The sequence below is a fragment of the Neltuma alba genome, unplaced genomic scaffold, assembly GCF_004799145.2.
Source record: "Neltuma alba isolate B1F8T4 unplaced genomic scaffold, ASM479914v2 tig00010728_pilon, whole genome shotgun sequence".
In the NCBI taxonomy this organism is placed as follows: domain Eukaryota; kingdom Viridiplantae; phylum Streptophyta; class Magnoliopsida; order Fabales; family Fabaceae; genus Neltuma; species Neltuma alba.
This window is the reverse complement of record NW_021635557.1, coordinates 40,286-112,374: the sequence shown is the minus strand read 5'-3', so window position 1 is coordinate 112,374 and position 72,089 is coordinate 40,286. Positions and strand designations below refer to the sequence as shown.

General features: G+C 34.7%; 1 protein-coding gene across 2 annotated transcripts; it reads left to right on the top strand.

Moving 5' to 3' along the window:
- The first annotated feature begins 25,962 nt into the window (after positions 1-25,962).
- On the top strand, positions 25,963-50,064 carry LOC114758535 (protein SCAI). Of its 2 annotated transcripts, none has more exons than XM_028947586.1 (10): positions 25,963-26,219; positions 26,792-27,179; positions 28,100-28,306; positions 28,494-28,712; positions 28,935-29,001; positions 37,047-37,109; positions 47,380-47,471; positions 47,959-48,141; positions 48,255-48,391; positions 49,378-50,064. In XM_028947586.1, exons 1-10 carry the CDS (start codon positions 26,092-26,094, stop codon positions 49,595-49,597), a joined length of 1,704 nt encoding a protein of 567 aa, XP_028803419.1. In that variant the 5' UTR covers positions 25,963-26,091; the 3' UTR covers positions 49,598-50,064. The 2 variants fall into 2 exon arrangements, with proteins under 2 accessions (XP_028803419.1, XP_028803420.1); XM_028947587.1 differs by having other exon boundaries at positions 26,140-26,219; positions 26,853-27,179.
- The last annotated feature ends 22,025 nt before the right edge of the window (positions 50,065-72,089 follow it).

Genomic DNA, 72,089 nt, shown 5'->3' with positions numbered 1-72,089 from the left:
TCATGATATCAATTTCCAAATCAAAATTAATCATAGATGTAACATTAAAACTCTTGAAGCAAGCTGAGGTTTTTGAAAAACTTTTTACAAAAGACATACACAACAATCACTCCCCCACACTTAATCCTTGCATTACCCTCAATGCAAATCTAAACAAAAGATAAGTAAGGAAAGGTGGTAAAGGAAAGAATGGACAAAACTAACATTTTTAGGATTGGAGGTTCTAGAAAAACAAGACAGATAGGACAATAGCAACAGCAACCACATTCTTCTCCACACTCACCTCTTACATTGTCCTCAATACAAAACTAATGAGCTGTGCAAACAGGGAAAACCAACTAAAAGAAAACAAACGAACAAAGATTTTTCTAAGGTAACAGAAAAGGGTTTCCCCCACACTCATTCTCTTAACAAGTTCAAATATGCAAATAAAAGCACATGAGATAAGGTGGAAGAAACAACCTGTAGCCTCATGGGGGATGGAAGTGCTCATGATACAACTTGAGTAGGTGACCATTAACTTTCAAATTTTGGCCACTTTTTTCATCTATTAATTCAACCATTCCAAAGGAATGTACTTTGGTGACTAGATAAGGCCCATCCCACTTGGTTTTCAATTTTCCATGTTTAAACTTGAACTTAGCCTTGAATAATAGGACCTTATAACCCACATGAAATTGTTTCCTCAGAATTCCCTTGTCATGAATGATTTTAGTCTTCTCCTTGTAGGTTATAGAGCTCTCATATGCTTCCATTTGAATTTCTTCTAGCTCTTACAGTTGCAATTTCCTCTCCATTGCGGCAGCTTTAAAATCCAAATTACATGCTTTAATTGGCCAATAGGCTTTGTGCTCTAATTCAACTGGGAGATGGCAAGGTTTTCCAAAAACTACCCTATAGGGTGACATTCCTATAGGTGTCTTGTATGTAGTCCTGTAGGCCCACAGAGCTTCTTCCAATTTAATGCTCCAGTCCTTTCTTGATGGTTTAACTATCTTCTATAAAATCTGTTTAATTTCTCCATTGGAAACCTCTATCTGACCATTAGTTTGGGGGTGATAAGCTATGGACATCTTATGAGTAACCCCAAACTTAGAGAACAGTCCATTTAAGAGCTTGTTGCAAAATGAGTCCCACGGTCACTTACCATAGCCTTAGGGATTCCAAATCTTGTGAAGATATGTGACTTTATGAATTTTAAAACTGTGATTGCATCATCTTTCTTTGTGGGAATAGCTTCGATCCATCTTGAAACATAATCCACAGCTAAGAGAATATAAAGATTTCCAGAGGATGGTGGGAATGGACCTATGAAATCTATACCCCATACATCAAAGATTTCACAAAAGAGAATAGGATATTGAGGCATCTCATTCCTCTTAGTATTACCTCCAAACCTTTGGCACTTGTCACAACTCTTACAAAACTCATAAGCATCTTTAAAGAGGGTAGGCTAGTAAAATCCAAATTCCAAAATCTTCCCTGAAGTTTTCTTAGCACTAAAATAGCCTCCACAAGCATGAGAATGGCATGCCACCAAGATACCTTGAATTTCTTCATTTGGAACACGGTGCCTAATCAATTGGTCATTACACATCCTCCATAAGTGAGGCGGTTCCCAAATGTAATATTTGGCTTCACTTTTGAGCTTTTGAGTCTGAAAATGAGACAATGTATTAGGGATAAAACCAGTAGCTAGAAAATTGACCATGTTAGCAACCATGAATCATGAGAAGCTATAGAACAAAGAATAGTAGTTGGAAATTCATCACAAATCAGATTAGGTTCAGAGACTCCCTTAGTTCCTGTTGGTAATCGACTCAAATGGTCACCAACATGGTTTTCAGCACCACTTCGTTCTTTGATCTCTATGTCAAACTCTTAGAGAAGCAAAACCCATCTCAACAATCTAGGCTTAGTGTGTGGCTTGCTAAACAAAAACTTGACAGCAGCATAGTCAATAAAGACAACCACTTTTGATGCAAGAAAGTAAGGTCTAAATTTGTCTAAGGCAAATACAATAGCATAAAGTTCCTTTTCGGTGGTTGTGTAATTAATCTGTGCATTGTCAAGGGTTTTAGATGCATATGCAATGACTTGAGACAGCTTATTTACTTTATGACCTAACATAGCACCGATGGAAGCATAAGATGCATCACAAGCAAGTTCAAAATTTAATTCCCAATCAGGTGCAGAAAGTATAGGTGGAGAAACAAGCATGCTTTTTAATGAATCAAAAGCTTTTTTGCAAGCATCATCAAAAACAAATGCCACATCATTTTGCATGAGCCTAGAAAGAGGGTTTGCTATTTTGCTAAAATCTTTCACAAATCTTCGATAGAAACCAGCATGTCCAAGGAATGACCTAAGTTCCTTCAAGTTAGTTGGATAGGGCAAAGAAGCAATAACTTCAATTTTAGCTTTGTCTACTTCAATTCCTTTCTTAGAGACTAGATGACCCAAGACAATTCCATTATCAACCATAAAATGACATTTTTCAAAATTCAGAATCAAATTCCTATCAATGCACCTAGACAAAACCCTATCTAGACTTTCCAAACATTCATCAAATGTGTCACCATACATAGTAAAATCATCCATAAACACTTCCATAGATGAGCCTAGAAATTCACTAAAAATGGACATCATAGCCCTTTGAAAAGTACCCAGGGCATTGCATAGCCCAAAAGGCATCCTCCTGTAGGCAAATGTCCTAAATGGACAGGTGAATGTGGTCTTGTCTTGGTCTTCCAGAGCAATAGAATCTAGAAATACCCTGAAAAACCATCTAGAAAGTAGTAATTAGTTCTTCCAGCTAATCTTTCAAGCATTTGATCAATAAAAGGTAGAGGAAAGTGATATTTACGTGCAGCATCATTCAATTTCCTGTAATCAATGCATACCCTCCATGAGTTTTGGATCCTTATCAGAATTAATTCATTCTTTTCATTTTTAATAACAGTAATACCACTTTTCTTAGGAACCACTTGAACAGGGCTAACCCACTCACTATTTGAAATTGGATATATAATTCCAGCACTCAAAAGTTTATTCACTTCCTTTTTCACAACATCTAAGATGAGTGGATTAAGTCTACGCTGTGGTTGTATTACTGGTTTTGCTCCCTCATCAAGTAAAATTTTATGTGTACAAATGGAAGGGGCAATACCAGGAATATCAGCCATAGATCAACCTATTGCTTTCTTATTTCTTTTCAAAATAGTGAGCAATTTCTTCTCCTCAATATCAGATAAGGAGCTAGCTATGATAACAGGCGATTTATCATTTTCAACTAGATATGCATATTTCAAATGAGAAGGCAATGGTTTAAGTTCCAACTCTGGTGGTTTAATGACAGAAGGTACTAATTCCTTAAGCTCCAAAACAGCTAGACATGCTGAAGATATGTGTGGGGAATATGCATGATTACAAGATGAATCAACTTATATATGCTTCTCAGGAATAGTGTTAATTCCAGGAGAAATAAGGTCAGAAAACTCCCTGTCTCGATTTGTAAAATCAGCTACTTGTTGTTCCTCACCTTGACTTTGCTTTCTTTGGTTCACCTCTGTAGAAAGGCTAGAAAAGAAATTAGCAAGATATCATATAATATGCAAAGAATTGGCACAATGAAAATGAAGTGGAATAGAAGAAGTAAGTATAGATTCTAGAACAAAAGCTATGTTCTCTTCCCTTTCCTTGTTCAATATACCTTGAGCCAGCTTTTTCACTTCTGCAAAATCAGACACAAAATCCTTTCCAAGCTCTTGGCTTGATGCATGAGAAAATACCTCATCATTGACAGAAGATAGATCAAAAGAAAAAGATGACAAAGTGGAAAGTGAGCTATCAACTGTCAAAGAGTCAATACTACACACGTCATCATTATCATCCAAAATTGAATCAAGGCAGAAAAGAGAATTGATATCAAGAAAAGAAAAACCAATATCTAAAGTTTCTTCCTCATTCAATTTATGCAAAGAGCATTCATATTCTTCCACAGCCTCATTAATCAAAAAATCAATAGCATTGACACCCAAAAGTGAACAATCTTCAATGGGATGCTTCATTACTTCATAAACATTAAATTGAATTTTCTTATCCCCTACTTCTATAGTTATGTATCCATCTTTCAAGCTTACTACTGTATTAGCAGTCCTAAGAAATGGTCTACCCAAGATAGTGTTTATTGAACATGGGATGGGGTATCCATATCCAAAACATAAAAATCTGCAGGGATAACCAAGTCCTTGACTTTCACCAAGATATCTTCCAACAACCCTTTTGGCTTCCTAATGGTCCTATCAGCAAGTTGTATTAACATGCTAGTACTCTTAATAGTTTGAATGCCTAAAGATGTGTATAAAGAAAGAGGCATCACATTAATTGCGGCTCCTAAGTCCAAAAGAGCATTAGCAATATTCAAAGGACCAATAGTGCAAGGTATTGTGAAAGATCCAGGATCAGCACACTTAATGGGTAGTTGAGGTTTAAAAATGGCAGAAACATTAGAGCCCAATTGCACTTTCTCATTAGGTTTACATTTCTTCTTGTTAGTGCACAATTCTTTTAGAAAACTCATGTATTTAGGTGCTCCTTTCAAGAAATCAAGTAAAGGAAAATTCACAGCAAGTTTACCAAACAAATTCATAACATCTTTCTCAAGTTGATCATTAGATAATTTTCTAGATACTAGAAATGAATTAAGAAATGGTAAATCAGAAATTTTTACCTCCTTCTCTTTCTGCTTGATGATTTGAGAAGGATGTGTTGGATTCTTGTTGCTTATGACTCCTATGTTCTCTTCTTGTACCTGGGAAGATTCAGCTTCTTTCTTATCTCCAGAATGTGTATGAGAGTTTTTCACTTGCTATAAGAGTTTCCTCTCTTTTCTATTTTTAGATTGCACAGTAGGTGTAGAATCTTCTTCTGAACTAGAATCTGATTCCTTGTGACAGCATTCTTCTGTAAATTTTACTTTCTTCTCACTAGCCCCTACTTGCTTCCCACTGCTTAAAGATATTGCATTCAGAGACTTTGGATTCACCACAGTGTTGGAGGGTAAATTCCCTCCAATTTTAGCTTGCACCTCATTCAATGAGTTAGCTAATTGAGTGACATAGCCAGAAAGATTGTTTGTTTTATTTTCCCATTGTTCAAACTTGCTATCAAACTTACTTTCCATGGCAACAAGTTTAGAATTAGAAGAAGCTGCAGTGCTTTCAATCCTTACACCTAAATCACTCATTCCTTCTTTCATAGCTTTAACCAACTCAGCAATACCATCATTTAAAGGAGTGTTCTGAATAGGAACTATGACTCTTGAATTTGACTCGAAGGGTGGCCTTTGATTCTGAAATTTCTGCTGTGAAAGTTAATTACCTATCATCATTAGTCTTCCACCTCAAATTGGGGTGATCACTCCAACCCTCATTATAAGTTGAAGAATATGGGTTCCTCTGTGAGTATTGTCCCTGTCTGCCTTGGTATATAGCAGAAACTTCTTCATAGTGACTTGGGCAATCATCACTCATATGCATGGTTGAGGCACAATGTTCACATGATGGCCCAATTAATGCTTGTGAGTAGTTGACCACACTATAATTCTTCATATTTATTTGCTTTTCTAAATTTTCCACTCTTTTATCCATCTTTTTGGTGATACGCAACAATCTCTCCAGCAAACTATCTTGTAAAGGGCTTGTAGAAGACACTTGCCCTCTCTTGTGTAGTATTGTTGATTGTTGTTGGCCATCCTCTCTAATAGACTCCAAGCATTATTAGGAGTGAGCTCTAGGATTGATCCATGTGCAACAGTATCAATAGTCTCTTTATAAGACACTAATAATCCTTCATAAAAGTATTGCACTAGGTTTGATTTCGAACATCGGTGGTTGGGGCACTTGCTCAACAAAGCTAAAAACCTAGTCCAATAGTCATAGAGAGACTCTCGGTCTTACTGAGATACTCCATAGATTTCCTTCCTAAGCCTTGAAGTTCTTGAAGCTGGGAAATACTTGTCCAAGAAGGCTTTCTTGAGTTGCTCCCATGTTAGAGTTGAGTAATGTTGAGGAAGGGTGGTTAACTATTGTCTAGCATTTCCCTTAAGTGTAAAGTGGAAAACACTTCTCAATACATCTTCCAAAGAAGCCCCAGGTGGCTTCATAGTTGCACAAACTGAATACATTAAATCCAAATGCTGATATGGATCATTACCTGCAAGTCCATAAAATTTGGGTAAGGTACTAATTAAACCACCTTTTATCTCAAAACCAAGATCATGAGCATGAAACCCTCTAGGTGTACAATTAATAGTTGAGTTATTCAATTCCCTAATACTCCTATTATCATCATTAGGGTTCCTAGGAACATGGTACTGCATGTTCTCAGCTTCTTGCTCATCTTGATGCTGCCTATTAAGGGGTCTTTATGGAAGTCTATGGCCAGTATCATTTAGATTAGTATTAACCCTATTTTGACCAATATTCTGCCCTTCATTAGGGGCTTGATTCTCTTGCCCTTCCATTACAAAATGATTGTCACAAAATTGACCCAAATCAAATTCAGAATCAGGTATCGGTTCAATTGACTCACTAACACTAGATAAAGAAGGTGAGTGAGGGTGTATGCTTGTGATTGTGTTTGTGTCAAAATTTTTATTCTTTTTCAAAAGTCTAAGTGTTTTATTATCTCCCTATCCAATGGATAAAATGTTTTGTCCCTAGTCATACACTAAAACCAACTAAGAAAATTGAACTAAACAATAAAAGTAAGAATTAGGTCTAGGCGCCGCGGCCTCTGTGACCGAAAGTTACTGAAAGCTGAGGGAGAAAGGGGCTGCGGCGGATTCTGCAAAGCGATACGACGCTTTGCACCGAGAGTAAGAGAGAAGAGGCACTGCAGCAGATACACTGAGGCGCTACGGCGTCTGTGGTAGAATGACAAAAAATCGGCTTTGAGTTGTATCAGCTACACCTCAAACCTGAAAACACTCAACAGAAATGATTATAAAGCAATTGGGGCAAACCTTGTAGTAGGAATGGCTACAAATTAAGGAAATGAGTGAGGTACACAATGAAAAACAAGTATGATGAGCCAAAAAGTCAAGAAACCAAATCTAAAACCTTTTAATATTGCAGTAACTAAAGAAAAACCAGAAACACACAACCTAATTCTATCCTAAGTACACTACAACACTACAGGAAGACAGAGTTCCCCGGCAACGGTACCAAAAATTTGATCTTATGTCATTTAAAACCAAATTTAATAATCTAAAAATGCAGTAAAGTAGCTTCCAATCAGAGGTCGATCTCAAGGAACTCAAGAGTCCAATAGTGTTATTAAGTGATTAAGTCACAACTTAGGGAAGAAATTAGGTGAATGCATTGGCAAATGAGATGAAATCATTTCTAGAATGTAATCAAATGCTACAAAAATCAAGATTCAAAAAGGAGAATGTTTTGAGATTGGACATCAATGAGATGAATGATTCCTGGGAGGTATAACTTTGCCTTTATTGCCTTTCTTGCATCAATCAGAATTTAAGAGCTTTAATTGAATTAATTTCTGATGAGGTAAGATTGATAAAATGGAGATTCAGCCACTTCTAAAAGAAATATTAACCAATACTTCTCAAGAATTCAATCACAATGTATAAATCCATAACTAGACCTAGTTAAAGAATCACACATCATTACTCTAAATCAAGAAGATAACTTCTAAATACAATTAACCAAATCTCAACTCATAGAAATGGACAAAGAGGAGTCTGAATCTAGAAATAAAGATTGACAACACAATCAAAATGTTACTGAAATTAAACACCTATAAACTCTAAACTCTTAACCATAGCTCAGGCTCCATTATAACTCCTAGAAATCCTTGAAGCTTAGCTGGACATGGAGGATGAAATACTCAAGCTGGAGGATAGGAACTTAGCAAAGCAATGGTGATGGTTGGGAAATAGAGAATCTGGACAAAGAGTTCCAGCCTAATCCAGAAATACTGAGAGCTGATGATAAAGATGATGATGGAAAGCTTCCAGAACTGAATCTCAAAAACCTCCGTCCCCCCTAAATGCTTTTCTTCCTTGTATTTAATGCCTCCCAACTGAAAATTAGTTCAAGATCCGCGTGCTAATTGAAATGGAGCTCCAAGACCCGGTTCCATTCCCTTCCAGGTTCTGTCACGCGTGTTCTGGTTTAAATTGCTGATTTCTATCATCTGCCACGGCGCCTATGATCATCCGCCGCAGTGCCTTACCAATACAGTGTCGTTTAGATTAGTGACTCTGAGCTCCTTGTGAAACTTGGTCCGCCGTGGTGCCTATCCCAGAGAGTCCTCTGGCAAATCCGTCGCGGCGCCTGAGATGACATGCCTATGGACGCCTCAGACAGAATGGCCAAATGCTGAAGAAGCTCCCTGAAACTCACACTAGACAAGGAATCAAAAGTACACACAAATAAAATCACATAAAATCATGTAAAAACACAAAGAAAACCTCACGACCTCCTTCACCAACTCTGATGCACAATGAAAACTAATTATACCCAAAATATGCAAGTATAAATGGCAAAAACATGAGTTTAAGGCTAGAAATATATGTAATAAGGCTTATTAATATCCAACATATTAGAGAAGAAATGATGGAAGATCAATCAACAAGAAAGGGATTCTATTAGACAACAGATACATAGTACCATATAACCCGACTTTGTTAAGAATGTTTCAGGCCCATATAAATGTTGAAAAAAACTAATCAATCAAGGGTAATTAAGTATCTATTCAAGTATATTAGCAAAGGAAGTGACCGAGTTGTGGCATCAATATACACTGACACTTCAAATTCTCACGGACAACCTGTGCGTGATGAAATTTCTCACTATTTGAATTGCAGGTATATGTCACTATGTAAGGGTGCTTGGAGAATATTTACATTCAACATTCACCACAGGTCTCCATTAATTGAAAGACTAAGCTTCCATTTACCAGGTCAGCAGCAAGTTATTTATTCAACAAGAAGAGAAATAACATCTATTATACAACAACAAAGGGTAAAAGAGTCTATATTCCTATCATAGATGGAAATAAATAGGACCAATCTAGTTGCTAGAACTTTGACATACTCCCTATTTCCACAATATTACACCTTCAATCGACAGAGTAGAATTTGGAAGCCAAGGAAAAGGGGATTTTCAATAAGCAGGTTAAATAGCTCGGCACCTTCACAAGGAGAATTATACTACCTCTGTTTATTGCTCACCAAAGCAAGGGGACCATCAAGTTATGAGGATATTAAGACAATTAGTGGCATCTTATACAATACTTTTAGAGAAGCATATTTTGCACTGGGATTGCTCGACAATGATAAAGAATATGTTGAGGCCATAATAGAAGCATCTACTTGGGCTAGTAGAAACTATCTCAGAAAGTTTTTTACGAGCATGCTATTATCACATTGTCTCTCACAACCACAAAATGTCTGGGTTGCAACAAAAACTCATCTCTCAAAGGACTTATTTTACACACAAGAAACAAGAGGATTACAGCATTTAGGTAAATAACTACTTACCTCTTCCTTATATCCAAGGAAAAAACACCGGACCAGACCAGACCGGCCGGTTCAACCGGAAAACCGATGAACCGGTCTACAGTCCGATCTGGTTTAGCTAGTGAACCGGAGGTCTACTGAACCGGTAAAAAACTGGTTTAACCGGAAAAAACCGGTATTAAACGAGGTAACCCGGTTCAGTGGGTTACCCGGTTTACTTTTTTTGCCTGCCAAACATCTCAAAAGGGCACCGTTTTGTTTTTAAAAAAACAAAACCGCTTCTTCTCTTTTCCTCCAGTCGAGTTCCCTTATTTCCCTTCCTTTCCCTGATTCCTCTCAACTTGCTGATTAAACCCAATTGTTCTATGTTATTTCATATCATTTTAAGGGTATTTATCATAGATTTTGGCTCCTTTTGATAATAATTATGCTTAATTTAGATTAAGAGTCCTTACTTTGAGTTAGTGTCTTTTTTAGGGTAAAATTGTCATAATTGGTTATTAATTGTATTCAATTCATTTCTAGGACAATTGATGTTTCAAATTGTTACTTTTTATTGTAGGACACTTGAGAATTAGAGCCAAGATTGAAGACCAAAGCATTACACAACATGAGAGTTTCCAAGAAAATGCTGTGCTATGGCAAAAAGTCTGAAAATGTGCATCATTGACTATTCTGGAATAGTTCGCTGGGGCAAATGAGTTCGCTGCGGCAAACTCTCAAAATCTCACCAAAATTCCCTTCTGGAATAGTTCACCGTGGCAAACTTTTGAGTTCGCCACGGCAAACTCTCTCGTATCAGTAACGTCAGATTCGGATCCAGAATGCAAAAATAGACCCTTTACTCATACGATCCAACACAAATGGACCCCTAAAACCCTTATAAACCCTATTTTTGACCAATCACTCCATTCTATCATCAAGAACACCTCTATTCTCTCATCCTCTTGCCTCTCCACCTCCATCTTCTTCCCCATCCATTTCCTTTACCTTTTCTTCATTCCATCTCATTTCCTTCCACTCCCAACTGCCATGGCTGACGAATTCACTTCGGTTGGAGCTTTTCTTAAAGCTATGGAGGGCTAGGGTTTATCAACTCTTGAAGAATGGTGGTGTGGCATGAGTTTCCAGACTTCAAAGGGGAGTTTAGTTTCAGTTTTCAATTTTTAGCTATAATTTATGGCTTTTTAGGTCTTGGAGTTGTAAATTGTTAGTTAAGAACTTGGGATTGTTATTGTAATCATTGGTTAATGATTTGCGTTTGTAGTTTGGATTGGTTAATATTGAATTCTGTGCTTCAATATATGTAGTTACATAAATGTTTCCTTATAACTCTCTTGATTCTCTCTTATCTTACATGGTCATGTTTTGATATTGAGTTGATTTTGGGTTGCAATGAACCAATTGCATGATCATTCTCAAATTACACATTAGGAGAGCTTAACAATGTTTTCATTAATGAAGTTCATTGATTTAAACATTGGACTCAATGAGTTATTAAGGTTGTTATTAAGAAAACCTAATGGATTTGTGAAACTCCCAATATCTTGAGTGAACTATGATTGCCATCAAAACCATTCTCAAGAGATTTCCTATCATTCATTTCCATTCCATCATCATTATCCAAAAATACCAAAAATATAGTAGCTTAGGTTTGTTTTCATTGCATTTAGTTTAGTCACCATTCATTTAAATCTTAAAAACCAAACCCCCTTTCATTATATTGCATGGCATTTAGTCTAGCTTAGGTAATTAATAAAGGCTCCCAAAAGTGAAACGACCCGAGTTTGCACTATACTACGTAACTTGGATTTATTTTTGATTGAGAACCCCAAGGCAAACGACAAAGGTCCTCATCACTTGCGTAGTGCCGGCTCTTCCCTCCCTCAAACCCAAGCCAAAATTGCCTCCACCAAGATCTCTCCTCCCTAGCATCGTTGATGGCAGAGCTCCTTGTTCGGCTGTTCCCCAACATCGCAGTCATATTTGCCTTCGCCTTCGCCTTGTCCTGCTTCGCCTTTGCTACTCGTATTCGTAGAAGGCAGAATCAAAAGTCAAGTTGCTGGCCTCCACCTCGCAATCGCATCCCATGTTTGATACTTTGAGCTTGTAAGTCTCCCTCGCTCACCACGTTCGCAGAAGGCAGAATGAAAACTCAAAAGTTGCAGGTCTCCCTCATATCCCAATTAGTGTTGTCCCTTCGGTGCATTGAGTTATGGGTAAGCTCAAAATTTTTTCTACTAATTCTAGATTAGAGAGCTGCCTTTGTTCTTTCTTTCTCTTTGGTTGTCGAAAGGTTTAGGAAGGGAGGGGATGAAAATTTTCTATTTGATTTTTGAACACTTGAAGTAGGAGAATTTTTTCTGCTGAAATAATATAGATTTTGTTTCCTTTAGACATTGGATGAAATTGATTCTGGATATGTAAAGTATAAACACTTAGCTTGAAACCGAAGAATATATAAATCTTTTGGTAATCAATATGATTAGTAATCTTTTGGTAATCAATATGATATTTTTAATATTGTGAATTAAATTATATTATTTTAATATGACCGGTCCGACCCCGATCTGACCACGGTCCAACCAGTAACCCTTGACCCACTGCCTTAACCGGTTTAATGCCCGGTCCGGTTTTTTGATCCTTGCTTATATCATAACTATAAAGCAAGGTGTGCAAAGCAAAATCACGGATGGAACCACACATCAATGTCTCTTCTTATACCTGTTTAGATTTCCCTTTTTCATTTAAAGATTATGGATAGCACTCAAGTAAAGAATTACTCACCTCCTCCTTAATCAAGGATAGAACCACACATGATTGTCTCTTTTATACCTGTTTAGATTTCCCTTTTTCACTTACAGATTATGGATTGTAGGCTAAACAACCATCCCATTAATTTTCCATGAGTATATGTGAACTTGCATTTATTCTTACCCGTTTACTTCTTTTGCTCCCACATTATCAGCTACAAGTGAGCAAAGGGAAGAAGCTTGTCTACACCAAATAGAATAAATATTGGCAGCCAATGGAAGAAGTCTCAAAGATTACCCGTCAATGCCAATAGCTTTTGAATCACGCCTGCTAGATCCGCTAAATCACTAAATTGCGATGGAGATAAACCATAACAAAGAACAGTGTAGACTAAAGACTATACGCTTTGAGAGATCTTTCATAAATGAATGAAAAGAGATTTTTGATCAAATAATCATATCAGTGACATAGGAGAGGGGAGAATTCTTTTTCATTCATGGATTTGGAGGTACGGGAAAAACATTTTTATGGAATGCCATAACAACCGCAGTACGAGGAAATGAAAATATAGTGCTCAATGTGGCTTCCAGCAGAATAACAACAACCCTTTTGCCATCAGGGCATACAGCACATTCAAGATTTTGCATTCCAATCAAAATAAATGAAGACTCCATTTGCAGTATCAGTAACCATTCATCGCTGGCAAATTTAATAAAAACAACAAAGCTTATAATATGGGATAAAGCTCCGATGGTGAGGAAATTTTGCATTAAAGTCTGGATCGTACCCTAAAGGACATAATAAGGTGCAATATGACTTTTGGTGGTAAGACTGTAGTCATGGGAGGTGATTTCTGACAAATATTACCAGTAATACCAAAAGGAGGGCGTGCTGATACTGTCAACTCTGCAATAAACTCCTCAAGCCTATAGACCAAATGTACATTGTTACACCTCATAAAAAATATGCGTCTTTTATCACACTCCAATTTAGAGGAATCATTAAGAATCAAGAGTTTCTCAGAATGGCTATTGAAGATTGGAGAGAGAAGAATAGGTTATGACATCAATGGAATGACTTGGATTAACTTACCGAGAACCTAATCATTCAACAAGTCACAGATCCCATCAAAGCAATTGTGGATGCTACATATCCAGATTTAATATACAATATTTTTGACTCAGAATGTCTTTCAAGCCGAGCAATTCTAGCCCCCACAGTAGAAATTGTCGAGACTTTAAATGACTATGTTTTATCCTAGGTACAGGGAGAAGTGGTTGAGTATTACAGCTCAAATTCCATAAATAAAACACATAAAGAGGATGCTACGCAGCATGACATATAGACAACATAATTTTTAAACATGGTCACTGCTCAGGCGTTCCACCACACGTTTTAAGATTAAAGGTTAGTGTACCGATAATGCTTCTAAGAAACATTGACCAATCTGTAGGATTGTGTAATGGAACGAGACTGCGAATTACATTTCTTGGGAGGCACTTCATAAAAGCAGTAGCATTAAATGGGGCAATCAAGGATGAAGAAGTGCTCATTTACAGAATGGACCTTAACCCGTCACAATCTAGGCTTCCGTTCTCAATGATTATAAGATAATTCCTAATAATGGTTTCATTTGCAATGACAATTAACAAAAGACAATCAAAGGAAAGGGTGGGGCTCTATCTACCGACACCAGTATTCTCACATGGACAACTGTACGTGGCACTATCAAGGGTGAAAAGTATTGACGGCTTGAAGATACTGGTGCTAGACACAGAAAAAAAACCACCAATTAAACAATAAATGTTATCTATCATGAGGTTTTCCAGAATGTACTTTTGACTTGATACATGAGCACAAACCGTCAAAACTTCTAATGTACAGCATCTTCATAGTTAGTTCATCCTATTGAATAAGACTGGATCGTATAACCCATGTAGTGCACGGGGTATGACGTCTAGTTTTATATCAAATCTAAAAATATTTTATATTTATTAATTTATTTTATATATTTTTCTTAAATTTAAGAACTACTTCAGATCTCAAATATAGGATTTAGCTTTTAATATAAATTGAATTACATATTAGATGTTTTATTTAGGATAGAAAGTAGTGTTAGGATAAAAAAAATCTTTCTATAAAATCTACTCATATTTCTTTTATTTTGTTAGAAATATAGAATAAAGAAAATGAAAAAAAATGGTGAAGGGATGGGGTCATTACTTGAAATTCTCTTCAAAATCAAGAAGGAAGGAGTAAAACAGAATGGGGCATTGAGTCATGATTTTTGTCGAAACAAAAAAGTGAAAGAGACGCAGAGATGTGAGAGAATGTCACTCGGAAGTATAAGAATTAAACTCATTCATGGTGTGAACGATATGCATTTTTTAACTAAAAAAAAGATGTTAAACGTGAAAGTTGTTCTTAGAGGGAACGAGTTTCTGAAAAATCTAAACTCGTTCTCTTCCTGAACGAGTTCTCATGTAGTATTTGGGTAAATACTTATTCTTCAGCATTTGGGTAATTTATTGCACTATTTATAGCATTCTGATAAAATGGCCAATTGAAACCTAATAACCTAAGTGAGTATGAGTCAATTCCAGGTCAGGTTGGATTAAATGAAGCTCAAGTATAATATGTGAGGTATGTAATGAAACTTACTAAGATATGTGAAATTCTATTTATATTCACTAGTTCTTAAAGATTGTTAATGACCAAGTCATAATCTTCAATTTCTTTTCAAAATAAGATCAGTCAAATCAAAGAAAGGGTACAAAGAAATAAAAATATAAAAAGAAAAGAAAAGAATATTGGGGAGCTAGTAGGGTAATCACTCTTGAACTTATTAGTTGAAAACTCAAACCAACCAATGTTGTATATTTCTATTGTATCAGTGAACAAGAATGAGTAAATAATACAAAGTTGAATGTTAATGATCTTGTTTATATTTCATATCCTTTGATTCCCTGACATCTAAAAAAACAATGGTAGCCCAAGCCTAAATTAACAAAAATGTATTTCTACTATTTTGTTTCCAAAATCACTTTCTTGTATTCATCTTATCCTTGATCTCAGTTTCTTGCCATACTAGGAACAAGCTAGTAAGGAAAATAGACATAATTAGCAAAAAGAACACATTGTTCCCGATACCCTCGTTTCCATATAGTCATTACCTATTCACTTATAGTCATTCCCTTTACACAACTTGTCAGTTTTCCTCTAATTAATCAGCCTAATATGAACAACAATTAAGAACAATGGGAAGAAACAAACTTACCCATCTTGGTGACAATGGCTCACTAGCCTATCGATGGTGATAATGTGAGATGAAGAGCAATGTGAGTGGATGACTTCAAGCTTCTCATTGGTTTATTGCTCTGTATTATGACCATACTCTTGACTGTTAAAGCTTCTCATGGATGCTATGCACATTCCTTACTGAGACTACCCTCAACAGTAGTAATATAAGTAGACGACTTGAAAGAACCCTAGCTTTGTAATTTCGACAAGTGGAACACTTGGGTTGCGATTTGGTTGAAATAACCCCACTTGCACACTCGTTTTTTAAGACAATTAATGGGCATTTTAGTCTTTCCACCAAAATTTGAAAATCCCTAATTCATACCTCATGTCAATTTGGTCATTTAACTTATTTGCATGACCTTTTTGTCTTTTTGAATTTCAATAGTTATCTTCTAGTCATTTTCCTTTGATATTAATCGTCCCTTTTTCTTGCCTTCAATATTAATCATCCATTCTAGCAACACACATTACTTCTCTGTGTTACACAAGAAGAATTCATTTTCCTCCATCATATCTAATAAATCTTCACAAATAAATTTTGTATGCTTAACCAATTTACTTTAGTTTCAAAAAAACTAATTACTAACGAAGATAATAATGTAGTGTAAATTACAATAATGATCTAATAATCATAGCAATAATGAGAAGGGGTAGGATAAAGGTAAGATTTCTATGACTTTTATAACAAAAAGCATCATCGAAATCAGTGTCAAGCCTTATGTATACCACAACATCTAGGAATTACAATCCATCCTCCCTTGTCTTTCCACTTGTTTGCCTCTTTCCTTTATTTTATTTAATCATTTATGCACTGAAATTTTCCTTAACATATCTATAACAGTATGTACATGCCCCTCACCTCTAAATATTACTTGCACAAGACCTATAATTGTATTATGTAGGTATGACACAATTGTTAATTACATTGAATCACCTATCTTCATAATCATTTATAAAAACCATGTCCAATTCTCAAGTATTTCTTCCTTCACAATCGCAATCGGAAAAAGGTAACAATTCATTATCTACATCATAAGCACAAGTTGACAGTAGAATTCCCTTATACAATACGTTAAATGACTTCTATCATGTCTAGCACTAGCAATAAAATTCTTTATATAACACTCTTATGCTATGAATACATGCTCAAATGTTTTATTCATACTAGCCACCTATTTTGCCATAGCTTTGTCATCCATCTCTTTCAGTTGTTCATATATCTATAGAATAAGCATATATAACCAGTTAGGTCTACTGTGCATGTCCTCTAATGCTTTTTACTTGGTTTTATATACTTGTTTATATATCAACTTCACCCTATAATCTCTTTCTAAGCACTTCCTTATATCATTTGGATGACTGTCTATGTGATCTCTCACCTATTTAATTATAATTGATGATGTCAAGCTAGCTGATCCATCATGTGTCATGTGAAGATTGTCTTAGGCATTATGAACATACTCATTTCTTAATGTGGCCACACGTAAAAATAGGGTGCTTTTTCCAGCTACTCTTACACTTACCATCCATGGATAACCTTTAACCTTACATTTCACATACATATTTTTCAAGTTGTATAATTTCAAGACTGTGAGTAATAGGATGGAGTCAACACAACCGTCATACAAAGGATTCTCCATATTGCTCTTCAACCTTTCAAGTATTTGTGGACAATGTTTAGTTCCTTTTCAATCGCATTAGCCATGTCTTTGAGATTGTCAGCCTCATAAGTACTTGTGTTGAAATTAGTTGATCCTAGCCTTTCACTTTGCCTTTGGCTGCTACTCTTACTCATATCTCTTATCTCTCTATACTTTGTCCAAGACTTATAACTTTGATTGGTTCTATATATCACCAAACATGGCTTAATAACCTCTGGATGAAGCCATTTCAGGTTGCCACATCGTGCAAAAAAAAAAATCCTAGTACGGTCATCAGAATAAGTAGCTGCAAAATGAATGAAATATGCCACCCCATCCTAATATTGCTTGGGTAGACGATTGGTGTATATATATATATATAGCATAAACAAATCAATTAACCAGCTCAGAATATTTTAAACAATGAAAGGAAAAAAAATGAAAGAGAACATATTAGGTCTACAACATAGAACAAAGAAGTGAACACGAACTTGCCTTAGGCATATGGGAATAAGAAGCTTAAAACTTATAGCATGAAGAGAATAGAATAGAAAGATGAGCACAGACATCCACAACAGAGAACAAAGAAGTGAATACAAACTTGCCTAAAAAACACGAAGCTCTGCCAGTGAAATCACTTTACCGATAGCATAAGTAGTTTATGCAATGACGAACGGAAGGCGATTTTAGCTGAAAAGGTGGCTAAAAAGGTTATATTTTGAAAAGGTTTTCAGGTTAAATGCATGTAGCAGGAAAAGAGAGCTTTTTGGAGCAAGCCAATAAATAGTAAGTTTGAAGATGTATAGCTAAATAGCGTAGAAAACATTTTAAAAGTAAATTATGCGTTGATTTGTATCTAAGAAATGACAATGACATGTGATTTCTTTTAAACTTTAAGTGACGGCCTTTACTACAAAATAGACACATGTTTTTGATTTCTAAAGTTCATATTTACGTGAATCTTCTTGTACATAATGTCATGTATCATAATATCAATTTAAAATAACTTTCTTTATTAAGTGGTAGGGACTCTGAAATAACTCAAAAAATTCCTTTTTTGGAATATTGTAATAATGGCCATTAGGGGTTAGAGATAAATAGCCATTCATATTAGCTGCATGGACATCATTTCCATCATTTCGACGATCTGAGGAGGGAGGCGAGAGGTATAGAGGCAATACATCATGTTTTTTCTAGAAAATCATCCTCTTATCTTTTGCAAAAACATTTTTTTTTGTTGACAAAAACAAAAATGACCATCATGTATTTTGAGAAAAGATGTGACTGTTAGAAATATGATCGTCACATATTGTTTAGGACCAAGGAGAAAAAGGAGAACTGGATTGGTTAATTCAACTAGAAAATTATCCAATCGCCCTGTGGTCCAATCTGGTTTAAAAGCTAAACTGGTCATAGAGAAAATCAGTAAAAATTAGGGTGAAAACAGTGTAAACTGGTTTGAATGACTATATTATTATAGATTTGAATGAACTTTAATGATGATTTTAGTATCAATGATTATTAATTTTAGTTATTAGAGAATAGTAAAGATGAACATTCTCAATATTATTGTATTTTGTTGTTTTACAATCACACTATTGTTATATTTCCTTGTATTTTGCAAGGAACAAAAAACTGGACCAGGCATTAAACCGGTTAAGGCAGTGGGTCAAGGGTTATTGGTCAGACCATGGTCAGACCGGGTCGGACCGATCATATTAAAATAATATAATTTAATTCAAAATATTAAAAATATCATATTGATTACTAGAAGATTACTAATCATATTGATTACCAAAAGATTTGTATGTTCTTCAGTTTTAAGCTAAGTGTTTATACTTTACATATCCAGAATCAATTTCATCCAATGTCTAAAGGAAACAAAATCTATATTATTTCAGCAGAAAAAATTCATCAACTACTTTCCTCTCCTACTTCAAGTGTTCAGAAATCAAATAGAAAATTTTCATCCCCTCCTTCCCAAACCTTTCGACAATTAGAGAGAAAGAAAGAACAAAGGCAGCTCTCTAATCCAGAATCAGTAGAAAAAATTTTCGAGCTTACCCACAACTCAATGCACTTAAGGGACAACACTGATTGGGATTTGAGGGAGAACTGCAACTTTCGAATTTTCATTCTGCCTTCTGCGAACGCCAGTAGCGAAAGCCAAGCAGGACGTGGTGAGCAAGGGAGACTTGCAAGCTCAGAGTGTCAAACGTGGGATGCGATTGCGAGGTGGAGGCCTACGACTTGACTTTCGATTCTGCCTTCTGCGAATACGAGTGGTGAAGGCGAAGCAGGACTAGGCCAAGGCGAAGGCAAATCCGACTGTGATGTTGGGGAACGATCGAATAAGGAGCTCTGCCATCAATGACGCCAGGGGAGAAGATCTTGGTGGAGGCGATTTTGGCTTGGGTTTGAGGGAGGGAAGAGTCAGCGCTGCGCAAGTCGAGAGGAATTAGGGGAAGGAAGGGAAATGAGGGAACTCAACCGAAGGAAAAGAGAAGAAGCGGTTTTGTTTTTTTAAAAACAAAACGGTGCCATTTTAAGACGTCTGGCAGGCAAAAAGAATAAACCGGGTAACCCACTGAACCGAGGTTACCTGGTTTTAATACTAGTTTTTTTCCGGTTAAACTGGTTTTTACTTTCGTTCAGTAGACCTCCGATTCACCAGCTAAACCAGACCAAACTGTAGATCGGTTCACCGGTTTTCTGGTTGAACCCGCCGGTCTGGTCTGGTTTTTTTTTTCCTTGGTATTTTGTTATTAGTAATTATTAATGTTGTTATATTTTGTTATGTTTGTCACATCCAGTAATATGGCATTTAGAAATACGGATATTCTTAAATAGTTAAAGGCCAAAAAGGATAAGGAGAAATAGAAGATTTATGGTGGAAAATAATTATTATAATTTTTCAAGTCGATTATGAAAAATTTGACTAATTAAGGAAAATTGGTCAAGAATAATTATGGAAAAATATTTCCAAACCTCAAAAAATAAGAAAAAATAAGGACAATTTTCCTTGAGATTTATATGGGATTATAAAATTAGTTTTATGACCAAATTGCCCTTAGAGAAATTATAAACGAATTTAAGGATGATTTAAGCAAGTTTGAGATCCTCTATTTGGAAAATTCCAAATAAATATTTTTAAGGAGGATAAAATCCTAAGAAAATTTCTATGATATCCCAAGAAATTATAAGAGATTATGGAATTAAAAGAATACCTTCAAGTATCCAAGATTTTTTCCAATTCCTTTGAAAAGTGAAAAAATCAATAAAGAGAAGGAAATTAGTTTTCCCTTTTATTTAATTATTGGGAAACTAAATTTGAGAAAAAGAGGGCAATTTTGGAAGATAAAAATGAGAAAAATATTTATAGATCTAACAAAAACTAATTACAGAAGCCAGAGTATTGTAATTATAGAAAAGAAATCAAACTCGGAGTAAAAGGGCACCGATAAAGTGAAGACTAGAGTCTTACACTTTACTTGGCCCATAAGTTGCCACTTATCAAGCCCCTAATGGATGGTAATAAAAGCTTTCCAAGTGTTAAGCATTAAGTGGAGAGGATCTTGACTTTGGAATTTAATTACTACTCCTCCGGTCCTTAATATAAGATCCATTTAACTAATTTGATTAGATTAAGGAAGTTAGGTAAATTAGTTAATTATAAGAAAAGTGACACATTTTTCCTAAAACACCATAATCATCTTTCTTAATACCCTATCTTCCTCTTCTACTTGATTATAGTTGAGGGAGTATTCATAGGGGTAATTTAGAGAAAATTGATAAATATGAGAAATGGGTCTTATATTTAGGACTAAAACCAACAACTCAAGAATTGGGTCCTATATTAAGGACCGGAGGAGTACATTATGTTTGAGAAAAAGAGGGCAATTTTGGAAGATAAAAATGAGAAAAATAATTATAGATCTGACAAAAACTAATTACAGAAGCCAGCGTATGTATTATAGAAAAGAAGAAATCAAACTCGGAGTAAAGGGCACCGAAAGTGAAGACTAGAGTCTTACACTTTACTTGGCCCACAAGTTGCCACTTATCAAGCCCCTAATGGATGTAATAAAAGCTTTCCAAGTGTTAACATTAAGTGGAGAGGATCTGGACTTTGGATTTAATTACTCCTCCGGTCCTAATATTAATCCCATTTTAACTATTTGATTAGATTAGGAAGTTAGTAAATTAGTTAATTATAAGAAAAGTGACACATTTTTCCTAACACACCTAATCATCTTTCTTAATACCCTATCTTCCTCTCTACTTGATTATAGTTTGAGGGAGTATTCATAGGGTAATTTAGAGAAAATTGATAAATATGAGAAATGGGTCTTATATTTAGGACTAAAACCAACTCAAGAATTGGGTCCTATATTAAGGACCGGAAGAGTACATTATGATTTACTTAATTAAGAGAGAAATTTCAAGACTAAGTAAGAAGGTGACACTTGGCAACTCATTTATGATGGTGGTTGGGATATTTTGGTGCATTAATTGAGCTCTTCCTCCTCCTAAATCAGATCATCATTTGGCCAAGGAGAGATCAAGAGAGAAAAGAGTGAGCTTGAAGGGAAATCAAGAGAAAAGCAAGCTACTTTGATCTTCCAACTAAGATTCAAGCTTCGTAAGTTGTTCTAAGATGATTTCTTGCTTGTTTACTTAAGTTGTATGATTGAAAATCATAGTTTCTCTTCTCTTTTGATGCTGGCCAAAACATATATATTGTAGAGGAGGAAGTTTTATTGGCAAATCTTGTTAGAACACCTTAAATCATGATGTTTTCAAGTGGTCTAAGATGTTGTTGGAAGTTTTTCATGGTGGGTTTGTTAAAAGGACCTTTCGACCACTTTCAAAACAAAACCTTAGGAATTGTTTTTCAAAGTTTTGAGGCTTCCATTATGTTTAAAATGGAAAATGGTGTAGGATAAACTTAAAGAGCAAGTGTTGGAAGCATTAAAACCAAAGTTGCAATTTTTGGATTTTGAACCCTAATGGTTCGGTCAGTTCAAAACTGAAAGAAGGAATTTTATTTTGTTGAATCCAAGTAGATATTTGGAATCTACATGAAAAATTATGTAGGAATGAGTGAAGAGGAAATTTTTAGGGTTTAAGGAAACCAACTGTAAAATTTAAAGAACAAAGGTGGAAGCTTTAAAGGACAAAAGTTGTCCTTGAGTTATGTTATTGATTTTTATGTGGAATGGTTGATGATTCTTGCTGCCCTTTTTGTGGATTGTCATTAAGGGTGGAAACAGGCCAGGCCAGGCCAGGCTTTACTCTTAACAGGCCAGGCTTGTTTTGTAGCCTATAGACCTAAGCCTGGCTTGTGGCCTGTTACAGGCTTATCTTTTAGCCTGAGCTTGGCTTGTATAAAGGCCTGACCTGGTCTGAAACCTGTTTAAAAGCTTTTTTTTTAAAAAAAAAAATTCAAATTACAATAATTTTTTTTAAAAAAAGCTAAAATAAAAAAAGTATACATAATAATTAATTTTTTAGTTTTGTCTTTTATTTAAATTTTAGTATCATAAGTACTGTTTTAAATCTTAATTACAATTTATAAGGATATTATTGAAAACTAATTCTAATTGTTTGTTAAAATTTGAGACAAAACTATGTTTAAGTACAAAAAAAATTAAGACAAATAAATAAAGAAAAAAACTATTAATTTTACAATGAATAAAGAGAGTATCATAATTTAATTAATATAATACATAAGTTAATTAATCTATCATTCTTGGAACAAAAATTTTCTTTCCTATTTTATTTATATTTTTAAGATTTAAAGATCATATTATTTATTGATATTTTTATTTTAAATTATATTTTTATCTTTACCTGTCAACTAAACATCAAAATCTAAGGAAGAACTAAGCTATTAACAATATATTAAAATTTAAAAATAAATTAAAAGTGCACATTAACAATACCATTAACTAATATTTTTTATATATTATAATTATAAATTTCTAACAGGCTCAGGCCAGTCTAACAGGCTTAACAGGCCTTTTTAGAGAGCCTAAACCTGGCCTATTAACTTAAATAGGCCTTCAAACAGGCCTGAGCCTGTTTCTTTTGGAAAACAAGCCAGGCCAGGTCGTAAGCCCCTGACAGGCCGCCTGGCCTGTTTCTACCCTTAATTGCCATGTTAGGGTTTGGCATTTATGGAAGCAAGAAAGAAGAACAAGAAAATCAAAGAGCATTGAATTAAGGTAGTAAGATTTAATTGACCTTAATGTTGATTATTGCATTCATTGCTATGCAATTTCATGTGTTATTATGTGGTTGAACTAAATGATGATGATGATGATTGTGTAGTTATACTCCTTGCTTTATGTGCCTTGGCTATTGCATGTTAGAGTGCTACATGTATGAGGTAAGGTAGTTTCCTATTAATAACAAAAGGTTGGAATGCTTGTAACTGATGCATGTTGATGTTCTGGTTGATTGATCTTGCTACTGGGATTTCATTGAAATCTCATCCCCCATATGTAACTTAACATTTTAGAGACTGAATCATCAAAAGGGAGGCTGCAAATCCAAGGATAAATATGGTGATGAACTATGAGGAAACATTTATATTTGGTTATGTATAAGCATGTATGGTTGGAGCTATAATCCCTAAGCAGGATGCCAAATTAGAGCCATATTTTATTAAGTTACCGAATGATTTTCTATATGAAATTTGGTATGCTTAAAATTCACGTCATGAGCTTCAAATCGATAGGCAGCACATTAAAAATCGCCAACTACACGATTTTTAATGATTTTTCAAAGTTAAGATTTAGAATATAGAAAAATGATTTTTGCCAAATGGACAGAGGTGACTTTCACAAAAACTTGACACTTTTTCAAATGGAATTGGTTCATAAGATTATTTTTCATTGAAAGAGCATTCAAATAGATTTATATATAATTTTGAACCACTCTATTTTGATTTTTCTAGATTAAGTTATGAATTTTCAAAGTTGAGCTAGAAAACTGGATTTTTACCCGCTGAACAGTAAAAATCCGAAAATCAGTGTTTTCATGGATTTTTGAGCCCAAAGCCATCCAAGGTGGTCTAAAATAGTTTTAATTAAACCCTAAGTGGATTCGATAGTAAGGTGTGACAATGTTCAATTAAATTATATTATTTTAATATGACCGATTTGACTCCGAGTTGACCTCGGTGTGATCCATTGACCTATAAGCCACTATCTCAACCAATTTAGTGTTCGGTACAGTTTTTTGTTCCTTGCTTAGCATGGTCTTTGCCTAGTGATAGGTGATCATGTTTCATTTTAACAGTCACTTAGCTAAAGACATATATTTGAAAATCTGTAGTAGCGAGTCTTAGACCCTCCTTTATCATTTTTATCCTGACAGTCCTATCATTGTATTTAACTTTACCATTAACATTTTCAACAAAGTTCCCACCTACTTAAAAATAACACATAAATCACTTTGAAGATGTTGACTTAATGTTAGATGTCATCAAAGCTTGCTAACCTGTAGCAAAAGGTAAGCACAAATCAAAGTTCTAATTTCCCAACAGTCAATTTTCATCACCTTCCAAAATACCCAAAACACACACACACACACATCCTTTATTGATAACTTTAATATTAGGTTTCACAATTTGACTATTGACGTTATGCTTATTGTTTGCTCTCAAACTTCATAGCCACATAATCACTTGCCATCATTTTTCGATTTTCCATACACTGTTCTTTGATTCCCATCCAATTCTCAATCTAAACCCTCTTTACTAACAAACACATTCCCATCTCACCATAGAGAGAAGCTAAAAGAATAAACAACCTAAATCCCACCATCAGCGTCTACTCAATTTTGTAATGCCCCACGTTAATCTCTCTCCTAGTACAAACTTACTTACACACCCAAATGAACAATGTCTGCAACATTTTAATGGGTGGAGGAGTAAGATAATAGCATTTCGAAACAAAAATTAGATTTTTTTTTTTTTTAGCTTTTGACATTGCTCCAAGCTTTCTCTCTTTCCTCTACGTGCCAATACTTTGTGAAAACCTTTAGATGTTTTTTTTTCCCCTCACTTCAGGAGCATTTTAATCTTTCCACCAAAAATTGCAAACCCGATATTCATACCTCAAACCTATTTGATGATTTCATTTATTTGCAAGGACTTTTGTCTTTTTGAATTTTAATAGGTATTTTCTGGTTATTTTCCCTGATAGTAATAGTAGTATTTGTTTATGATAGTAGTATTTCTTTATTAATTTCTTAGTTGATAGTTGATTAGTTGAGTGAGATCAATTAATTTAAATATAACACCTCTGTTGTTTTTCATAAGAAACAATAACTAAAATTACGCCGTTTAAATGGTTAGTTAAATTTAGTTAAAAATAATAAATGTATAAGATATATATTCCAATTATATCCTTGTTTGCTGCTGGTAGAAAAAATTATACCTTTATTTATAAAAAGGTTGTATAAAATAATGAGTAAACATTTATTTATTTAATGGGGTAAAAATATAAAGATTAATTTAAAATTTCTGTTAAAAAATTTTGCAACGTACATTGCTACTTAACCGGGGTTATTACTAATTATCGGCAATTCTGAGTACTCCAATTGCTGAACAAACTGGTCAAGAAAGTAATTGCCGAGCAAATCCTCTATTTGACCCAAACGGTAGAAACAAAAATACCCCAACTTGCTGCGGGCGAACATTCCGGAGATTTGGTCCGCCGTGACACCGGTGTTCTTGTCGTCTGCTTTCTCTTTCCTTCGCTTCGCTTCTGTCGTCTTCACCAAAGAAAGATTCTCGCAATATGAATCGCGTTATGTAGCCACCGGAGCTCGAAGATGTCACATCAACAAAGCACTGCCACTAGCAGCAACATTCCAGTAAGCGAAGTGTTCTGGACTCTGGTTGATAAAGCTGACAAGAAGTTCTCTAAGATCAGGGATTTACCTTATTACCAGCGTACCAGGTTCTGTTCAATGTCAATTTGCTGCCATTCTTCTTTCTCGTATGACCTTTCTTTTGCTTACTTCCGGGCAAAATTCACACTCGGCAAAATTTCTAATTTGTCTTTATCACTGGAGAACTTTTATTATCGGACTGAATTAATTTTCTAATTTGTTACACGAATCAGTTGAAAATTAGTATTGCGAAACTCTGGGATATTAAAAAGTATATTCCTTTGTCAGTGGTTTCTCTCTGGATTACCAGAAGATTGTGTTGTTGTTGTTTTTCTTTTTCTTTTTGTTTTTTTTTTTGCTTTTTCAAAAAACATGCTTAACTTGCCAGCTTTTCTTTTTTGTTCTGTTATTAGAAGTTTTGGCATCGTAAATTTGAGAACTAAACCATAAGTTAACGATATATAGTCATTCCGTTATTGTTATTTGATTGGGATGAAATATCAACGCTGTTCAATGCCTACCTATAACTTGATGATCAAAGGCAAATATCTTTGATAATAGATAGGGAGCCGCCGGGTACGAGTCTTCATGTGTGGTCATCTGTGAGAGGCTTAACATTTCTTAGTGGCTTTGTTTTTAGGTATGACACGTACTTTTATAAGGTCTTTAAGGTTTACACACAGTTGTGGAAGTTTCAACAGGAGAATCGACAGAAGCTGGTTGAATCTGGGCTTAAGAGATGGGAGATCGGTGAAATTGCATCTCGCATTGGGCAACTATATTTTGGGCAGTACATGCGAACAAGTGATGGGACTTATCTATCTGAGTCATATATATTCTATGAAGCCATATTGACTCGGGAGTACTTTAAGGAGGGATTATTTCAGGATGTGAATATAGCGAACAAACAGTTGAGGTTTCTAGCTAGGTTCCTGACGGTTTGTTTGGTTTCAAACCGGAGAGAAATGGTGCAGCAGTTGGTTAATCAGATTAAATTGTTAGCTGATGAATGTAGGCGGGCGTTCCAGGTTTGTAAAAGTCTAACGTGGTCATACATTTCTGTGTAACTCAATGGATCATTGATATATGTTTCTCATCTTTGATTTGTCATTGTCATCTTTTACAAAAGATCAGCTTCTTTATCTTAAATATATTTGTACATCACTACACTGCTGTCAGCAGGACGTTCATCACAAAAGTAATTACCGTATATGATGATAAATTTGGTACCATATCAGAAATTTGCATCTGCTGTTCTGTTAAATGCAGTGCCTTTTTTACAAGTTCCTGTTGAAATATGTTGATTGTCATTCTTCTCTTTGAATCTAAAGTGTTGCTATCTAAATTGACGTAATATTCTACTAAGATGCATTTATATCTTGGAGGTAGATTGTTTGGATATGTAAGGTGATTTATTAACTTGATGAGTCAAAGGACATCTAGTTATGCTAAACACAACAGAATAATGTAGAAGATGATGGCCTAAAGCTGGATTCTTATGCCAGAGTCCATACCTGTCTTACACCGTATAGCTAACATATGCTTACCAAAATGCTAAAAGCTGTGGCAAATATGCCCAATTTCATTACCATGTAAATAAAAGTACTATTCATTGTATAATGTTACCTATACGTTTTCCTGTTATGTTGCTTCCTCTGTAGATGTCAGATTTTGCTGAAGTGCTTCTTTCACATTCTCTTATGTTTATAATTTACTCTTATATCTAACTAGGTTAATTCATTGTTAATAAACCTTCCAATTTAAGTTTCAGAGCTGCCCAAAAGTGACATATTAATGCATCTCTAGGGCATCCAAAATGCAAAACCAAGGGGCAATCAATTAGAACAATGACCTGTCGCTTTATGGAACCTGTTCTACTAGACATGCTTTTGCAGATTTATTGGAAATGGTCTTGAAACATTCTTTTTTTTTTTTTTTTCGGTGGCAGGAAAGTGACTTTAAAGAATGGAAGCTGGTGGTTCAAGAAGCAATCAGATTTTTGAAAGCTGACACAACTTTTATGAATATCAGGCCTTTGAGATATAGTCTTGTTTTGGACCCTCATCCAGATACTTTACCACATGTTGCTCCATCAATCACAAAGAGAAACCTAAAATTACAAGATGCGCTATTGAGCAGCTTCCATCATAATGAGGTAAGATATGTTAGGATTTCCTTGCCTTTTCCCCTTATAATGAAGAAGAATATTTGTGGGGAAAAAAATTAATATCTGTGAAGAATGTTACAGTTAAAGAAGTAACATTTTTTCACGGCTCATAAGATGTTTTGTAAATGTTTTCTTTGATTCTCTATATCTATTTTAAAATTTTATTTCTAAGCAGGTTAAATTTTCAGAGCTCACTATTGACACATTTCGAATGCTTCAATGTTTGGAGTGGGAACCTAGTGGCTCCTTCTACCAGTCTAATTCAAAACTTAGTCAGAATGGGGCTTCTGGGTCCAGTCGCATTGGTTTTTCACAGGATATTGTTGATCCTACATTACCAGCTAACCCACGGAAAGCTGTGTTATACCGTCCTTCACTGACAAACTATATGGCAGTAAGTATGAAATTGTGCTTGGTTTTAAGACTTTATTCTCCAATTTTGTAACTCTCAGATTCTTTTTTGTTTTCAATGAGAAGACACATGTAATGGTTATGAATTGTTCTGCTTTGCAATTGACATAAAGATTGCTTTATATCAGTGTGTTCATGATTATCTCCTCTTTGCTTCGTTTCTCAAGTAATCAAAATTGAAGATTGTTTTGCTTCTTATGGTCAGGTTCTAGCCACAATTTGTGAGGAACTTCCTTCTGATGGCATTCTCTTAATATATTTGTCAGCTTCAGGTTATTATGCTTTTTTATTGCTCAGCTGGTGACTTTTCTTTGGCATCCATGCGACAGTTTTTTTTTTTTTTTTTAATAAATATTTTCAATTGTCAGCACATGTTTCATATTGTTCTGTGCAGCTTTATTTTTATTCTTTAATACCTCGCCACATATTTTAATATGGTTTAAAAATTAAAAAGATGAGTACAATCTTTGACAAACTTTTAAGTTATCATCTCTCCTATACCGGAATAATATCTAGTTTTGAGATCAGTCTAACCGCTAAAGCTTTTAAGATTATTTGTTCCTTGCGTGATATTAGAGTCTTTCTTAGCAGGAGAATACAAGTTTAGTTTATGCAACTATATTCTCACACTCTAGTTAAACTTTCAATCCATGATTTGGGTGGATCTTTGCTCTGTATATGCTTCAAGATTAATGGGTTTTTGCTTTTGGGTGCATGTGACATTTATACATCAAACTTATTCTTAGTTCTTCTCCAAATAGCTTAATTGGTTCAGAAAATAATCGATTAGTGTTTAGTAGCTTCAAAATTGGGGATTCTAAGGTGAAGAAAAAGGTAGAAAAATTGTGGACTAAAGGTTCTTGATAGTCTGTTTTGATGCAGGGACATAGGTGTGTTAGTAGTGTCCAAAAAATGGTACAATCCAGGGATACTGCGATTTCTTTAAAAAGGTTAGGTGGAGTATGACAGAACATGGGTAAAAATATTAAATTTATGTTTACTATTATATCAGTGGATTAAATAAATTAATAAAAAGGAAAACTAGTCTTTTAGTCCTTGAAGTTGACTCACTTATAATTCAGTCTTTGGATTTTGATTTAGTATAACTCATTCCTTGAACTTTTGATTCACTTGTAACTTAGTCCCTAATCTTTTTGAGGTATCATCTTACGTCACAAAAAAATATTAATAATACTGTTAAAAATTGCTTACATGCCCTCCAAATCAGCTCCACATGGATTTTACATAAACTTTTTGGAAAATAAGACAACCTGACAACACCTTCATCTTCGACAAAGGCTTTAACCTTCCACTTCTGTTTTTCAAATTCTTGTTAGGCAGCCTCAGCATCCATGACAGATCCTTTGTTCCTATTCTTACTCTTAAAATCCAAAGTTCTGCATACTATTCAGTTCAAGGATGGCAAAATACAAAGGCAAAAGCAAAAGCTTCTTCAAACTTCTTGTTTTGAGTACACTTCTTCTCACTGCTTGCCTAGTATTCTTGGGGGCTTCAATATGTTCAAGTGTTGCTAGGACCTTGAGGAGGAGAAGAGTTAGAGACACTGAAAAGAGAGATCATGGAGAGAGCACTTACATGTAGGGTGAGATGATGTCCTTTGCTGGTCGCTGGTGATTCTGAAGGACCTATCATGGATGCCGAGAAAGCCCAGCAAGAATGTGTAAAACAGAGGTGGACAGTTGAAGGCCTCTTGGAAGATGTTATGGAAAATGAAGGTGCTGTTAGGTTGTCTTATTTTTTGAAGAAAATAGGAAGAAATAATCAGTTGAGTAATTGAGGCTTAGCTTCAAAGCTTCATTGATGTATTTGCTTGATACATATGGTAAAAATAAAGGATAAAGCCCAAAGATAAAACCTAATATATTGAAATTGAAATCTAAATCAGGGTAAAAAGAAATCTTATCTAATCTAATTCATTCTAATTTAAATGATACATAAAATAATTAATAAAGCACTAGATTAAAATCTAATTAATTGGGCCCTACTAAGCGGGCTTAGGCCTTCATCTTTCAACATTTTTCAAAAAATTTATGTAAAATCCACATGGAGCTGATTTGAAGGGCATGTGAACAATTTTTAACAGTATTATTAATATTTTTCCCCACATAAGATGACTCAAAAAGATAAGGGACTGAGTTATACCGAGTTAAAAGTTTATAGTGAAATGGAATATAGAAAAAGGAATTTTTTTGAAGCGATGACTGAAGTAATTTTTATCAGAAAGAGGAGCACATCTTGTTGGAGGATAAGCTACTTATAACCTGCAATACGAGAAAAAGCTCAAAAAATGAATAAATTAACAAAATTTCTATCAAAATGTTGATGAAGTTATGGGCCCCTACATTTAATGATTAAGATTAGCTAACGCCAAATCCCCAAGATTATGGCAGATTTGATTTCTTTTAATTTTTTTTTTGAATTCATCCCATTTAATTCTGATTTACCTTGATTATGTAATCTCTAGTGATCCTAGAATCTTCCTATGCTATCTATAAATATTGTATCCTACTAGTCGAATAAAACATAGCATTTTGGCATCAAGCTGTTCATGGTATCAGAGCAGAGATGAAGTTCGGCTTCGGGCTGGATGATGAAGGCCAGGGTGGTTCACCCCCATCGGCGCACAACACATCAACAGTGCCGACGAACCACTAGGCGCCAAACGATGCCACTCCCTCCCAGATTACTATTCATCGCCTAAACGGACAAAATTAGCTCCAATGGGCAGCGAGTGTCCGACTCTTTGTGACTGGAAGAGGAAAATTTGGGCACTTGAATGTGATTATAACAAGGCCTAAGCTTATAGGCTCAAAGCATAGTACCTGGGAGGTAGAGGGCTCGATGATTAAGTCATGGTTGATCAACTCAATGACCATGGAGATTAGCACCAACTTCAACTTTGTTCAAGTCTGCTCGAGAAGTCTAGGAAGGAGCACGTGATATGTTCGCCTCTCTAAACAAACCATGCAGCAATTCTGGAAATTGAGTCAAACCTAGACAGACTCACCAAAGGTAATTTAAATATGACAGAATATTGGACTAACTTGATGACTCTTTGGCAGCAACTAGATCAGTATGATACATACGAATGGTCATGCACGTTAGATGCAAAACTATATGCCAAGATCAAGGAGGAGAAGCGAATTTAAAAATTCCTCCTCAAACTCCCATCTTCTCATGATGAAATAAGAGGGCGAATCATAAGCCAAGAGAAGCTGCCAAGCCTACGAGAGGTGTTTTTCATGGCCAAACAAGGGAGTAGGAAGAGGCTCAATAATCCGAAACAACCAGCAGGCATTGGATCTGAATCAAGTGCCTTTTTGACCAAAGGAAGAAAGAACAGAAAGTGGTGTGATCATTGTCAAAGACCTGGACATACCCAGGAGGTCTGTTGGAAATTGCATGGAAAGCCACCTAAACCAAAAGGGAAAGGCAAACCTGAGCCACGAGCTCATGCAACAAACGTGGATTCCAAAGATGAATTGGGGGACAAACTAACCAAGGAAGAACTGGAATTTCTCAAAAAATTGTTAGAAAAGCATAATACTAAGGAGTAATTAGTTGCTACAGGTAATGTAGCCTACACAGGTAATACTGTCCTTGCCTTAAAAGTAAATGTTCACAATGATCAAATGTGGATTGTAGGCTTTGGAGCTATTGACCATATGTCTGGTAATATCGATCTCCTCCAAAATGTTAAACCATGTGAATCTCTCATAAAGGTTGATGGGAAATTTATTAAGGTTCATAGGATTGGTGAAGTTTGCTTGTTTGGGGATGTTATACTAAAAAATGTGCTATATGCACCAGATTTGAAATGCAATTTAATCTCTCTTAGTAAAGCCATTGTTTCACAAGGCTGTGACATCAACTTTTCTGCCTCTTCATGTTTATTTCAGGACTTGGAGTTGGGAAAGAGGATTGGCACAGCTAGGTTACTAGAGGGACTTTATTGCGTAGACCATCACTCAAGGAAGCAAAATAAGGCATATTCTAGAACATATGTAGCAGAAAAAAGATCAGTGACTCAATTTTTGAATAATGAAGCTTTGTTATGGCACTATAGGTTAGGCCATCCCAGCTTTAAATATATGTTCAGATTGTTCCCAAATTCAATCAATAAAAATATTTGTTCTATTCCTCGTGAGGTGTGCCAACTCTCTAAACACACCAAGAACAATTACAAAGCACATCCTCACCAGTATACTCATCTTTTTTCTCCTGTGCATAGTGACATGTGGGGCCATGTTCGCATTCTCACATTAACAAATGCCAAATGGTTTGTAACACTAATTGATGGTCACACACGGGTTACATGGGTATTTCTCATGAAAGAAAAATCTGACCTTACTCAAGTTATCATAAACTTCCACAAAATGATCAAAACCTAGTTTGATACTTCCATATAGGGGTGAGTATTCAGTTTTTCGGTTTGGTTATCGGTAATAACCGAATTAACCAAATAGAGTAAATTTTAAACATCGAACCGATTAACCGAATTAACCGAAAATTTCGGTTCGGTTAACCGATTAACCGAAATATATAAATATGGAAAATGATATTAAATTAAAAATAATAATAAAACACAATTACAACTATTAATTAATAAATATTTCATCATTCAATGTGATTTATTATAATAATATTCATTATAACCATATTTATTGAATATAAATATATTTAAAAAGTTCACATATACGCACATATATATTTATTATAATAATATTTATTAAATATAAATATATAATATATTTATTTCGGTTATTCGGTTATAACCGAAATTTTTTTCTACTAACCGAACCAAACGCCGAAACCGAATTGTTTTAAAAATAAAAACCGAATATATAACCGAAAAATTGAAATTAAATTCAGTTCTGTTCGGTTTTCGGTTACGGTTCGGTTTTGCTCACCCCTACTTCCATACAAGTTCTTATGAGTGACAATGGGAGGGAATGCATGAATACTCACCTCCAAACTTACCTAAAACAGCATGGTGTTGTACACCAAACAAGCTGTATACACCACAGCAAAATGGAATAGTTGAAAGAAAGAATTGTCATCTCCTAGAACTTCCTTGAGTAATAATGATGACCAACAATGTACCAAAATTTTATTGGGGAGAAGCCGTTCTTATTGCTACACACTTGATAAATCGCCTTCCCTTAAATACTCTAAACTTTCGCACACCAATTCAAACCCTACCCGAAACCTATCCCAACTCACACATTCTTACCTATATTCCTGAAAGAGTGTTTGGTTGTATAGCTTATGTCCACAATGACCATGGTAGCAAACTTGACCCTCGGGCTATCAAATGCATTTTCCTTGACCATTCCTCCACCCATAAAGGCTACAAATGTTACTCTCGAACTCAAAAAAAATTTTGTTACAATGTATGTCACCTTTGATGAAACTTAAGCTTATACCCCCAAAACACCCATTCAGGGGGAGAGTGTGAGAGAATGGGAGTTTTTCCAACCCACACCTCTTATCACGCCACCTCAAATTGAGCCTATCTTGATTGATCACCCTCAGACAGAGCCAAACAAACCAACCCAGATCTAGACATACTGGAAACAAGTCTAAACAATGAAAGCTAAGCCAATGAGGAGCTAGACAGGGGAGATTCAGAATCTGGAAATGGAGAAACAGATCAGAACATCCCAGAACAAGTGGAGACAAGTGCTGGAACTAATCAAAACAACAATGAAGTATCCTCTAGAACTGAGCAGTACAAAGAATCAACCTCAACTACTAGTCCTGATGATCTTGCATGGCTATTGCATTGAGAAAGGGGGCAAGATCCTGCGCTAGACATCCTATAAGCAATTTTGTGACACATGAACATCTATCACCCTCTATGCATGGTTTTGTAACTTGTTTGGCAGATGAACATATTCCTACTACATTTCATGAAGCCATATCTGATTCAAACTGGAGAAGCGCTATTGAAGAGGGGCTAAGTGCCCTAAGAAAGAAGTAGACTTGGAAAATCACAAAACTACCAACAAGAAAGAAAATAGTTGGGTGTAAATGGGTGTTTACAAAGAAATACAATCCTGATGGCAAAAACAAGTACAAAGCGAGGTTAATGGGAAAAGAATACTCTCAAACCTACGGCATTGACTATCAGAAGACATTTGCTCCTGTGGCAAAGTTGAACACAATCCGAATACTCCTATTACTAGCAGCAAACTTAGATTGGCCGTTGCATCAACTTGATGTAAAGAATGCTTTTCTAAATGGAGATCTATAAGAGGAGGTATATATGGATGTGCCTCAAGGTTTGACAGAGTGTAATACTCCTGGAGTAGCATGTAAGATCTACAAATCACTTTATGGCCTAAAATAGTCACCCCAAGCATGGTTTGAGAGATTCACAAGAGCAGTGAAACGTGTGGGATTCATTCAATGCCAAGCAGATCACACATTGTTTGTTAAACACTCAGGAGGTAAAGTGGCTATCCTTATTGTTTATGTTGGTCATATCATATTGACTGGAGATAACATTGATGAAATAACCAAACTTAAGAGGTCCTTAGAAAAGGAATTTGAAGTAAAGGACCTAGGAGGACTTAGGTACTTCTTGGGGATGGAGGTAGCAAGATCCTGAGAAGGAATCTTCGTGTCACAAAGAAAGTATACACTTGACCTGTTAAAAGAGACAGGAATGCTGGGAGCAAAGCCAGCAGAAATACCTATAGAACCAGCCTATAAACTTAATGACAAAGAGGAAGAAGAAGAGGGAACAGTCTGTAAGGATTGTAAGAAGAAAACAAAGCCAAAGAAGGAAACAATACCAGTTGATAAGGAAAGGTACAAGAAGCTTGTTGGTAAACTTCTATACCTTTCTCACACACGCCCTGATATAAGCTATGCAGTTGGGGTAGTGAGTAGATCCACAAATGAGCCACTTGAAGAACACATGAATGCAGTCTATAGGATTCTACATTACCTGAAAATGACACTAGGCCGGGGACTCTACTTTGTAAAAGGAAAGTCAAGAGAAATTGTGGTGTATACTGATGCAAATCATGGGGGTTTCCTACGTGATAGGAGATCTACTTCAGGCTACTACACAATGGTATGGGGAAATCTTGTTACATGGAGAAGCAAGAAGCAAATTGTAGTATCCCGAAGTAGTGCAGAAGCAGAACTCTGAGCTTTAGCTCATGGGGTTTGTGAAGGATTATGGATAATAATAGTGCTAAGGGAATTAAGATTTGCACCAAATACATCAGTCAGACTAAGATGTGACAGTATGTTTGCGATTGCTATGGTTAGAAATCCCATCCATCATGAATGCACCAAGCATGTTGATATTGATAAACACTTCATTAAGGAAAAAGAGGATGCAGGAATTATAGAAATAACACATGTTCCTTCAAATTGTTAAGTAGGGGATTTTTTTAACTAAAGCTCTAGCAAGACCACAGTTTGAAGATCTTAGAAGCAAGCTGCGAATGACATATATCTAATGCCAAATCGCCAGGATTATGGCAGATTTGATTTCTTTTAATCTTTTTTGAATTCATCCCATTTAATTCTAATTTACCCTGATTATGTAATCTCTAGTGATCCTAGAATTTTCCTATGCTATCTATAAATATTGCATCCTACTAGTTGAATAAAATATAACATTTTGGCATCATGCTATTCACAAACTTAGTAGCGTAAAAGACTTTTTAGTCTGTTTGTATAGGAAACAGGGATTTCCTTAAAAGCCTATGGGCAAAAAACTAAAGAGAACCCATATCCCAATTAAAGGTGACGATATGCCTATGGGCATTCCTTTGAAGATAAACTTCAAATTCGCACATTATTTTGTTTCCTGACTTATTGCTGAAGCTCTTAATTCAAATTGGGAGAAACTTTTTCAAAACACCAAGTAAAATCTAGCTTTTGCCAAAATACCAAAGAGGTTATTTCAAAGTTAACACATTGCCAAACAATGGATTAATGGCTGGTGAGAGACTAGGAAATTAAATTACCAGTAGTATTGAAATATAAGATCAACTACACAATAGCTTTTTTTTTTTTCCTTTAAAAAATAGTTTTAGGACTCAGGATATTTAAAATATTACTATCAGCCCCATCATCATTATGATACCTGAATATTGAGACAACTTGATATTTTTGTTTCTCGATGATGGTGTGTATTCCATCATTAAGCTTTTGAGGCAATTAAGTCTTTTATAACTAGAATGAGATCATCTGAAGTGTAGGATTTCATACCTCTTATGCTTCCAAATTACTTTGAGCCAAAGATGGACACTATTGTGTGCTTCAAATGCAGGATCTTTTGGTGCTGCCGAGAATGAGTCTGGTTGTTTACAGTTTGGCCCGCGTGGAGATGGAGGTACATCTTAGAGAATATCTTGGTAGATTTCTGTTCTTGTGCTGCCTGGTTCTGCTATGTTGTATGCTCTACTTTCTTGATTTATTCATGTTTTGTCTTTGGTCTTTGCACTTGTTGTTGTATATATGTATGTGCCTTTTATGAGTTTTATACTTTGCTTAACTTTGTGATCCTGTGGTTAGATAGACTATTTTGTGCATCATTCCATGGTAAACTCCACATTGTTTAATCAGAAATTTTGATGTTAAGTGCCTCAAGGGCTTTGTATTCCTAGTAGTCAGTAGTGGTTGGTACTATTTGTCGGAAATTTTCATAGTCAACTGTCTTCTACTTAAATCTTCTAACATTGGAAATTATATCAGCATCCTTTTTTCTATATTTTTATTTTCTAACTTTTGTAGAAAGTAATATCTGGATAACACACAAGATTGAAGATTAAGGTATCTTTCTAAAACAGCCTTAAATTGAAGGTTGACCATGTCACACTCTTTGTAATACGTGGAAATATGCTTGAATTTTGTTTGAACGCATATGTCCTGAAGGGTTGTTTTGCTGGTTGTGAACCGATGTTGCTTTCTAATCGTTTGTCATATGGAGGGAAAAGTGAAAGAAGATTTCATGGAGACTGAATAATTTGGCTTGAGTTTGATGTTGATTTTAGTGTTATATTTCTTTTGTGTTGGAGTGTAAATGCATTGTTTAAGATTGTAGAGATATGATATGATATTATGTAAATATTATGTAATTATGATTAGGATTTGATATGATATGATATTATCATAATGAGCCATTAATGCAAAGGCTCCTCCCACTTGTATATATATGTGCATATTCTGAGCAATGAAATACAACAGAATTATTTTCCATATTATTCTATAATCTACATGGTATCAGAGCGTGAGGGTTTTTTTCTGGGTGGTAATTTTCGGTTGATACAATACCAAAATTACCGTGTGAGCTTATGACCCCCTTCCCGACGCTTCCTTTGGTGTCACTGCCCTGCCCAAGCTTCTTCCCTCCTCTGGACTGGCCAACCATCGAAGTTCGACGGCCATCCGACCAGCACGTGACTCTCACGCGCCTCCTGCAAGTCCGCCGGAATTTCACGCGCCGGTGTGTGACGGCGCGAGACACCCTTTTCACCAGCGACTTCGACGATCGACGGCGACACCTGATTTCCGGCGATATTGTGGTACTTCCTTGGTGTGGGTACGGCGTGGTGCATTGTTCATCGATTTTCAGGCGTTCTGCACTGTTCACTCCGATGTCCGTACTGTTCATTAGCTTTCTGGTGTTCTGTTCCGTTTCTGGCACGTCTTTGGCACTCTGTTTGTGCAATTCGGTTCTGTTTGCAGCTCCCTGTGTAGCTGTTGGCCTTTTCACTGCTTTGGTATTCATTAGGTGATCCAGGTATCGTGCTTTGTGTCCCTGTGTGACACTCTTTCATATTCCTTTTGGTTAGTGCACTTCATCTATGGCTGAATTTAAATCTGCCTCGGAGCTTGTTTCAACTGTTACTAAAATTACTGATCACAAGTTGACTTGGGTAAATTATTTGGATTGGAGTAAAACCATTCGCCTCTATCTGCAGAGCATTGAGAAGGAAGACCATCTGACCGATGATCCTCTAATAACCGATTCAAAAAAGGCCTGGTTGTGGGATGATGCATGGCTACTTTTCCAGATCCGTAATTCCATTGACAGTGAGATTATTCCTTCTATTAATCATTGTGAATTGGTTAAGGAACTAATGGATTATTTAGATTTTTTGTATTCAGGAAAAGAAAATATCTCTCGTTTTATGAGGTCTGCAAAGCTTTCTATCGTTCTGAAAAACAGGATCGCCCTCTCAAAGCCTACTTTATGGACTTTAAGAGGATGTATGAAGAGCTGAATGTGTTAATGCCTCTTACTGCTAATTTGAAGGTTCAACATAAGCAACGGGAGCAAATGGCTATTATGAGCTTTCTTACTGGTCTCCCACCTGAGTACGACACAGTTTGCTCTCAAATCTTATCCGGATCTGAGATTTCTGACCTTCAAGATGTGTTTTCTAGAGTAATGAGAGCTGAGAATCTCTTGCCACTAGCTGCTAGTAGTGCTACAAGTGCCTTGCTCAGTAAGGGCACCTATGAAACTTGTAGTCCCAGTGATAACCGCGGGGGGCCTACCCGTGGTAGTTCGAAGCAAGGGGGAGCCTCTTCTGACTCCAGTGAGGTAGTGTGTTATTACTGCAAAGAACCGGGGCATGCAAAACGCACATGTCGAAAACTTCAGAATAAACAGCAACGAAATAACTCTGCCCACATGGCTACCCACGCTAGTGACACAGTCACGATTTCTGCTGCTGAGTATGCCCAGTTAAAATCTGCTACGCCGTCTGTGAGTGCCGCGGCGATAACAAGTGATAATGCTACTGCCCTTGCTTCTTCTTCCTCAAGGTGGATCATAGATTCCGGGGCTACTGATCATATGACAGGTAACCGCCATCTCTTCTCCTCTTATAATGCTTTTGCTAATCCGTCAAGTGTTTCCATCGCTGATGGTTCCCAGTCTCAAGTTCTCGGTTCTGGCACTGTTAATCCCACACCCTCTATTCGTTTGTCATCTCTGCTAAATGTCCCTAAACTTGCTTTTAATCTCCTATCTCCTAGTAAACTCACCCGTCAACTAAACTGTTGGGTCTCACCTTTTCCTTCTCATTGCTTGATACAGGATCATTTGACGAGGCGGATTATTGGTAGAGGTTATGAATCTGGCGGGCACTATATACTGGATGATCGGGGGTCTCATACGGTGGCTTGCACTAGCAGTCATTCTCCCTTTGAAGTTCATTGTTGATTGGGTCATTTGTCTTTATCTTCTCTTAAGAGAGTTTATCCTCAATTTCAGCAGTTGTCGTCTTTAGATTGTGAGTCATGTCAGCTTGCCAAGCATCATCGTCTTCCCTTAGTGTCTCGTGTTAATAAACGGGTTTCATCCCCTTTTGAGTTAGTTCATGCTGATGTTTGGGGTCCTTGTCCTATAGAGTCCAAAACAGGATTTAAATACTTTGTAACATTTGTTGATGATTATTCCCGAACAACTTGGTTATATTTAATGAAACATCGTTCTGAACTGTTTTCCCATTTTTGTGCCTTTTGTGCTGAGATTAAAACTCAGTTTAATGTTTCTATTCGCACCTTACGAAGTGATAATGCTAAAGAATATCTCTCTGCTTCGTTCGAATCTTACATGCTTCAAAATGGTACACTTCATCAGTCGTCTTGTATTGATACACTAGTTCAAAATGGTGTTGTAGAAAGAAGAAATCGCCACCTACTTGAAGTAGCACATGTACTTTTGTTTCAAATGCAAGTTCCTAAACCATTTTGGGCTGACGCGGTCTCCACTGCATGCTTTCTTATTAATCGAATGCCTTATTCTGTTCTTGATGGTAACTCTCCTTTTTCTACCCTCTTTCCTTCTAAGCCTTTGTTCCTTATTGCTCCTAAGATATTTGGGTGTGTCTGTTTTGTGTGGGATGTACGTCCATCTATTTCAAAGTTAGACTCCAAGTCTCTTAAATGTGTCTTCCTTGGATACTCTCGGGTCCAAAAAGTTTATCGTTTCTCACCTACTCTCAATCGTTATTTAGTATCTGCAGATGTCACCTTTTAGGAGTCCACACCATATTTCTCGTGTTCTTCCCTACCTGCTCCACTTGCGGAGGAGGATGACATTATAATGTACTGTGTCACTTCACCACTACCGTCGTCGCAAGCACCCGCTCCTGCACCAGTTCAACCATTTGATCGTGTGTATACACGACGGTCAAAGGAGATTACTACCGCCACGCCAGCTTCTATTCCTCCCTTGTCCGCTTCGCCATCAGATCCTGAGTTGAGCAACACTGAACCTCGTTCTGACCCTAATCCTGAGACGCCTCCTGTTCCAGACCTGGATGCCTCTCTTGATCTACCCATTGCCCTTCGCAAAGGTAAACATACTTGTCTCCTGTGTCTAGTTCCTTTGTTGCCTCCCTAGATACTATCTCTGTGCCCAGAACTATTTGTGAAGCCTTGGCCCACTCGGGTTGGCGTGCTGCAATGGAAGAGAAGATGGTGGCCCTTGATCAGGCTGGTACATGGACCCTGGTCGATTTACCGGCGGGCAAAAAGGCCATTGGATGTAAATGGTTGTTAACTCCGAAAACTAAAGTTGACGGCACACTTGATCGCCTTAAGGCTCGCCTTGTGGCTAAAGGTTATGCACAGACCTATGGCATTGACTATTCTGAAACCTTTTCTCCTGTTGCTAAGCTCTCATCTGTTTGTCTGTTCATCTCTCTGGCTGCTACTTATGATTGGGATCTACATCAGTTAGACATTAAAAATGCCTTCTTGCATGGTGATCTCCATGAAGAGGTCTATATGGAGCAACCACTTGGGTTTGTTGCTCAGGGGGAGCGTGGGAAAGTATGTCGCCTTAAGAGGTCCTTGTATGGTTTGAAGCAAAGTCCTCGTGCATGGTTTGACCGGTTCAGTACTATTGTACAGAAATTTGGCATGAGCCAAAGCAAGTGCGATCATTCTGTATTTTATCAGAGAACAGCGGCTGGCATGATTCTCTTGGTGGTATATGTAGATGACATTGTGATCACAGGCAGTAATGGTTCGGGCATCTCGTCCCTCAAGTCCTTTCTTAATTCCCACTTTCAGACGAAGGATCTGGGCTCTCTGACATACTTTCTAGGCATTGAAGTTATGAGAAGCAAGAAGGGCATATTACTGACATAGCGCAAATATGTCCTTGACCTAATAAAGGAAACTGGAAAGTTGGGAGCAGCACCGACTAATTTCCCTATGGTTCACAACCCACTCCTTGACGCTGATGGGAGCATACCGCCTGATGACTCTCTTGATGATGAGAAACGGATGCTTGAGCTCAAAAGAGCAAACTATTTGAGAATCCTGAAAGGTACAGGAGAATGATTGGCAAGTTAAATTATCTTACTGTAACTCGTCCGAATATTACTTATTCAGTCAGTGTACTAAGCCAGTTCATGGCATCCCTGACTGTCAGGTAGTGGGAAGCCTTGGAGCACGTGTTACATTATTTGAAGGGATGTCCAGGTCGTGGGACATTATACAAAAATCATGGTCATACAGACATTGAGTGCTTCTGCGATGCGGATCATGGTGGATCAAAGGCCACGAGACGGTCTACTACAGGATACTGTGTCTTTGTGGGCGGGAATCTAGTATCCTGGAAAAGCAAGAAACAAAATGTGGTGTCCCGATCAAGCGCAGAGGTAGAATACCGGGCTATGGCACAGTCTGTATGTGAGATAATCTGGATATATCAGTTGCTGAAGGAGGTTGGCCTCAAAACTACTTCGCCAGCAAAGTTGTGGTGTGACAATAAGGCTGCCCTACATATAGCCTCTAATTTTGTGTTCCATGAACGTACAAAACATATTGAGATTGATTGTCACTTTATCAGAAACAAGCTTAAAGAGAACTTCATCTCTACTGGATATGTGCGCTCTAGTGATCAATTACGCGACCTTTTGACTAAGGCTCTAAATGGGACTCATGTTGACTATCTGTGTGACAAGTTGAGCATGATTAACATCTATGCTCCAACTTGAGGGGGAGTGTAGAGATATGATATGATATTATGTAAATATTATGTAATTATGATTAGGATTTGATATGATATGATATTATCATAATGAGCCATTAATGCAAAGGCTCCTCCCACTTGTATATATATGTGCATATTCTGAGCAATGAAATACAAGAAAATTATTTTCCATATTATTCTATAATCTACAAAGATTAATTTGACTTTTTCTTTGATTAGCCAGATATGGTTGTAGTGAATAGAGATATTTTGTAGTTTTAAGCCTTTGAGGTCTTGTTTGTATCTTCCCTAAAAAATAAGAAACCTCATGGATGTCACAACTCATTAACTACGTTTTAAATATTCTCCCTTTTCTTCCATATCTTAAATGCTATTCAAATCTCCCTTCTCATTTTTGGTCAATCTCCCACTCGAGCGACCATATATCATTCCAATCGTTATATGTCATCTTGTCACACACCCTTCAACAACCACTACTGCTATTGACCAGAGCTCTAAGTAACATCCCATATGCCCCCATGCTCCACAGCAAAAAAATCTACGTTCTTTATGTGATGGTACGTGATGACATGCACACCCTTCATTCTATACTCATCTGACCTTATTTGGTTACTGGTCTTCAGTCTACCTAGGTTAACTCCTCACCTTTTGTGGTTGGTTCCTTTTCATGATGTTTGACTTGTCGCTTTTTCTTTGTTGTTTTCTTTGTCAGTTTTGCCACTTCCCTGGCTCATTTCTTCACGTTTTAGAGCTCTTTGCAATACAACCTTTTTGTAATTGTACAAATCTCCTTTGCTCCAAATTGAGTACTCTCCTTGTTGCCATTTTAAGAAACCTTATCTTCACTTCAGAAAAATTTAATAATCTACTCATTTTTAATTCCATTTAAAACGTCTATTAACATATATGTACTTAGACAATTATTTATCATACATCTCTTATTAGATTGTGCATTTTTCTCATTATTCATGGCAGAATGTCCTCTCTTTACGAGACAAGTTATTGCTAACTTCAAAAGATAAACTAGAGAGTACGTACGTATGTCTTCTAATCTAAAGAGCATCATTGTAGGACTTCAATTGCTTTTACTTTCGCATGCCAATTCCTTTTAGACAAAGTCACAAAATCAGTATCCTTCAAATTAATGCATAATGTAAAATAAAGTTACTTCATGCTATAATGGTTGTTATTCATTGTCCTTCATAGCTTGTAATTGTTGCTGTGGAATGTTAACCAAGTTTATGGAGTTCATGATATTTTGATCTTTCCTTTCCATGCATTTGACACTTCGTTTTAGATTCGTAATACATTTTTCATCAAATGTAGTGTGAATGCAAAATTAAAGTGTTCTGACAAATGGCGAACTTCTAGTTTTAGCTCTTTGTTTTGCATTTGATCCCTATTCTCTTGTCACTCCCAGCACATCAATTACAACATTAATATTAAATTTGTCTAAGTTTGCATAATTTGAGGTTTGGCATCACTTTCTTGATTTAACAGTTGCTTACTTGGAATTTTTCCTTCTAGTTCTTTTGTAATATTGGAATTTAGGGCGTGTTTGGGTGGAAATCAAACCATGGTTTTACGGTATACGAAGTAAGCATGTAAAGAGAAGTTTTTTCTCGATTTGCATGAAAGCACTTTCTAAAAGTGCTTTTTAGGTCAGCCAAATCTCACTAGGAATGTGAATGTGATTCTTGACAATGGCAACAAATTGTAGGATGAGTTAACCGATGAGGAAATCAATGCACATAAAATGGTGGAACTGAAATTTTCTAAAATTTAAACTTTAAGCCCACAAAATTTATCTTGCATGTTACTTGTACCATTATGACTTTGTCCATGTATTCTTGATACGTTGAAGCCTTTATTTGCAAAATGAACAACCTGATTGAAAACGCGTAGATGTTTTTTATTGCATCATTTCATTTCATGCACTTTTAAAGCAAAAATTAGTTGTGTGATCATGATATATTAATAAATTCTACTAATCAAGTTAACGCCCTTGAACTCGTAAGATTTCATGTTTCTTACGATGAATCAAGAAATCATGTTATCATAGAAAAAGGCTTTTGAAAATTTGTTAACTGCCCCTAAAATTTAAAACGATATTACTACTGTATTGAGAATCAATGCTACTGCTGTTGATATTAGAGATGTATTATTGCCATTATTATTGATAAGCCACGTGACACAAAAGTAAGGGGAAATGTCTGTTGATTTGCCTTGTGTCAATAAGAAATGAAATACTATTCGGTGCTTTGATATAATGCATGTCAGCGATATGATTTCCTTGCCTTTTAGAATGCAAATTGATGAGCTGTCTTGCAAATATGGACTAAATGTGACAAAAATTCACTGGCAAGATTATGACGGGAGTATTAACATATAAGAGAAATTTTGTGGTTGGAGTACTCATTTCCATTTTGTGTGCTTTGCCTTGCCAATCTATTATAGCTTACATTGTCATTGTCAAAAATCACATTCACATTCGTTATCTTTTTAATTTTTTGTGTACTTTATTAAATGTTGTCAAGAATTTAAAATGACATGACGTGCTTCATGAAAAACAAATAGCCAAAGTTAAGGAAGCGTCGGGAAAAAGGAGATTTTTTTTTTTAATCCTAGAAAATGGTCTTGAACAAGGTGTTGCTACTAGTTGTGGTTCAAGTTGTGTATAAATTTAATATTAATATATTCTATATTGGTTGACGTGATTGACATTGTAAAAGAAAATGCATGTCAATGAACTGAAACTAATGGCCTTTTACATTTGTGAGAAGATTTCGATTTTGTATTCACATTACATTCATGAAAAATGTGTTAGATTATGGAATGAATTATCATAAGCATTGCAAAAGAAAGATCAATGTATCATCGATACCATATGCTTGGTTAAAATATTAGAGGAATGATTGCAAGCTAGCTATGAGAAATAGTGGATGTTATTCTTTATTGCATGAGGTAACTTTATTTTATACTCCCTCTATTCCTTTTTATAAGAGACAAATTTTGGGTGTGGCTTGTTCCTATTTATAAGAAACACTTAGAAGCTATCTCTAATTTTTTTTTGGTTAATTCCCCATTTTGTCCTCATTCAATTAATCATAATAATATCATTGCATTTATTTTCAAGGTAAATTGTTTAGATGGTAAATTCTCTCTCTTACCCCCCCGGGAGGCAAAGTAAAGGCATTTTGCTGGGAGAAAAGGTTACATTGTATACATATTTACTGTGTCTAACTAATTTTAACCTTTTTATCAGTGTGATTTGATTAGTTGTTTCTTTTAAAAAAGAATAGTGGGAGTAATATGCATTACATTGACATGTCTAATATGGAAGACATTCCATTTGTCTAAATGGAGATCATGACATGGAGTTCAAGCTCAAGATGTGTGATGGAGATTTGGTTGTATAGGATACTGAATTTTACATACTAAATTTTACATTAAGTAGTGTGGGATGCTTAATGGGGCATTTAAATGGGTTGGTCTCCCATCTCAAAAGTTGGCTTTTGAGGCAGAGTTCCTAATAGAGTTCCTAATCATGAAGTTCCCTTACATGCTTACAACTACAGGAAGAAAGGTAAAGTTGAAAATTATGATTATTCTTACTATTAATGTATTAAAAGATACGTTATATGAGTAGTTTTTAGTATGATGTATTGTTATCTATTTGTGATGGAAAAGTGTTGTTTAAATGTTGTGTTGTCATCTACTCAGGGTGACTGCTATTTTCAGATATGGGAATCATTGCTGAATACAAATCGTTATTTTGTCATAATCTGGAGGTTCCCCTGGTTTTGGAACATTTCTCAGACTTAGATTCTGATTCTGGGAATTCTTAAATAGATAACACATTTACGGCACATCATACTAAAAATTACTCATGTTTCCCAATACAATTACTAATAATAAAAATTATCCTATTTTTCAACTTTTCCTTCTGATATAAGTACACATCGGAACTTCATGATTAAGAACCGTATCATCCCCCTGTTCTGTGAAATATTTTTCGAATAAAATTCCTAGCAAGAAACAGGAAATCAAAGGTTTACAGTACTTGTGAATCCTAATTCTGATTGGGTTTATTGGGCTGCAATACATCACTTGGGCCCATTCCTTGCTTCTGAGTTTTACTGGTTTGGGCTGTTTCCTCTTACATATTTGGCCAGTTATAACATCAGGCCCATCAGTGATTATTTCCAGTAAATTGCTTAATTGTTTTGTGAAGTTTTATGTTGTGTTCGTGCAGATGCTCTTAACAGGTCTCATCATGATCATATGTTTGGCTTTTTTGTCCCTGTTTTCTGCGATATATATGATAGAGCAAAGGGTTAATTTTGTCAATGTTGAAATAAGCCAAGGATGGTTGGACAGGGGACTCAAAACTCAAAAGGTCTAACAATTGTAACAATTAGGGCTTTGAATTAGAAACTTGTTTCGGACGGAATGGATCATTGCCTTTCATTTAACCTTCCTCTGGTTTAGCTCTCTGTTGCTTTGTCATATCTCAATAGTTCCCCTGCCCATAAATTTGGCCTGGGATAATATGATGAATGCTTGATTGTATAAAGATCTTTTGAGCTATGAATGGTACTCTTGGACTTGTAGAATGTTACTTAACTTGATTACTTTTCAGGATTAAACTGCATTTATCCATCTGATTTTCTCCCATTTACAAGGAGACCACTTCTATTAGTCATTGACAGTGAAAGCAGTGAGGCATTCAAGGCAAGTATTACCTCTATATTTTAGTTTACATAATGAACTTTAGTACTATGACATGTACTTGTATAGATATGATTGGTTTACGCATAAATTAGGTGGAACGTAGGGGACAGTGATTTTACTTATACTATCCATGCATTACTCCAAACATTGCGCATAAAGAATTTCATTGAATAACTTGTGTTAATTTGTAAATTGTAAGGCACTATCAATAATTTCTGATCCGATATTTTTTTCTGGATTTGTTGCATACATGAAGTTTTGACTGTCTTGATTCAGATTTTAATTAGGGGCAACGAGAAAGGTAAAATTGATTGTGTTGAAGTTTAGGTACTCTTAAAAATAACTTCGAATAGAAGAAACATCGCATTGGGGGCTAGGTCTTTACCTTGGGCTTTCCTAAATCATGATTGTATGTTCCTTCACATCCTAATATCAAGTCGAATTCATTTAGAACATTTGAGAATTAATTGGTCAGAATCAAATGCAGGCCATAGCTGGAAAAGAGAAAGGAGAGTCAGTCGCTATGCTTCTTTCTCCTGGTTGTTTACCCCCAATTGCTTCTTCGGATTGGTCACGATATTTACATGGGAGCCTGTTCACCATGTTTCTGACAGCTCCACTGCAAGCTTTTTGTCTGCTGCTTGGTCTTTCGGGCAATGATATTGATACGGTGCTTGAGAATTGGCCTCATTTTTTCATTTTACTATTTTTGGTTTCTTTCTTTTTGGAGGTAGGAAATTTCTAAATTTGGAGGTCTCTTAAGAAGTTCAATTCTATTGTCAGGACACATATGACAGAGCTGAGAAGCTGCTTTCATCATTATTCAGTGACTGGGGACTGACTTCGGCAACATCAGATATGCTTAATCCTGTCTGGGGACAGATTTTAGGTGATCCCTTCATAAGGCGACTTCTTTTAAGGTAAGAAAGGCCTTACGTGTCCTCTTAACACATATTTGTTGTTGGGTCTGAACACTGTTGAATTGCATTGTCTTTGACAGAATGTTAATCATCTCATTATACTTTTGTTATCGTTCATGTACTTCATGATTAATATCACTTGATTGATGATTGAGTTGAGATTTGGAGGGTGATTGAACTTGCTGTCATGCTAATCTCTTGTCATTCTCATGCCTAGCTATGTTTTTAGTTACCTGGAAACCTCTTCTAATTGAATACTACTTCTGGATCTGTTTCCTTCTAATTTTTTGATATCATCGTTAACCACTTTTGAGGGGGAAAACCTTGTTAAAATCTCCAGTGGTCCTTCAAAACAACCTCCATAATCTTTCCACTTAGTTGACTAAACTATTTGTAGCTAAGAGAAAGTCATATCTTCCTTCAATTCTAAAATTTTGATGTTCATTTTGACTTAGTGAAGCTTGGGCATTAATATTATCCCTGGACAGGCTTGCTCACCTATATCTTGAAGTATTTGTAATGCAAAGCATGCCCAGAAGATTTGCTTTCTCATTCAAGATTTTCGCTGGTAATTCAGAATAAGATACTACTTAAATAGCACTAGAACGATATGGGAGCAACTATTTAGTTTTAGAGATCATAGTTATCATGATTTGAAATTTGAAATCCTATTTGCTATTGAGCTATATGTATCACCGGAGGGATCAGAAGGTGAGCAGAATCGCAGATAAATTGCTGGAATCATGGGATGCATTCCATAAATAGAAAATTGCATGATTTTCATATTTTCTGCATTTGTTATCTGTCTTCCCAAGTTTGCTCATGAATGACCTTGTGTCGCAGTTCTGACAAAAACTTATTCGACTGTTATGGAGATTAGACCCTTCAAATCCCATCGGAAATTTTAGTTTACCCGTGAGGGAGATTTCATGAATTTCTCTCAAGTAGCTTAGCTAATTTCTCATTTCACTTTCCATTTGGTGCAGATTCCTCTTCTGCCAGGCAGTGCTAACACTATATGCTCCCATCCACAATAAGAAGGAATTCCTTCCAATATGTGTCCCATCTCTTCCAACACCTGTCCTGCCCTCAAGCTCCTTGCCACAGAGTGTGATTCTGCAGTTAGCCAGCTTGTTCGGTGCTGCTGAAAGTTTCATCTCTTCGGAGGAGACTGTTCTTCCTGAAAATCAGATGCCACCTCAATGAGCATCATTTCTGGGCAGAAGCCAGATGCGTAATCTTATGCAGCTTCATTGTATAGCTGAATCTATCAAATATTAACTCTTGTACTTGGTCATGGGCGTCCGCTGGGAAATGGTATTTGAGGTAAAATATGTTTTGGCACTTATATTTGGGTGATTGTAAAACCAAGAAGGTAGTCTGAACAGTCTGGATCCCAATGGGGCCAAAATGAATGTCGCATTGATATCCTGAGAATATTAGAAACTTGCATAATCACTCTTGTAATTTTGAAGCATGCAAAATCTTCCCGTGTGAATAGAATGACAAGCATTGTCTTGAAATTGGATTAGTTTTAGGGTTGTAATAGCAATGATTCATAGTTTTTTTTAAGAGCTGAATTAGTGATTAAAAAAACAATCTAGTTTGGGTTTATGCTGTTACAAATCGAATATCTGCATGAATGAATACGTAGTAGATTGTACTATTTAAAATTATCCAGTGTGTGTAGTATTTTTTGTTTTGCCCCAAAAAATTCATTTTCCAAATGTAGATTTAATGTACGCAGCAAAACAACAGTTTAATATGAAATACAACAAATCGTGTCCCCAATTTATCACAAAATGTTCAAATTATATGTATTAAATTTATCCCATTATAAATAATAGGGATGTTCACGGGACGGATCGGGACCGGGACAGGCCCGTCGCGGTTCCGTGCCGATGAACAGTAACGGGACAGATTTTCTGTCTCATGTCCTGGTCCCGGTCGGGATGGGACGGGACCGGGACGTTCCGAAATTATTATTTTTTTAATTTTCTTTTAATTTTTTTAATTTTTTTTAATTTTTTTAAAAAAAAATCTGATTTTTTTATATTTTTTTGAGCTTAAATTTATAAAAACATCTTTTTTATTTGTTTGGGCACTCTTAAACAAAAGCTTAAAAATTCTAAACAGAAGCTTTTAACACAATAAAAACTTGCTAAAAATTCTAATCATCAATAATCTCAAATCATTAACAAATATAAAAACTCTAAATAAATATATCATAGTTCCATACAATAGTCTCAAATCTTAAAAAAATATGAAAAAAATGAAAAAATGATATTATATAAAAAATTTAAAAAAAAAAGGAAGGTTTGTCCTGTCCCGAAAAATTTCGGGCCGGAACGGACCGGTCTTGAACACTCCTAATAAATAAGATACTTTATGGTCACAGGAGTATAATATCGGTTTTTGTTCAAGCACTTCATGCAAATATAACAACATATCTCTCTCTTATCCCGTCCATTCTTGAGTGAATTTTTTCTGTCATACAACATACAACTACAACCCATTGTATTACTATCTTGTCAATGAGCATAAAGTCTATCAAACTTTCATGCTTAATTCCATTTGAATCAAATATTGCCTACTTGATTTAATAAAATGACTTGACCAATACTTAATTAGAAATTTAAGGAATTGCCTTACTTGTTTTACAAAGATTTTAGTAGAATTTTTCCAAAAATATAAGACATCTTAAAATTTCACACAATTATATACATCTAGTAGTAGCAAACAAGAGACCAATCTCAACAATTAAAAGATAAATCCATATTGCTCATGCCAATACGGCTTGCAAGATAAAGCCAATAAACAAATTCCACAAGTATTCCAAAAACAATCATATCAAATAATTAAGATTATCAATCATTAAACCCAATTTTCACATTTTAGAGTAAAAATTTTGAGTTCAAAATGAAAGCTCAAATAAAGTTGGGTAATCGTCAAACTTTAGATGCTCAACCAAAATTTTTATTCTTCGTCCAAATAATTTTCACCTTGCTCAAACAAAAAAAAAATCCCAAATATTCAAAATACATATCTTATAAATGAAAAAACCAATATAACATAAAAAATAATCACATAGTAAGGCTCCGACAACTATTTCAATGATCTCCATAACAGATAAGCAAGTTTTTCATGTCAATTAACAACAGTAAAATCCAATCCCAATATCATATACTCAAAATTTCCATAAAATAGCCCCAACATATTCTAATCTATCACAACATCCAATATATTGTTAGAATCATGTCTTTAACTCAAGAAAATATTACCCATATCATCCATTATTGTTTCAAAGAACCAAATAACCTAAAAAGAAAAAACAACGCGACACAATGAATGGAGAAAAAAAACAAAGAAAAACTTGCAAACAGACGTGAAAATTTAAATTAACGTCAATTTAAGTTTGGAGTATGGCAGGGGTGGAAGACCACGTAGACAAAAGAAGTTAAACCGTGAAAAACGACTATCAAAACCCAATAATATTAGGGTTTATAAACTTAAGTTGGTTATCAACCTGAAAAATACTTACTATGTTGTGTTATAAATAATCAACATAGTAAATGGAAATTACGGTGTTTTATAAGGCATTGTAGAGAGTCGGAGATTTTTCTGACTTTTAACATAGTAAATGGAAATTACGGTGTTTTCTAAGGCATTGTAGAGAGTCGGAGATTTTTCTGACTTTTTTTTATTTACCATGAAGGCTTATTATGTCGGTTGTACATATAACAGACGTGAAAACTTAAATTAACTTCAATTTATTTTTAAAAAAATTTCACTGTCTTATTTTGTTTATGTTGGTTTCACATTTAACACACATAAATAGGCGACATAAAAAGGTATATTTTATAATGGTGCAGCTTTTACATGGTCAAATAATTGGTTAGGGTCCACATTAGTCCTTAAACAACTAGATATGGCTTTTTCCAACCTACGGGTGCAATCTTTTCCTTGCACACATCTTAATACATTAGCCCTTCCGCCAATGCACGAAAGCTCTCATCCATCAGTTTGTGTGATGTTTCATATAAAACAGTGTCCAAAATATTGTGCAGCATATTACCTTATTGCTCCAAGCCAAGGTGCATTTCTTAAAGGAAGAATGATATATGACAATATCTTGCTAGCGTCTGATCTGATGAATCCAAGGAACAAAAAACCAGAACGGACACTAAACTGATTGAAGTAGTGGTTCAATGGTCAGTTGGTCGAACTGGGGTCAACTCAGAGTTTAACTGATCATATTAAAATAATACTCCCTCTGTTCTTTATTATAAGAGACAAATAACTGAATTACGTTGATAAAAAAACAGTTAAAAGTAGTTAAAAATAATCAATGTGTAAAAGGTATAATTTTTTTCCCAAAAAAGCCCTCATTAATAAGGAGAGAGAGCATGAGAGAGAACAATAGTAAATTATTCAAAAAAAGAGAAGTGGGAAGGAGAGAGAGTGAGAGTTGAAGATAATAAATATAGGTAAAATAGGAAATCAACATAAAAAAATAGAGACAACTTCTAAGTGTCTCTTATATATAGGAACATGCCATAAGCATCAAATGTCTCTTATATTAAGGAATGGAGGGAGTATAATTTAATTAAAAATAACAAAATATAACAACGTTAATAATCACTAATAACAAAATATAAGGAAACATAATAGTTTGATTGTAACAATAATAAAGTACAATGATATTAAGAATTTTAATCTTTATGGTTCATCAATAACTAAAATTAATAATTATTGATACCAAAATTATCATTAAAATTCATTTAAGTCTATAGTGGTTGATATATCAGGAGTTACATGAGGAAAATAGGACCAATAGCAACAAAATCATTCGCGGTTCAACCGGTTCAATCCGGTTTGACCGGTTCACCTCCTTCCCAGTTCAACATCCGAACCAAACTAGACCACTGACTGGTTCATCGGTTTTTTGGTTGAACTGGCCGGTTTGGTCCCGTTTTTGGTTCTCTAAATGAATCAAATTGACTCAGAAAGAAAGGGAAGGACGGAACATGTGACATTAAAAGTGGACTTATCTAGTGCATTTGACAGGCTTTCTTGAAATTTTATAGTTGTAGTCATGAAGAGTGTAACAACCATTCTTCTAAAACCCACTTTTTATTAATCAAAACCAACTAGGTTGAAGAGCTATGATAGAAAAAAATAAATCTTAAAATTATAAAGCTACTTTCATAGTTAAAAGAAATAAACTCATTTCACATGCAAACCATGTTGGAAAAGGCTTAACTCACCTAACATGGTTAAAAAAGTTCACGCCTCTGATTGAACAATATATATCAATATATAAAGGGCGAATGGGTAAATTTACCCATTGTACAAAACAGGACAAAAATACCAAGTCTGTTACTTTTCCTACTCGCAGGGCCCGTTCTGCCAGGTGTCAGCTTCTAGTCTTTTCTCATGGCCAACTCTCTAATCCTCCTCCTCTCTTCCACCTCTCTCTTCCCCTTTTTATTTTGGAAAATTACACACAGGTCTCACATAAGACAATTTATTCAGAAAAAGTCCCTTGAAATCCAGAAATTCTTCCTAAGTCCCCAAGAACCTGTGGGTAATAAATTTTCAATGTGATATTACCTACGTGCCCCCATTAATCTGGGTCTGTATTTTCCCCGCCTCAAACCCTCAGTCGTTCTCTTTGCCTATCGGGATCATCTTCGTCTTCGCAACTGCCCTAAATCACTCTCAGTCATTAGTGCCAAATCTGAACCCAATCCTCATGGCTTTTATCTTATGCATGGATATGGTCTCTTGGGTGAAGCAAGGAACAATAGTATAAAGAGAATAGCAGCATTTCAAGGAAGGCTCTCTCAGACTACTCTTTTTCGGTGATTGATGCTCTGTTTTTTGGTGATTGATGCTGTGCTTCTGATAAGAATAAATGAAAATGACACTATAATGTGATGGTTAAATGTCTTTTTAATGGGTACATCGAAGGTTGTTAATGTAATTGTATGACTTGTTATTAACAAGTGATTGTGACAGATTGATATGAAGGATGTCAACTTCAAGTGGGAAGCATTTGTTCTGTTATCTCCATATAGGGGGACAATTTATTAATGGTGTAGAAGATGGAATGCAATATGTTGGAGGTGGTGTGAGAACAAGAATGATAAAGAAAGGCACATCATATGAAGAATTTAGAACAATGGTGGGAAAAGAAAGTAATTGAATGGTTATAAAATTCACAATAATTTTTTATAAGTGTACATTTATGGACCTTGTAGATAAAGTGTAAATTTGGTATAGTTACATTATACATATATATAAAATGGTAAATGACATCTGGTTGTAATATGATATAATATCATATCTCTGTTTTGCTGTACTTGTAAATAGGTTGTCATGGACTTATGATCAGACGCTGTGAAGGTTGTCATTGGCAATCTAAATTAAGTTACTGATATAAAGTGACAATTTTTTCTACTTGCAGTGTTCAGTGATTTTTTAACATATGATTTTAGTGTTCAAGTTGTAATATGATATGATGGAGAGGCTGAAAAGAATTGGTTTTGATAAATTGTTAATTAATGCTTACTGATTACTTATCATTCACTACTGTTAAGGTTATCAATGTTTGCTGACTACTTGTCATTCACTACTATCAAGGTTGTCAATACCTGCTGATTACTTACCATTCACTACTGTCAAGGTTGTTAATGCCTGCTGATTACTTGCCATTCACTACTGTCAAGGTTATTAATGCCTACTGACTACTTATCATTTACTACTGTCAAGGCTGATGCCTCCTGATTACTTATTATTCGCTACTGTCAAGGTTGATGCCTACTGATTACTTGCCATTCGTTACTGTCAAGGTTGTTAATACCTATTGATTACTTGTCATTCGCTACTGTCACGGTTGGTAATACCTGCTGATTACTTGTCATTTACTACTGTCAAGGTTTTTTCTTTTTTTTGTTTCTTTTTTTATAGAGAGTTGTTTTTACCAAGTTCTTCATAGAGTAAAGCCAGCACTATTTGACAAAAAGGACAAAATTGATAAGGAAGTCACATGGACAAAAGTACATGTGCAATCTGACACTTGAGTTGTTGTTGTGCACAAAAACTAATTGTGTTTGAGTTTTTAGGAGATAATGTTTATTAACTAAAGTACTCGTATTTCTTTTAAGGACCCTTGTGGGGTTTATGTTTTGAGTTGGTTACAAATGTGGGACAGCATGGAGTATGGTAATGACGGCTACACAATACCCAAGTACTCTGCTCAAGAAATCCATAACATGAAGGTTGAATGCTTGTAGTAGCTTGCAACTCATCAGAACAACTTGCATGGTGATCAAGTGCTGTCTTTGCTACGAGCAAACCCTCAAAGCAAGAGGAAGAAATAAATGACCAGCTTATATTGTATTTAGTTTTTTTTATTTGACAGCATAATGACAATTGAATGTAAAGTTCAGAGGTTTTTTTTTGTACATGACAATATAATAATAGCTGACTGTGAAGTTATGTTAATGTGTATTGACATTGTTTACTGGTTATGAAGTTTTTTTTAATGGCATTCATGTGTTTTGATAACCACAAAATTCTTCATTCCCGACCCAGATCATGTCCATAAATAAAGACTTAATAAAACTGGATAAACAAATGTTAACCATGATGACATGATAGGTATATATCACAGTCCTCTCTGCCAGATCCATTTACAACCTCAACAGTGGCTTTTGATAACCTAAGGCGAAGTGATTAACATCTTCGGCAATGCCCCTGACAACTCACTCTGTGAGATACCACAGCTTCTAAAAAAATTGTATTATCAGCTCATATAACAACCTTAACAATGTAATGGGAAGCATTTTTAAGTCATTAATAGCTTTAAGTAAACTCAATAGGATTACAGCAGATTTTTATTGTAGATATTCATTTACAACCTCAACGGTGGCTGTTGACAACCCGAGGAGATGTGGTTAACAACCTCGGCAGTGCCCCTAACAACTTACTCTGTGAGATACCACAACTTCTACAAAAATTAAATTATAACCAAATCATATTATATTACAACTTGACTAAAATCATGTGTTACGAAATCACTGAACACTGCAAGGAGGAGAAATTGTCACTTTATATCAGTAACTTAATTCAGATTGCCAATGACAACCTCCACGGTGTCTGATAACAAGTCCATAACAATCTATTTACAAGTACAGCAAAATAGAGATATGATATTATATCATATTACAACCAGATGTCATTTACCACTTTATATATATGTACAATGTAACTACACCAAATTTACGCTTTATCTACGAGGTCCATAAATGTACACTCATCAAAAGTTACTGTGAATTTTATAACCATTCAATTACTTTCTTTTCCCACCATTGTTCTAAATTCTTCATATGATGTGCCTTTCTTTATCATTCTTGTTCTCACACCACCTCCAACATATTGCATTCCACCTTCTACACCATTAATAAATTGTCCCCCTATATGGAGGTAACAGAACAAATGCTTCCTACTTGAGGTTTCCATCCTTCATATCAACCTGTCACAATCATTTGTTCATAACAAGTCATACAGTTACACTAACAACCTTTGATGTACCCATTAACAAGACATTTAACCATCACATTACAGTGTCATTTTCATTCATTTTTATCAGAAGCACAGTATCAATCACCGAAAAACAGAGCATGAGTGACCAAAAAAGAAGTAGTTTGAGAGAGCCTTTCTTGAAACGCTATTATTCTCTTTATGCTATTATTCCTTGCTTCACCCAAGAGACCATATCGACGCATAAGATAAAAGCCGTGAGGATGGGGTTCAGATTTGGCACTGACGACACTAATAGTGATTTGGGGCAGTTGCGAAGACGAAGATGGTCTCAATAGGCAAAGAGAACGGCCGAGGGTTTGAGGCGGGGAAAATACGGACTCAGATTAATGGGGGTACGTAGGTAATATCACATTTAAAATTTATTACCCGCAGGTCCCCGGGGACTTAGAAAGAATTTCTGGATTTCAAGGGACTTTTTTTGAATAAATTATCTTCTGTAGGACCTGTGTGTAATTTTTCCTTTTTATTTACCCTTCGTTTTTACTTCTTTTTGTTTTTTATAATTTTTTTTACTATTTTAAGAATTATTTGTTTAAAAATATTTGAATAAAACAATGTTTTTATAATTAACGTTTTTAAAATTTAATGTGAATGGTAATAAAAAAATACATTCTTTTTTATTTATAAGTTAGAGCTATCAATTTTAAATAAAAATTAAGCCTTTTACTTATTTAAAATACACGAATAAGAAAATCACTTGGTAAACCTATCAGAAAAAAATTATAATATACTAAAAGGCCGTCACCTTTACCAAAAATATCTATCATTGATATCCACAAGTCATAAGATGAGAATATTCTGTTTTTTTTAATGGAAAAAATTATCATTGGTGAAATTTATAATATGGGTCACCTTCATAAAATTTAAAATCCTAAAATGTTAGCTCACTTGATATCGTTACCGAAATTTATAATATCAATAAAGGGTATTGTTTGATGGGAATAGATTTTTTTAATGAATTGCAGATGTCAACGGTAGAATTTTGGTAATTATAAACTTTGATAGCGATAAATTTTTCCATAAAAAAATCTATTTCCATTACTTACACATAAATTTATAAAAATTATTATTTTATTCAAATATTTTTAAATAAATAATTCTAAAAAAAGTAAAAAATTTAAAAAAAGAAGAAGAAACGAAGGGTAAAAAAGGGAAGAGAGAAGAAAAAGAGAGGGAGGATGAGAGATTTGACCATGAGAAGAGACCAGAAGCTAACACTTGGCAAAGTGAGACCCACGAAGAAAAAAAGTATTGGACATTTGTTGGATTTAACAAACTTGGTATTTTTATCCCGTTTTGAAAAATTCATGCGTATTTTTGCACCCAATATTTTATTATGATGGTTGGTGCTCCTTTTTCATATTACAATAAGTAAGTTTGCTGCTTTGCCCATATCTAAAAATCACAAATGGATCTTGGACTTTTGAAGTCCAAGTATAAAATAGAACCACAAGCCCAATTAATACAACTAGTCTTTTAAACTTAAAAAATTTAGTGGAAAACTCAACCCAATTAAAAATCAACATAAACCCCTAAGTTTCAACTATCTTAATCTTAAAAAATCTAAGAGAAAACGGATACCGAACATATTAGAAACACTTACTTGAGAGATTAGAATCTTAGATAATCTCCCCCAAGCTCAAAATCACCAAATCCTTGTAGAGCACATTATCCTCCACCAAAACTTCAATTTTCAAACTTTGAATGTGCCCTTCGTATTTATAAAATTGCATGTTGACTGTGGTGAATGTGCCTTTTTGCCACGGTAGAGGTCACTCACCTCTATCATACTCGCTGTGGTGAACACTACCATTTTCCATGATGAATTACATAAGGCATTACTTACCCAGAAAGCACGCTTTTCAATGGTGAATGACACAAAAATGTTGTTCTTCCTCTTTTCCAACCCCTAATCCAAACTCAACTCTCCCATATTTCACTAAACCTAAAGGATCAATCAATTAGCCAAAACCTTTGCACAAATTAAAGTCTATTAGATTCTAAACCTCAAGATTAAAAATTGAGATGTTACATAGAGCATTAACTTTTTTAAGAAATGGGTTAACATAATCCACCAATGCATCTTCATAGTTCAATATCATCTCCTTGTCAATGGTTATCTTTCTTTCTTTTGTTAACCTCTAGAATTTCATGTCGTCTCAATATTTTTTTCTTGAGTTTTATATATGGTAATGAGGCAAGTGACAGTTTTGAGCATGGTAATGATTATATAAATTCTTGTTATGACTCTTATGCTTGTGAAGCTCACTGTGATGAGTATATTTGTTATAATTATTGTGATGATTATCACTATCATTAGCAAAGGCCCCATGTCTCAACCATGGATTACATGGAGGATGATTTTGCTGGGGCTTAAAATGATTTGTATGATAATGCTTTTAGCCTTGCATTGAATCATGTACAATCATTCTCTTGGGATCCTAATTATACTCTTCCCTCGTATGCATCATGTCCTCATGTATCATCTCACACTACTTCGGAAAAAGCTTTTTATGGTGGTTAAAAGGGCTTTTTCATGGCTGTTTTAGGGGCATCATTAATACTATCGACGTAATAAACTAAGAATTTCACAGCAATTTTTAATCATTGTGAAAAACAACCTTCCATGATGATTTTTTTGTTGGCTAACAACCATTATGGAAAGTCCTCTAAAACATGCATTAATGTTAAACGTTTCATGATCATTTTTCTATTAAGTGCTGTAGGAAGAATGATTAATTAAATAACTACCATGAAAAGTTTAAGTTCTTGTTATATAATTTTGTTTCAATTCATATACAACGTCCTTGCATTGCCAAATCAAAATAAATGAATTCCATCCTGCAAAACATACCAATGCTAAACCAATTCAATGTTAAAACAAAATTTTCAATGAACAATTGAACTAAAATTCAACTATGCCTATTTCAATTAATAAAATTGAATGAAGAATTCAATGCTAAAACTTAAATCTAATACTAAGATAACCAAAAATTTTAATCCCAATTCAACTAAACCTAATCAACAACTTAACCAATTTGTAGTTCAACTAAACTTAATCAACAATCAACTAAAAAACCTATATTCAACAATTAGTATCAAAATTTTTGACAACTCAAGCACACTAATTGTTTACCAACCCATAAGTTCAACTAATGTTTTTGCCAAACCATCCCTCATTGAGTTGATTTTGTCAGGTTCATATTCATTGGCATTTTGAAATACATGTAAATTAAAAGAAACAAAGCCATTAGTCAAGAGTTTAAAATGTGAAAAAAATTAAAGATTCACAAAATTATTGTGTAACTTCTTTTTTACCTCGTTTAATTTCTTAGTAACCTCTATATCAAAGATGTCATTTATATAGCGGATCTCGTAATATCCACATTCAACATCGTCAAATTGAAAATAGTACTAACAAGATGACAAATAGAATTGAATACATTAGAAAATATTTAATTTTATATCTAAAAAAATTCATAAAAATAAAGCTTAGTCAAACAACTTATTTTTGGAAGAATTCATGTTGATGGTGGATGATCAGTTAAGGTAGACGGCTTTTTCATCTCAGTCACTACACTGAATCATATTAACAATTAGGAAAAATGATATTATAGCACGCTATTTTAAACTTTATATCTAATAAATTTGTAAAAATAAAACTCACATCTCAATGACATCATTTGTTTCCTCTATTGGTGCTCCATTCAAGGAAACAAACCAGTATATGGTGTTATCATGGGGTAAAAAGAAGAAGAGTATAATGCAAATAACAAAATAAAAGTCATGTTAATTATAATTCTATATATATGTATCTGTGTGTGCGCCCAATACGATAGTATACTTACTTCAACATCAGGTGCAAAATATATTGTCTTATTGGTTCGGGTTGTAACATTTTAGGCCTAGAAGTAGCAGAATTAGCCTAAAATGGGTAAGTTACTAGATTCCTTTTGGCAAAGGTTATAAAGGTTCCTTGGAGGGACAGAGAGATTTTTAGGGACTAAATCGCAGGGGGAAAGTTTTCTAGGACTGAGAAGGAGAAAGTTAAAGACTCTAGTGAAGTCTTGAGGCCCAAGAATGACAAATAGAGATGAATACAGGCCAAAAGTTATGTTGGAGGCCTTAATAAGGTGAACTTTAGGGTTAAGCTATCTTAGTTGAGGGTGTAGAGATAGCAAAGTGGGTTAACAACTGGAATTGTAACAGGTCCATGCACAGCATTCAGGGCACGTAGCTCCCTAAAAAAGTTAAAATGGTTCCTTTCCTTAGAAGTCTTTTCAACTCTACTAACACTTGTAATATCATCCAAACAAAGCCTTCTCGGGCTCATGAGGGTTAGTAGAAGACTTCTCAAGTGCAACATCAGTAATAACAGAATCAAATGGTGTCACATCCTATAAATTTTTACCTTGATAATGGGAGTAAAAAATTAAGTCAAGGAACAATAGGTAAAGTAGATTGATTGACGAAGCTATTCATGACATAAAATCTAGACAGGATCTGGATTGATATTTTCATAATATCCTGTATAGGTAGGACAGACTGCAAGAGGGTGTCAGAAAAATTAAAAAATCCCCTAAAAGTAGAAAAAATGGAGAATTGAGGATTTAGAATAGTACATGAGGTCCCAGAGGTGAAAAAAGGGTGAAAATAATTTATTACAAAATTTTTAAGATTTATCAGTATTTTTTGACCATATAGGGATTTTTGGCTATAATTAATTATTTGAGCTACCCTGAGGTCTCAATAAATTTGTAAAAAATATAGAAAAATTATTTAGCATATTTTTATGGATTTTAAAATTATCTTTGGCCTCAGGATGTGAAGGGAATTATTTTTTGGATAATTAGTGATTAAACATTTTCAGTAAAACCCAATTTAATAAGAAATTCAATACAAGACGGTAAAGGTGGAAATAAATCCTAGAAAAATTCATGAGATCTTTTTATAATAAAAGAGGATTTTTGATGAAGAAAAATGAATTTTTGGAGGCCTAGAACCATTATTGGAAATTAGTGGGAAATAGTAACTGATATAGTGTATTTTGACTTGAAGTTGGTAATTCATAATTGGACCACATTTCCTCTTTCTCTCCAATCAGTTTTGGAATGATTTTGGGCCAAGGGAACATAGGAATTTTGTGCATCCCATAGTCCCTCATGTAAGAAGAGTTCAAGCCCCAAAACAAGCCCAAGAAACCAAGAAAAATCACATGTTAAGGGACACTTGGCATAACCTAAAGATGAAAGGCTGTGAGAGGGGACACATAGCCCTTGAGTTGGTAGACATAGAAGGGGAATTGGCGTGCCAAAGAGTTCTATAAATACCACCTCATATGAGCTCATTTTCGACTAAAATTAGGATAACCAAGGGGAGACTCTGCTGCACTAAAAACTCAAGCAAAAGACCACCTAAAGGCATGCAAGAGAAAAGGAAAATCACTAAGCTTTAATCAAGGATTAATTAAAGCATGTTCAAGCTTGATTTTGGCTATGTTTAAGAGTTGTTTTGGCTAAGGTTTCATGGCAAAATCCTAGGGTAACACGCTGTCATAATTTCGGTCATATTGAGAAAGGATTAGAGAAGGATAGAAACCTTGAATATATGCTTCGAATGGCATGTTTGATTGATGTTTGGATTGAATTTTGGAAGAAATACTAAGTTATGTTAATAGGGATACCTCTCATCCACTCTTGGTTCTTGTGGTTAGAGTTTGTTTCAATGTGATTTGATGATTCCAATGAATTTAGAAGATGATTTTGTGTAGGGAAACACCAAGAAAAAGTGTTTAAAATTATTGGAATAGAAAATGGAAATACCTTTCTCGGCTAAGTTGAGTTAAAGGGGAAGAAGTGTGATTTTGTTAAATCTAAATTGATATTTAGATTCTATATAAAAAATTGTGTAGAAATTAACCAATAGATTGGTTAAAACAAAGGAAACAATAATATTACAAATCAACAAAAAAGGGGTTTATATGAGCATGTTACTGAGTAATGGTATTTATGCTTTGAATTGTTGGTAATGTGGAATGTATTTATGCTTGGATTGATAGGCATTGTGGAAGAAAACAAGGAGGAGCACTAAAGACTTTAAGAGGCTGAGACATATATTTAAGCAAGAGGTAGCATTGAATTCATAATTTGATTACTATCTTGCTTGTTTGAATGTACAAGTGTTACTTGTTTTATGATGCCATGATATGATTGAACAATGTCACACCTTAGTTTATTACTCAATTTTACATCAAGTGGGATCATTTGGAACCATTTCTCAAGTCATTAGGTTGGAAAAAAATTTGAATTTTTAAACTAATCTCTCAAGTTACTATTTATTATAACCTTAATTTTTCTAAACTTTGAAAAATCATAACTAATTTTAGAAATATTAAAATGATATGGTATTAAGTCCTACTTGAAGCTTGCAATGAGCTCTTTAGGAAAAAAATATATTTAGAGTATGAACCCAGCTCATGCATGCCAGTTTCAACGACAAGATGTAATGTTCATTTGATAATTTTTCTAAATTTTCAGAATTTATGCCCAACTTTAGAAAGGCATAACTTTTCATACACAAATTCAAATTTTAAGATATATCACTCATTTTAAAACTAAAAATATGATCTATTAAACTGTTAAGTTTCAGGTCCAAGCTCCATCATTTGCTCAAAATCTTGCATAGTCAAACTTTACCCTTAAATAAGTCAACTTTTATTCTTTTTCATGCAACTTGTCAAAATGAACCATAACCATTCAAATATAAATCAGCCACATATCACAGCATATAATAAGTAATTCTTCATAATTTACAATTCTCAAAAGTCATCAAAATAATAACTCACAATTATTACAAAATTTCTACATAAAATCCAACATAATTCAATGATGTTTTCCTTTCATGGAGACATCAGCTCCTTGCCTTTGGCGATACCACTTGAGGGTCCTATTGGTGTTGTTTAAACATAAAGAGGAATGATATTTCATGAAAATCTCAATAGCAAAGGAATTATAATAATAATGTCAAACAAGGTATATTACATACAAGTTCATAAACATTTAATTATTTCTATGCCATGCAAGTATTATTCCAGTCCATTTAAAATCAACATGTTAACAGATATTGCCAAGGCATACAATGCAATCAACCAACATGTCATCATCATCAAATAATTTCAAATACAACATGGCATATATTCAAGGAATCGCATTATGTAATAACCAAGCAAGTTAACATTAAAATTATAAATCCCATGCTACCTCTTTCTAATTCAAAGTTTTCAGCCTCTTTAGTCCCTTTGTGTTCCTCCTTGTTCTCTTACTCAATACCTATCAATTCATGCATAAATATATGTCATATCATCAACAATAACATATAAAATACCATTAGGTATCAAGATAACTCTATAACCCTATTTTCTTTGACTTTTTGACTTTAATTTTCATCTTTGTTTTGACAAGTCTCAAGGGCCATTCCTATACAAATTTTTCATGTAGAATTCAAATATCAACTTGGTTTTATCAAATCAAACTCCTCCCTATTGTATTGAGCTTGGCCGAATATGATGCTTATTAGGGTTATAATTTCTATTTTTGATTCCAATACTTTCAAACACATTCTCTTGACATATTCCCACACAAAAATACATTCTCAACTCATTGGAATCATCAAATTAAACTGAAACACTCTCTAACCCATAGAACCAAGCTTGGTCGAATAGTCTCAATAATTAGGAAACTTGGAGTTTCTTCCAAATATCAATTAAAACATCAACTAAGTGAATTTTGGCCTCCCCTTACCTCCAAGTGCCCCTTAAAAATATGAGATATTAAGGCCATGTGTCCACCTTAATAAGCTGCAAAAAAGTTGGTGGAGCCAAATGTCTCATGTGCAGTTATGATTTGGATAAAATCATGTGTAAATTTGCATTATTTTATTCTATAATCATGTGGATCACTTGGGCCATGAATTTACTATTCATTTTGGCCCAACATAATGTCTAATTGGCTGAAGAAAGAAGGAAGGAGTATTACCTTTCATCCCCAAATATTTTTCCACCCGATTTTGCCGCATCGGCTAAAATTTCTGTCTAATTTTTAATAATATTATTGGATCTCCAAAAATTTATTTCTGCCCATCTAAAACCATATTTTAATATAGTAATGTCCTCTGAATTTTTCTAGAATTTATCTCAACCTTTAACTACCTGTATTGAATTTTCTCCAAAATTAGGTTGTACTAATAAGATTTTGGCAATAAATATTCTAAAATTAATTCTTTCACTTCTAGGGCCTAAAAATAATTTTTTTTAATATTTTTTTAGAATTTTTGAGGCCTCTACATATTTAAAATAATTGTTTTCTGCTAATTTTTCATTGCTTTTCTGAAAAAGCCTTTGTTTATAGAAAATTCTGTAATAAATTATTTTCATACTATTTTTACCTCTAAGGCCTCAAATAGGGCTTCAAACCTCCTAATTTGTCTTTTTACTATTTTTGAGAAATTTTCTAAAATGTTTCTCTAATTTTTTCATTTTGTCCTTCTTGGATTGATAATTTCAAAAATATCAATCTAGACAAGAGTCAAATTTCAACTCAAGAGTTGCTCCAGCTCTGAGTCTACTTAACTTCTTGACCCTCTATGTAATTTATTATTCACATTCTCAGGGTTAAAATTAGTGGGATGTGACAAGTAAGCTATATGATTATGTGTGAATTTCCATGTATAACATGCCTTGGTAATAAGCAATGTTGAAAGCATGTGAAAGCTTGTGCATAGGAATAAAAAGCATGTGAAAGCTTGTGCATGATCATGCTAGTTCCATGGTAACATGTCACATTTTTGCATATCATAATTAGCATGATAATTGTGATTCATTGCTACTGAGATTTCTTATGAAATCTTATTCCTTTATGTTTTAATTATTCACTAATTAGGGGTTGGACCAAGCAAGGAGAAAGGCAAGGCGATTATCTTGGGATAGAAGTAATTTTGATGCCTCTTGGAAGATTGTTTTGTAACTTTATGTGAATTGTTTTGGACTACTATAATAATGATCTAAGATGCCATGAATGTGAATGTTTGACTGAGAAATCATGCTTAAACAAGTGGTATGTAAATGGAATAATCCCATGGTGTTAAAGGAAGAGAAAATTCAAGTAAAAGGATAAAAAGGGATAAAATAATCCTAAAAATGCCTCATTTTCATACCGACGTGATTCTAGTTAAATGAGTGAGATTTTGGCTGAAACTTGGCATACTTATAGATTATATTTTTAGCTTTAAAAAAAGTGGTATCTCATCAAAATTAAAGTTTTATACTGAATGTTATGCCTATCCAAAGTTAGGCATAAATTCTAAAAAATTAAAAATTTACCATATAAACAATGCCACTTTGCGTTAATTTTGGGATTGATTAACAAGGGCTTGATACCAAAGAGCAATTTTCCTTTTAAGATCATATTAAGAGCTTTAGATAGAACATGGAATCACCTCATTTTTATTTTATGGAATTAGTTATGATTTTTCAAAGTTTGGCCTTAATTAAGGGTTACATGAATAGTAACCCGAATTTAATGAATTTTAAATTTTAAATTTTAAATTTTTCTAACCTAAGGCTATAAGAAATGGTTCCAAATAGTTCTATTTGAGATATAATGTGGTCTTAAAGGAAGTTGTGACAGACAGAGTAGAAAGGGTGTAATCTAACTGATGAATAATAGAATAGTCCATGTCACCACCATTTAAAAGGGAGGGGGAAAAAGAATCAGAAATAAGGGATAGAACATGCATCTTATTAACATTATCAAGCTTATCAATAAATAACCCATCAACAAAGTTAACATCACACATAGAATAATTTTCATATGGTTGTTTCATTTGTTCATATATATATTAAAATATGCAAATTTATCCCCAACAAACATAGTGATAGAGCCCTTTTGAATGTCAATATTAGTATTATCAGTTCAAAGAAAGGGTCTACCCAAAATCAAAGTTCTATCCCCATTTTGTTCATTAGGCATATCTAACACAGAAATCGCCAAGGATAACTAAATCTTTTACTTTCATAAGGATATCCTCTAAGAAGCCATATGGGTACCTCACGGTGCTATCAGCTAACTGTAGCATCATGGTGGTAGATTTAAGGCTTTTCATTTGTAGGGACTCATACATTGACTTAGGCATAACATTAATTATAGCACCTAAATCAAGTAATTAAAGCCTAAGGAATGGTTGTCCTACCTACAGTACAAGGTATAGTAAAGGAACCGGGGTCCTGACACTTAATTAGGCGTTATGGTTTAAACAAGGCAAACACACTAGAGGGTAACTAAACTCTTTCTTTAGGCTTAAACTTCCTCTTATGTGCACACAGCTCTTTAAAAAATTTGGCATACTTAGTGATCTTCTTAATTAGTTCAGGTAAGGGTATATTAACTTCTACTTTTCTAAATGTTTCAAGTAACTCATGATCTTGTTTTTCATTAGCAGTTTTCATGCTCTGTAAGTAAGAGTGAGGAAAAGGGAGTTAATTAAGATTTACCTCCTTACCCTCATTATTTAAGGTTTCATGAGTGCTTGTCATTGATTGCTTCTTGTTCTCCTTGCTTTCATGTTCTTTAGTGGGCTCCTTCTTAAGCAACTTCATCTTTTTGGAGCTTTCAAACTTCTTAGGTGGACTTTTAACTTCAATCTCTTCATCCATCTCTTTATCATCATCACTCAAGTCTTGAACTGGTTTGACTTTCTTTCCACTTCATAACGATATGGCATTCAAAGACTTGGGATTAATGACAGTGTTAGAGGGTGTAGTTCTTGAATTTTGAGCTTGTTGTTCACTCATATTATTAGACAGTTGAGTAACATAAGCATTTAGGTTGTTGGCCCTAGTCTCCATTTGCTTTATCTTACTTTCAATAGAAGTAAACCTTGCTTTAGCTCTAACTTCATTCTTTGGAAATGTTGTCATTGATCAGTTGGACACCCTTAAGAATTTGAGAAACCTTATCATCATATCTAGAGTATTGCTCTTGAAGGAACCACAACTCTAGAAGTACTCCCTTTCAAGTTATTATTGTTGTTGTCTCAATTGCTCCATCTGAAATTTGGGTTACCCTTCCACCCTTCATTGTAGGTGTTAGAATAGAGATTCTATTTTGGATCATGGCTTGATCTCCCTTGAAAAATAGTAGACACCTCTTCATGAGTATTAGGGCATAAGCTAGTAACATGCATAACAGATCTATAAGTGTCACAGCTTGGAGGAATTAAAGCTTGAGAGGTAGAAGGAGTCTTATAGACATTTAAATTTTTAAATTCAGTAGTGATTAGAGAGAGATGAGATGTGATCTTAGATTCAAGGGAGTCTACCTTAGATTCAAGAGAATTATGATGATTTGAAGGGAATAGGTCCTGAAAGGGCTCAGTTGAATAGTTACATGAATTATCTAGCGTACAATAAGATTAGTATTGAATATGCTAATTAGGTTGATAGACCAAAATGTGAGGCACAATCTTTGGAAAGATATTTTGGTATATTTCGAGTTCTATCTTTCCTTTATTTGTTTCAATTATAATGATTATTTACTTCTAATTTTATTTTATTTTATTTTATTGCAGCTCACTTTTGATATTCTTGCCACAAAAGAGATAAAGCATTGTATATTAAAGCAAGTAGATGAATAGTGAAGAGATTTAAATCCATGCTTGTAAGGGAGTACCTCTATAGAAAAAAGATGGTTGAGCATCCCAAGGATCGATTCACCTTAAAGAGATAAAGCACTGTATATTAAAGCAAGTGATAAGGCATGGGAGAAGTTTGTCAAGCAGTGGGAAGACCCTACATTTCAAGTTTAGTTTTTTTTTCAAACTTAGTTATTATGGAATTTACATTTTAATTAACTAAATTAACTTTGTTGAATTTGTTTGATTGTCATAGGTACTGAGTAAGAAGAACAAACATTTATCTGAGCAAAATGTATACCCGCATATCATGTCTCGTGAGGGGTATAGCGGCCTAGAAAGGGGTATGATAGTGGAGTAGTTACAGACTGCATATAAGGCTACTGCTTCAAACTCTATTAGAGTCATTCTACCCATTAAGCGTCCTTCTCACCAGAAAATTGAAAGTGATGAGGATTAAAAAAGGCCAGTACATCTCTCCAGACCATAATGACTTAGACCAAGAAGAGAATACATTTTGTACCTTACGTTGAAAGGTAAGTATACTATTGTATTTGGGAACACACACAGATTATATATATAATTATAATTAACATGATTTGTGTTTTGTAATTATCACTGGACTCTTCTTGTTTTTGGTCCCATGATAACACTATCGGTTTGATTCCCTCCGTGGAATGTCACAAGAGAAAGCCAAGGATGTCATTGATATGTGAGTTTATGTTTATAAATTTATTAGGTATAAGTTTACAATAACATGCTATAATATCTTCTTTTTTTTTCCTAATTATTGATAGGGCTTTTCAAGGATTCCATGTAGTGACCAAGAAGAAAAACCTACCACCAACATGGATTCTTTCAAAGGTAAGTTCTTCTGATCTTAGTTTTATGTTTATACATTTTTTAGATAATAAAGTTAAATATTTTCTAATGTGTTCAATTCTATTTTCCATTTTGTTAGTACTATTGTCTAGTCGAGAGTGTTGAAAGAGAATATCATGTGATTAGCCATGTGAATGACATTATTGAGACATGGATTAGTGAGTAATTAGACGAGGTAAACAGAAGTTACATTGTAATTCTTTAATTTTTTTTTTCACATTTTTTATCTAGTTGGCTAATGATTTTGTTCCTTTTAATTTACAGGCATTTCGAGATAGTGTAAAATGTGAACCCAATGAAATTAACTCAATGAGAGATGCTTAGTCAAGAACATCACTTAAGAATATGGGGTGATAAAAATTTAGTGTAGTTGAAGTTCAAAATGTTGTTACTAATAGTTGAACATATGTTTTTTATTTCATTGTTTATTTAATTTAGTTGAACTATGGATTGGTTAAGTTATTGATTATTAGTTTTAGTTGAATTAGGATTAGAAACTTTAGTTATCTTAGTCTTAGATTTGAGTTTTAGCATTGAACTCGTTAAATTTTAGTTTATAGGAAATTGTGTTTTAGCTTTGAGTTTGGTATTCTCTTGGTCAGTTTTGCTGGCTTGAATTAGTCTATTTGGTTTGGTATTATAGGGAGGTTGTGTCCAAATTAAAACAAATTTATACAAAAAAAGATTTAAACTTTCCATTTTTACGGTGGTTACTTAAATAACTGCTATGGAAAGTGAGCCTCATAATGTTGTTTATTGAAGACATTTGACGACGGTTAATTAACTGCCATGAAATCCTCTATTTTTTTTTATGTCAATAGTATTTGCTGGTTCTCTAAAAATGTTGTGAAAAACCTTCTTTTAACCACCATAAAAGATGTTTTTTGCAGTAGTGATTGCTCCCCCTTTAGCAGATTGATTGCTTTGTAGCCATGTTTTATCCTTGACACACTAAATTGACAAAGGATTGGAGCAAGTGGGATTTATCCATACAATACATTTATTTGACGAATTCAACCAAAGTAGATAGGAATAGTCTTGTATTATCACCACATTCCTGGCCATATGTGCCTATTAGTATGGAGGAATACAACTTTAGCTTATAAAACAAAAGAAAGCATAGGAAACGTAGAGAAATGAGTCACCTCACGAGATTGATAAATAGAGAAGGGGATTGGGATCATGAAAAAGTGGGTTCTAGATTCTGCTTGGTATGAGTCATGTAACACTCCAGATTCTAAATAAATTTAAATCATCCTTTAAGAACATTACCATGGTAATAAAGAATTAAAATCCAAGCAATAAGCATTACCATAGTAAAAGGTTTAAAAGTCAATTCCAAAACAATTATTAAACTAACAGACCCTACTATGATAGAAAAGAAATAAGAAGACCGGTTGAAAGCTCTATCATAATAGAAAATAATTAAACATATAATCTTGAAAACTAATTATGGTAGAAAAGAACAAAAGTATAGGTTAAAAGTCTACCATAGTTATTTAAAAATCAACAACTTTTCTTAAAGCTTTTAATTTGATAAAACCTTTTCAAACACAACGGTAGGGTTTTTTGACATACAATTAGGCCTCGGTTGTTTGAAGCCCAGTAATTGAATAATTATTCCACCAGCCCAGATAACAACTTATTAAATTTTTTTATCCAAATCCATTATATGAATTCATAGCAACATGCGCTTTGCCCAAATAGCGACAACAACCAATGTATTGATTATTTCATTCAGACATTAAAACTAATAGTTTGCAAAACCATAGTTCATAGTACTCAAGTCATACAAAATTTAAAAATCATGATTAAATAATTCCTCAGTCATGGCATTATATGTGTAAACGAGAAAGGCAAACGATGACATATACGAGTAAGAGAAATCTTTACAACAGCCGACAACTAGGCTCACCCCTCTAACATCTTCCCCAAAGCCCTACCTGAATCTCACCTAAAAAAAAAAATGATAATATAGCAATTGTGAGATTCAGGGATCTCAGTAACTAATGATTATTCAGAAATATACATGCAAATTGAGATTGAGAATGTGTAGTTTAAAAGATTAAGTTCAAGATATGATTATCAATTTATACAAAACCTTGCATAAAACCTTTTGCAAATTGGTTCTTTCAATTTGGTTACCAAAAATTCTTTCCAAGCAAGTTTCTAAAATGACTGAAAACCATAATTAATTTTTCAAATCTCCTCCACAAGAAATTTCACAAAAACATATCTCAACATTTTTACAAAAAATAATTCCACAAAAGCTTTATCATATACAAATCATAAATCACATATATAGCATGCTAAGAAAAATGATTGATGTGCAAACAATCTTTGTTACCCCTGACTAGCCTTATTACTTCTAATTGGAGCCATAGCTAATAAATGATTTATCCACTTCACTGGATCACACAAGATTCCAAATCATAGGACGCTATCTAGCCAATATCACTACCTTATCATGAATGGACTAGGGCTCCTATCCTTTTGATGAAACCAAGGAAGTGTCATGTCC

Excerpts from the sequence above, each read along its gene's own strand:
- LOC114758535 (XM_028947586.1), top strand. The coding sequence starts at position 26,092 with ATGTCACATCAACAAAGCACTGCCACTAGCAGCAACATTCCAGTAAGC. Across the intron at positions 27,180-28,099 it reads AATGTAGGCGGGCGTTCCAG|GAAAGTGACTTTAAAGAATG; the intron begins GTTTGTAAAAGT and ends TTTCGGTGGCAG. Across the intron at positions 48,392-49,377 it reads ATAAGGCGACTTCTTTTAAG|ATTCCTCTTCTGCCAGGCAG; the intron begins GTAAGAAAGGCC and ends CATTTGGTGCAG.